This window comes from Lampetra planeri, chromosome 45 (genome assembly GCF_965212315.1).
Source record: "Lampetra planeri chromosome 45, kcLamPlan1.2.h2, whole genome shotgun sequence".
In the NCBI taxonomy this organism is placed as follows: domain Eukaryota; kingdom Metazoa; phylum Chordata; class Hyperoartia; order Petromyzontiformes; family Petromyzontidae; genus Lampetra; species Lampetra planeri.
Window position 1 is genome coordinate 7,742,683 of NC_136151.1, and position 62,663 is coordinate 7,805,345.

A 62,663-nucleotide genomic window follows, 5' to 3' on the forward strand; every position below is an offset into this window, starting at 1 on the left:
CTTTAACACAACCTATAGCCCATGCGTTTTGAAATTAAACGTCGAATCAAGTTCACCAACGTGGATTTGTATATTCTGACAAAAATGAAAATTATCGCCGAATTTCCAAAGAATAAATAAACGATTAACACACAAATCCCACGAGTTAATAAATGGTTGGTAATGTATGCAGATGTTTGCATTAAAAACCGTAACAGCATGGTCCTGTAATGTACCACAGATTGAGGCTACTTGATGCTAAATTTTGATCATTCATGTAACCAAATATAGACCAACATTTAGTAAAACTGAAAAGAGAAGCACCTTTAACATCAGTAAAGTTAGAAGCATTTGTAGTTTAGCATCGACTGCTGATGAGTCTCAGAAATGTGAAACAAACCCAGAGATTGATCATTATTTTGAATGTTGGGTCACAATCACTGTGACTCGATGTCGAGTGCTATGGACGCCTCTTGCCCGTGACATCAGGTACCAATGTGTCACGGTTTTCGAGGCCACACTTTGCTGATGAGAACCATCGAGTCCGAACGAGTCCACGGCTTTTCCTTGTTTACAACCAACAACACTGGAATACGCGAATGGCTGAGCACAGCCCAGCTCATCGCGTCTACCAATCACCGTGTGGTTAACGTGGCTGGAGGTGAACTGACTCGCACCCCCTGCCCTGTGTCTGACTCCTGCAGGTTCACCTGAAGGAGACAAACCGGTATGGACTCATGAACTTGCACAGTTTCACACACTGGGTGACGCCTTGTGTGATGTGTGTGTGAGTAGATGATGTGTGTGTGAGTGGATGATGCTGTGTGTGATGATGCTGTGATCGATTATACTGTATGTTATAATGCTGTGTAAGGCACTTGCTCTGTGATGGTGTGATGATGCTGTAAATGATGCTGTGATGATGATACTGTGATGGTGCTGTGTGTGTTGGTGCTGTGTAAGACACGGGCTGTGTGAGTCACTGCTGGTTCTGGTCTCACAGGAGAGGCGCTCAGAAGGGAACTCCACCTCCATGTCCCAAGGAAGAAGACATCGCCTCGATAAGGAACCAGCTGGCGTTCATGTGTGAGTTCCACGAACTCTTGTCACGTGTGCTTGTGTATTATTGCGCGTATAATTGTGCTCGTACATGTTGCAGAGCGGTCGTGTAGTGGTTAGAATGCTCTGTGATGAATCCAGCTCCCCGAGTTCGATTCTCACTCACAGCCAACACCAGTGATGCATTATCTGAACCCGTCATGGGCCTTCCCTAGGTCGACGCAGCATCAAATGAGTACCTAGTGCGGTGTGTAGTAAACATCAGCACTGGGGAGACAAAGGCGGCCGGGCGTGGTGCTAGCCACCAATCCCCTCGTGTGCCATGCCGGCGTTCATATGTGCTTGCTTACAGCACTTGCCCAAAAACTCTGTTAAGAATATACGTGGGTATCTTTTTCTTTGTAATAGTGTCTGTATGGATAAATGTTGAACTTCTTTCACATCGTAATAAGCCAACCGTGCTAATCGGAGGTGTATGGATGAGCGAGAGCGAATACGGATGTTCAGTGAAGATGGGATGGTTTGTGCAGAGATACAAACATGGACACCAACAGGCCATGGCTTGCATCAGTTCAGAACCAAATCTGGACCTTTCCTAGGTCGGCTCAGCCTTAATGAGTACATCTTGCAAACATCAGCAAAGCGGAAACACAGGCAGCCTGCGGGATTCGTATGGTTCAATGATAAAGCCTATGGCTTTTAGAACGAGATCAATGTAATTTTAGGAATGTAATGGTTGATTGTTAATACCCAAGGATCATAATCCAGACGAAGACACTTTTAAGATTCGTAGGCTTCATGCCAACAGCCTGATGCTCAGTGTCAAACTAAGGCACTTTTAGAATTCTTAGGTTTCCCAGTTAATGGTTGAGGCTCACAGCCAGACTAATTCATAACCTTGGTCAACCTTGTCTATCACGTCAATGATAGACGTGGTGACGGTAATGTATTCCCTGGACAATAATATATCGCACACACATAAGTGTAATTCACTATTACATGAGCTCCATTGAGCTAACACGTGTGCATTATCCAGTGAGGATGCTGTTGGCCAAAGTAACCATTGTAGCATATTAATCTGACTATAAGTCTTCTCTGTGATGGATGTCATTATCAGACTAGAGCGAGACTACATCACCGTTGTGATGCATAGGGTTCATTGATAATGCCGGAGGCTCATATCCAGACTCAGGCAGCCTTAGGATTCTCAGGATTCATTCATAATTCTTGAGGCTGCTATATCCCAAATTAAGGCACCTTAAGGATTATTGGGGTTAAATGTTAATACCCGAGGCTCACAGAGTTAGACGGGGGTATAACTTTGGCTGATCATGTGTATCACTGTGCAAACATACAGATAAATAACTATTGTCCATGTATTGCAATACCTCTACGTTAACATACAGCACACACACGAGTGTAAAAGAGTATTACATGAGCTCTATTAACACTACACGTGTGTATTAATGAATGAGGATGCTGTTGCTATGCTGTGTGAGTTTTTACACAGAGACGCTATGGCTGATATGTTTAGGATGCATTTAGTAGTACTTGAGACATCGTTAGGATTCGTAGGGTTCAGTGTAAATGCCTAGAGCTCTCAGAATCAAAGGTACCTAGAGAATTATTTGTGAATATTCAGAGGTTTATCAGACAGCCAGCAAGCCAAGTGCTTCACCCTGGTTGACCGTGTAAATCACGAAATAGTGACTACACTACATTATCACACACACGAGTGCTCATCACTACACTATCACACACACACGAGTGTACATCACTACACTATCACACACACACACACACGAGTGTACATCACTACACCAACACACACACACGAGTGTACATCACTCCCACTATCACACATGCACAAGAGTGTACATCACTAAACTATCACACACACGAGTGTACATCACTACACTATAACACACACACACGAGTGTACATCACTACACTATCACACACACACGAGTGTACATCACTACACTCACACACACACGAGTGTACATCACGACACTATCACACACACACGAGTGTACATCACTACACTATCACACACACACACGAGTGTACATCACTACACTATCACACACACACACGAGTGTACATCACTACACTATCACACACACACAAGTGTACATCACTACACCATCACACACACGAGTGTACATCACTACACTAACACACACACGAGTGTACATCACTACACTAACACACACACGAGTGTACATCACTACACTATCACACACACAAGTGTACATCACTACACTATCACACACACACACAAGTGTACATCACTACACTATCACACACACACACGAGTGTACATCACTACACTATCACACACACACACGAGTGTACATCACTACACTATCACTACACTATCACACACACGAGTGTACATCACTACACTATCACACACACACACGAGTGTACATCGCTACACTATCACTACACTATCACACACACACACACAAGTGTACATCACTACACTATCACACACACACACACGAGGGTACACCACTACACTATCACACCCACCTCGTGTGCCGTGCCGGCCTTCACAGGTGCTCACCAACACCACTTGCCCCTACAGCCTGTGAAAGGTGACACACGCGAGATGTTTGTGTTTGTTGTACACACACAGAGACGCTGCGGCGGTGTTGATATCCACGCTGCTGCTGCTGCTGTGACCCACTGCCTCCCACGGGCACTTCCGCACAGTGGGGCTGAACGATGAATCGATTCCAAATCGAAGTCGCAATTTGAAACAATGCGATTAGCAAATCGCAAAAGCTGCGATTTTTGAAAAGTGTTTTATTTTTTATTATTAGAACTTCATTGATTTAACTTAACAATTCTAGATTTGAAGCTTTCGTGACTGCAAGGATTCATACTCTGAGGTTGTTTCGAAGGCAACACAAGTCTCCGTCTTCACGTGGGACCGTCACAGCTAAATTTACTGTATCACTTATTATTGTATTATTATTATTTTACCTACGTGACTTTACCGAAAAAACTTAACAATTGTTCTATGTTTGATCGTTCTATTTCAATTAAAATTTTTAACAAATACATGTTGAAAGCAATTAATATATTTTAAGTTTTCAGCCTTGCATTAAAATATATAGAGCAGTTCACATTGTGATGCTATCATCAAATGTTTTACATCTATTACACAGTGAATATTGAACTGAAGCTCGACTTTTAAAAATGTAGATGACGGGGCAGACAAACGCACCGCTGTACTGTACTTCTGTGCTCTCGCCAGCTGCGCCACCTGCCTTCGCCAACGCGCGGTGACCGGCGTGGTGAAGTATGGTCAAATGTCCCCCGCGACCCCCACGGCGTAAGGAGGCCCTCATCCAGCAGTGGATTGACAAAATGCCTGTCACATGTCATCACACCGATAGCTACGCATTACAACGGTGTATGACAATGCTCATTATGAATTGCTCTATTGCAGTGCACGTGCGTGTTAGTGCACGAGTGCTGTTGTTATAGTGGTGCTGTTGTTACACGGCTACTGTGATTATCGTTACTGCAGACGGACGCTCACCGACTGTGGACACAAACTCGGCCCACAACGACCTCCAGATTTCCTCGGACCTCAGGACGGCGACGCGGACCGCTGTCTCCCAGGGTCGCCCCGATCACCCGCACCGCTTTGATGCCTGGCAACAAGCCCTGTGCTCCGAGAGCTTCTCGTCGGGTCAGCACTACTGGGAGGTGGACGTGGGGGGTGCGGGGTACTGTCAGGTTGGAGTCGCGTACGGGACGATCGCACGCAAAGGGCGTGGTAAAGAGTGCGGGCTGGGACAGAACGACTCATCCTGGGTTTTATATAAAAATAACAACAGCTGCTACGTGCGTCATGGTGGTGTATCGACCTCAGTGCCGGTGAGGGATCCTCCCCGGAGAGTCGGGTGTCACCTGCACTGGGAGGCGGGGCTGCTGTCGTTCTACCGCGCCGACTCCATGGAGCTGCTGCACTCCGTCCACCACTCGTTTAGTCAACCGCTCTACCCCGCACTGTATGTGTGGGGTGATGATGGTGACTCAGTGAGGATTCTGGATCTGAGTCGTGCGTGCTGAGAGCACGGAGTGTGAGCAGCGCAGAGAAACGGGCACAACGCACAGACTCACGCACACAAAGACACAGATCCCCCGTGCAGCCTTCACAGGCTGTTGGGGCAAGTGCTGTCAGCGAGCACCTATGGGGCCGTCCATAAATGACGTCACGCACCTGGGGGGAGGGGTTAGACATTTGTGACGATGGGGGGGGGGGGGGTGAAAAATGTGACGTCACGTCAAAATGCGCAACTTAAATAAATATAGACAACACGTTCTACTTAATTAAATAGACTTTTTAATAAATGTTTTCTCCTACAACATCAGAGTGCAGCGCCACATTAAATATGCACTACAATGACAATAGTTTAAAGCGATTTGAAGCTTGTTTTATTTTCTTTGGGGGGGGCAGAGCTTTGTGACGTCATATTTGAGGGGGGGGTCTGACTTGTAACGCCGTGTGACGAAGGGTGGGGGGTCAAAAATCGCGTGACGTCATTTATGGACGGCCCCTATGAAGGCCGGCACAGCACACTAGGGGGTGGGTGGCTAACACCACGCCTTTGTCTCCCCAGTGGTGATGTTTACACACCGTACCAGGAACTCATTTTTCAGGCTGAGTCGACCTAGGGGAGGCCCATGACCGGTTCACCAACACCAGTGACGATTATCGGAATCGGTCCGGGCACGCCCCTAGGTCGACTGAGCCTCAAATGAGTACCTGCTGCGATGTGTAAACATCGCCACTGGGGAGACAAAGGCGGGTCGGGCGTGATGCTGGTCACCGACCCCCTTGTGTGCCACAGTGTCGGCCTTCATAGGTGCTACTAGCAAACAGCAGTTGCCCCTACAGTCTGTGAAGGCTACACGGGGGATCTTTGTATTTAGCGTATAGAGAGCCATCTGCGTAGTGTGGGGTGGAGCGGTGGTGCAGTGATTAGCGCACTGGTGGGGGAGGGCGGGGGGAGCCAAGCTTCTCTCTGACGTCATCGTCCCTCGCACCGCGCGCCGCGTGGCGCTCAACGCCGAGAGGGCGGAGCTCCACCGCGGGCGTGCTGGGAACACGCGTCACGTGACGCTACGGAGTGGCGCGCGCCGTCCCCCTCGTGGTCACTCGCTCGTTGGGCGATAAACCCGGGGTGGGAATGGGATGGCATCACTAGGGGGGGACTACTCGTGGTGTGTGCTGAGCGTCGCTGGGCCAAAACATTGTTGTTATAACCTGGGGTCGAGTGACCCCTTCCTCCCCCCACCCAAACTAGTTTTATTTTACAGGGCATAGAGAGAGATATAAGCCATTTTAATACCTAGTAGAAGTAGGAGGTCTTTCACCACCAATATTCGTAAAGATTTGTTTTGATTAATATTTTATTTATCTGCTCTAAGACTTGGGCCTGAAGCCACAACCTTCGATTCATGGGATAACGCTTCTGCTGACAAAAATGGGAACTGTGTTTTGACTTTGAAGTGGGTTAAAGATATTAAGCGCCTGATATATATATCTAGAGTGAGGATCTACCTTACAATACGACACGACTAACATTGTCTCAACACGCATTAATAACACAAAGACACTGTGTGTTATTACAGGGATAGAGACAACACAAACTCCAAATTTCCAGCAACTGTTAGGGTCGGAATCCAACCGATGACCTCTTGCATACCAGGCGAGGGAGTTAACATATCCTAGCCACAACGGCGTCCCTCCTTAACGTGAGACACCAATACGGTGTGAACCCAACCTCGAGTCTCAGGCTGTTTAGCATCGCTTAGATGATTTGAGACGCATTGATTATATCGTACCAGTTGTGTACTTGTGTGAACGCTAATCGCATTGTGCTCTGGGCTGTGGGTGAGATTTATATTTGCTTCATTGCTGGCATGATTTTGGCTTGTTTAGCTTTTTTCATTTTTGTGACCCAGGTCACTCTTGTCAATGAGACTCATCCTGATCTCCTGAGTTCTCACCTCGTTAAATTTAACTCGACTCGATCATCAGCAGAAGTATCATCAGCAGCAGAATTAATAACAGGAGCAACAGCATCAACAGCAGTAGCTCAATCATAATCAGCATCAGGAGTAGAACCAGTAACATCAATAATAATAGAATCATTATCAGCAGTAACAGAATCATCATCAGCAACAGAATCAGCATCATCATTACTCTTGCAACCGAGACTCATCCTGGTCTCTTGAGTTCTCACCTGGTTAAACAAATCGACTTTAACACGTAGGCTTTCGCGACCAATGTTATCAATGATAAAGGTTTATTGGGTTAGATCGCGTAAATATACATAGACTTGATTGTGTTCTGGGTTACCTGTGAATTGTAATGACATTGTATTGTGGGTCAAGGGTCAATGTGTTCTCGGTGAATAAAAAATTAAATCTGAAAATCTATTGTTAAGATTGTCATCCAGGCTGTGAATGTGAATCTCTCATAGCTGAGACTGACTTGTGTAAACATGTATTTTTTTGGGATGGTTACTGTTGTTTTGTTTGTATAGATGTTATAGTATTGGAGATTAAACCCGGGCACGGTTTGTAAATCTTCAGCTTACGCCTTCACAGGTATGTGCTGTCTGTAGCCTTGGGCCAGATTCCATGGCGCATCTCGTGGCATTTATAGCTGCACTCTCAGTCAGTTTGCTTGTTCCTCGTCACCATGAGCTATGATGATGAATGGATCCTGACTGATGGATGATGATGAAGAGCACGATGATGATGACTTCGCTTGGTAATGATGACCACCACCAACTCACCTGCACCAAACACTCTCCTCCCCGACACCTGCCACACCCTAACCTACTACCCCCCCAGCCGTCTACAGAGACCCTCCCTCCCACCTGCCCACACTCACACCTGCTCGGCCATAGACCTGCCCATCCTGCCACCCTCCCACCTGCCCACCTCATGCATTTTCAAGCGCCCATTTCCGTCTGATCTCTCTCCCACCTGATCACCTGCACACCCGCTCACTCACCCACCCGCACAAAGGCAAAGATCCCCCGTATAGCCTGAACATACTGTTGGGCAAGTCCTGTTAGCGAGCATCTATGAAGGCCGGCATGGCACACGAGTTGGTGGGCGGCCAGCACAAAGCCCGGTCGCCTTTGTCTCCCGAGTGGTGATATTTATACTCCGCACCAGGTACTCATTTGAGGCTGAATCGACCTAGGGGAGGCCCATGACCGGTTCAGACAATGATCATTGGTGTTGGTGGTCATGAGTGGGAATTTAACTTGGATCGGCAGGTTCATAGCACAGTGCACTAACCACTTCAAGACCAATCTCCACCTACACACACACCTGCTCAACCACCTACACGATCACCCTCCGACCTTCCCACCTGATCCCCCACTCATTTACACGTGAAGTGAGATGATTTGTCAAAAAATTAACAATACTAATGGTTACTATTTTTTAAAGACAATTTTAAACAGTTATGCTAAAACAGAACAAATAAATGTCAATGATAGAGACGACATAACCTTTAATAATATTTTTTTACAAGGTACGGTTTGGTGCAGAAACCCACAAAGCCTCGCGACATTAGTCCAAGGGACAAACCATCACCGTTTGCCTGGCCACTGTGGGTTTTGTAAAAATCGCGACCCGTAAACCCCAACACCGCGGTGTGAATGCAACGCTCCTGTCTACGCAGGTGAGAGTCGATTCGTGTCTTGGTTCGTCGCCGCCGTGTGCGCCCCAGGGACAGCGTCTCTCAGCCACAGCGAGCGGCTATCGGTGAGAAGCCACTGAGAGTCATGGCGAGCGCAGCTCCCACTGAGAGCGTAGCGAGTGGACCTGGCTCCCGTCTGGAAGTGGTCAAAGCCGACCGTGTAACGTGTCTCACGGTGCGTCTAGACAGCTGCGTGCGATACGAAGCTCGTGTCTGTGACCTTGATTATCTGAGCACATTTCCACGGAGTGTCTCGTGAGGTTTGTAACCTCGTGCTAAGTAATGTTGGCTTCCTTGTTCATCTCCGATGTTGTGAGCCCCCAGGATGTTGATGGTTAAAATATTTTAATGGGAACGTCCCTCGATTGAACTTCTCATTAGCAAGGGTGTCCTCGATATCAAGTGACACATGCCTGTTAACTTCGACAAAACGATTTACTACGTGTGAATTTGCACGAATATTTGCGTGCATTTCGGTTTCTTCGTGTGTCTATGAGAGTGTAACTTACACCACTGAGTAGCTATGTGATTTTGTGTTTATATTAATATTTTTGAATGAGTTGTAAATGCGTCAGTATTGTATCTAAATGAAAGAGAGTGACTCACACCAATGAGTAGCTATGTCCGGGTGTGTTTATATTTACTATCTGGGGGGCCGTTACCCGGACCCAAGCAATGAGGTTGTCTCTAACATGACACATCACACTATCTACTGTGTAAAGCTCAGATATAGTACACGTGTGTGTGTAATGCTGTTACATACCCTCACCATGTACTATAGCTGAGTTACATACAGTGCATAGTGTGCTGTAGAGTGTGATGTGTAATGTTGTTACATACCCTCACCATATACTATAGCTGAGTTATATACAGTGCATAGTGTGCTGTATAGTGCGATGTGTAATGTTGTTACATACCCTCACCATGTACTATAGCTGAGTTACATACAGTGCATAGTGTGCTGTAGAGTGTGATGTGTAATGTTGTTACATACCCTCACCATATACTATAGCTGAGTTATAGACAGTGCATAGAGTGCTGTATAGTGTGATGTGTAATGCTGTTTCATACCCAAACCTGTCAACCCATACGGGTGTACCCGTATTCCTGTACAGGGAAATTGAGTAAAAACATTGTGTTTGTCTATTTGTTTGTGTTTCTCCCTTGTGATGGGGACTTTGTAGCATGAACGCTGAGGTTTATAAGGGACACGGGGTGACCGATCACGTCTGGATTGGTCCGTAACAAAGTAGGGCGCTGACAAGGGGTTGACAGCTCTGCATACCCACACCACGTGCTAGATCTGAGCTGTAAACAGTCAACGGCGAGGTTATTCTTCTTGGTTCTTTCGGTTAAAGTCACGTAGAATGGAAATAATAAAATAATAAAACATAAAATAATTCTCACGACGTTTCGGCCACAACGCAAGGAGCCGTCCTCAGATGGAGAACAGGTCTGTCGAGATGACAGACCTGACCAAGAAGTCACGAAAGCTTTAAGGCGAGGTTATTGTGAGAAATTTATGAGAAGTAAACTCATCGGTTCTATCGGTAAAAGTCACGTAGATATTTTTACCGAAACAACCAAAGCGTATGGATGCCTACAGTCACGAAAGCTTCAAATCAAGAATTACGTCGTCAAAGTAAAAAAGTCACATCGGCGATTAAAACACGCGTCGTGAATTGAAAGAGACATTGATGAGGCGTCAACCATTAATGTTGTACAACAACAACAGCAGCAGCTGCTGCTGTTGTGCGTCAACGAGCTGCACCACTCGCACGCCGTTCGCCACAACGCGCTACAGACGCAGTCCATGGCGACACGGAGCCAAGGCGAAGTCGTCGCTGCACTCCGACAACAAAGAAAGCGGTGGATAAAGCAAAGCACTTTGTGGCAATCGCCCGAATGTCAACAAGACGCAGGGAACTACTAACTTTTATATGTATATATACTGTGGATGTGCATAATGCAGGTTGATTGGGTTAGATGGTTAACCCGAATAAAACTATATAATGGATATGGTCACGAAAGCTTTACGTATTAAACTACTGTTAGGTGTTCTAGATTTGAAGCTTTCGTGACTGCAAGGATTCATATTCTTAGGTTTTTTTTCGGTAAAGTCACGTAGGTAAAAAATTATAAGTAATAAAAGTAAAATAAAATAAAAAATCACGACGTTTCGGAGGCAAGACGGAAGCTTGTGTTGCCTCCGAAACGTCGTGATTTTTATTTAATTTTTATTTTACTTTTATTAATTTTTATTTAGAATTTTTACCTACGTGACTTTACCGAAAAATCTTAATTTTTAGAACTTTCGTGACTGCAGGAATTATTATTTGTTTCTTTCGGTTAAGTCACGTCTAAAGATAAAATAATAAATTAAATAATAGAATACGACGTTTCGATTGCAACACAAGCAATCATCATCAGGTATAATGAAATAGCGACATAAAATCTAACCAGAAAACTATAGACAGACATATTAGCAGACAGATATCACCAAGATACATAGAGAGAGCAACACAGGTAACAGAGAGAGGTGGTCGTCTCTGTGGGGTGGCCTTAAATAGACAGAGGAGGGCGGACGCAATCTTTGAAATACGTAATCAACCAGGCTATGCGTTAATTGTGTGTTGACCGACCCTCTGTGTTGTATTACATTACATTTCGATATTTTACTAGGTTATTTAATATTAGTGTGTCCTTCTCCTGATTTTCAGACTTGCTTGCCGTGTCATCGCACTTGCAGCACCACGTTTTGTTGTCCACTCATTGATATGCTAATTTTTTCTCTAACCCCCCTCCCTCTCTCTGCGTCCGCCCTCCTCTGTCTATTTAAGGCCACCCCACAGAGACGACCACCTCTCTCTGTTACCTGTGTTGCTCTCTCTATGTATCTTGGTGCTCTAACCCCCCCCTCCCTCTCTCTGCGTCCGCCCTCTGTCTATTTAAGGCCACCCCACAGAGACGACCACCTCTCTCTGTTACCTGTGTTGCTCTCTCTATGTATCTTGGTGATATCTGTCTGCTAATATGTCTGTCTATAGTTTTCTGGTTAGATTTTATGTCGCTATTTCATTATACCTGATGATGATTGCTTGTGTTGCAATCGAAACGTCGTATTCTATTATTTAATTTATTATTTTATCTTTAGACGTGACTTTACCGAAAAAACTAAGAATACAGTTAGGTGTGTTATGGTGTTAAAATACTGTGGATGTGTTATGGTGATGTGTTAACTTTCCTTGTACTTGCGCTACTATCATGTTTGTGTTCTGTTTGTTGTTGTAACGTTCTTACCCCGTGCTCCTACTGGACATCTGTTACAAAGAGCTTTACAGGTCATCGGATTTCTCGTGCAGTGTAAATATTCCGATTCTGGTGTACGTCAGTTCAAAGATGCCAAATTAACATCTGTGATAATAACAAATCTCGTTACCGGTATCTGCTTTGATCCACATTGCTCACCGTAGCTGTTGGGCTGTTCGGGATGTACCACTCAGTCAACGGGTGGGGGGGGGGGGGGTAGCAATAATTTTGCATTAACTTTTACTTTAAAACATAAACATACAAAGCAAGATACAGCATTATAAAATCACTGTAACGATTATTATGCAATGATTAACAAATTACAATTTGAATCGACGGAATATGGTAAAGTTTTAGTCGTAACATTGTGAAATAATGGCAGGAATCACCCCTATGGTTGATAATGGTTTCTCTCTCCGTGGGTCATAGCAAGACAAATTATTTTAATCAATTGTAATTCAACTTTCAAGTATGTTTTAAACATGTTATTGCATTTAAACTTTTAAATACAGAAACACTTTCTTTCGTGTAAACATCCCCGATTGTAAATGTTGTTTTGGCCAATCAACAGGCGGGAAATAATGAGCGCTAGCGTGACACACGCTGGTACTTGTTAAAGCCAACGGCGCGAATCTACAGGTACATCTAGACAGGTTTGTATGTTTGTGTGATGCGGGGCTTGTTTTTACATTCCTTAAACATCTGAGCACATTCCATGGGGTACCTCGTGAGGTTTGTAACCCCGTGTAAAGTAATTTTATATCATTGCTTCTTGTCTGTCTGCGAGCACTGATACAAATACTCACCACTCACCATCTACACACGACAAACCAGCCGATATTCACAAACATTACTCACCATCTCATATGCACACACACACACTACTCACCATCCACACACACTACTCACCACTCACCATCCACACACATTACTCACCACTCACCATACACACACACTACTCACCACTCACCACTCACCATACACACACTACTGACCACTCACCATACACACACACTACTCATCATCCACACATACTACTCACCACTCACCATCCACACACACTACTCACCATCCACACACACTACTCACCACTCACCATCCACACACATGACTCACCACTCAACATCCACACAAACTACTCACCACTCACCATCCACACACACTACTCACCACTCACCATCCACACACTACTCACCATCCACACACCACTCACCATCCACACACACTACTCACCACTCACCATCCACACACACTACTCACCACACACACTACTCACCACTCACCATCCACACACACTACTCACCACACACACTACTCACCAGCCGCCATTAACCAGGGGGAACATCTCCCCCAGGAATAAACCCGTTTCGCAGATATTCTGATGGAGATAATGAGACCAAGAAAGAACTGCAAAGTGTAAAAACAAATCCTTGCAGAAAGAAGAGGCAATGACAGAAACGAGAAAAAGGCAGCTCCAACCAACTCGCCTTCGCCTTAAATGGGCTTGCTCCTCGCTACGTTCATGACCTCCTTCAGCCACGAATATTCCATCAAGATCGTCAAGATCCTCAGCTTGTGCGTTGCTCACCGTCCCACCGTCTCCAGACTGCACACGTGGAGGTGCGTTGGCAATTGTGGCACCTACACTCTGCAACTCGTTGCCCTTCGAGGTCAAGGGGACTTCCGAGGCACTGCTCATCTTCACATCTCCACTAAAGCCGTCTCTGTTTAAAATGGCTTTCTCCCTTTAGTGATGTTCAAATATCCTTCTCACTTCTTTCATTGGGTGATGTTCACTATTTTATGACTTACCACGCATAGCACCCCGAGAGCGATTGTTCAATGGCGCTTTGTAAATGTTAATTATTATATTACCATTACTGCATGATTATGTAATCAGTAGAAATGTATTATTTTATTATAAAAATACTATTGTTGCATTATTATCGTCAAAGTATTATAGCACAACCATTTATTTTTTATTTAATTATTGTTTAGGTGTCAGTATTTCAGTTATTTAATTATAATTAAATTAATAATACATAAAAAAATAGCTGAATCGTCATTTAATTATTATCTATTTCAAATTAAGTAATAATTTAATTATTATTATAACATTATACTAATGAAAGTATTATTACTTGACGGTCATGCCAGTTGGTTCAGGGCACGGGGTCGGCAACCTGCAGCTCCGTAGCAGCGTGCGGCTCTTTGAGGGACGGCTGCTTCGTGAGACGTTTTTATTTATCAAGGACCACCACCACCACGGTCTCTCGTACTCACACCACGTTCTTATTTATCAAGGACCACCACCTTCTCTCGTACACACACCACGTTGTATTGCGGCTCTTGAAATAATGAGTTGTTTGGTTTCTCTTTTACTTACCGAATTGTAAAAAATAAGAAAAAATGTCTCTCCTTGTTGTTTTGGTTTCTGAACCCCCTGGTTTAGGGGAATCTTTTTTTGTTAAACCTTGAATACGAACTGACAGCTGTGTGGTTTGCTGGGCAAAACGCACAGCCTCACCCTAGCCGGAATGTTTTTATTAGTATTATTACACGCTTTTATTTAACTCACTGTTGTTGTTGTCGTATCCTCAAATCTTTTAACTAAAGTTTAACCCACATCCCAATGTGGTATCGACTGCAAACTTGGTATACTTACGTCATACTGATGACAATACTATACTCTATAAGAAATTAAACAAGTATTTTTAAACAATCTTTTTTACATGTTATGTTTCGGCCTGGGTTTAATTGTCCATGCTCAACTGACGTTGGCTGTAAATCACCACGGTCCCTTACGTTGTGGCAAGCTTCGGGGCCACTTCCTGGAGTCGTCGAGTTCTGCCATTACGAGTATGGTACAATTTCGATTTAAAGCTTTCGTGTCTGCAGGGATTCATCTTCTTGGTTCTTTCGGTATAGTCACGTAGAAGGGAAGTAATAAAATAATAAAAATGAAACATAATAAAAAAAATGAAACATACTAAAATAATAAAATTAAAACATAATAAAATAATAAAAATAAAATAATAAAAATAAAACATAATAAAATAATAAAAATAAAACATAAAATAATAAAAATAAAACATTATAACATTTCGATTTAAAGCTTTCGTGACTGCAGGGATTCATCTTCTTGGTTCTTTCGGTAAAGTCACGTAGAAGGGAAGTAATAAAATAATAAAAATGAAACATAATAAAATACAGTTCTCACGACGTTTCGGCCACAACGCAAGCAGCCGAGGCAACAGTGTCTGACGCTGTCGCCTCGGCTGCTTGCGTTGTGGCCGAAACGTCGTGAGAATTATTTTGTTATGTTTTATTTTTATTATTTTATTACTTCCCTTCTACGTGACTTTACCGAAAGAACCAAGAAGAGTATGGTACATTTCATTAAAGCGTGTTAAAAAAAAATATTTTTTAAATATTACTTATTTTGTTTACGTGACAATCCTTACTCATTGGTTGTGTCGGGTGGTGGCGGGTTTAACGACACTTATATTTACGCGATCTACCCCAAAAACACGTTTTATAGATAATATTGGTCGCGATAGCCTACTTATAATTTTAAATCTTTAATACAAATTTACACGGTGAGGTTTACAGTGGAAAAACACAGCCTCAGCCAAGCGGGTGTAACCAGTCTATAGGACAAACCATCACCGTTTTCATGGTTACCGTGGGGTTTTTGTAAAAATATATCAATTGCGACTCTTTAACCTTGACACTGTGTGTGTGAATGTGACGCCACGTCTACACAGGTGAGTGCGGGCTGCGCGTGCAACATTCCAGGGCGCGTCTCGTGGTGTTTATATTTTTACTGCAGGTGAAGTCAGCTCGTTTCCTTGTTCGTTGTTCTGCTGTGATTTTTTTACATCTCGTCGCGGTGGCTGGAAGATGTTAACTACCTCGCCTGGTATACAGGACGTCGTCGGTTCGATCCCGACCCTGACGCCTGTACATGTACTTGGAGTTTGCTTGACTTTACCGAAAAAACCTAAGAATATGTTTGCTTGTCTCTCTCCCCGTAGTCGCGTGAATTTTTCTCCGGATCCTCCAATTATTCCCTTCACACTTAGAAAAGTGCGTTTAGAGTGTTTGGCTGCTAGAAATGTCCACGTAATAAGCCACGTCGTTGAGCTATCAATTGTGGCCAGGTCGCTTCTGAAAATAGCTATAAACCTCAGTGGGCCTTACCTGGTAAAAGAAAAATCGTTTTTTTTAATAGAATCGACCAAACTCAGCGAGTCCAGGATGTCAAATCTTAACATTAACAATAGGTGATGAATATATATTTGTTAGGTTATTAAGATTTAAATCCTATATTTTTTTACGCATAATAGGAAAATGGACGGTGAAAGTCATATAATGAGCTTAAATGAACCACAATGTTTGTTTAGCCAGGGGCTGTTCGCTGTGGTAATGCGTGAGGCAACCCACCCAAGGAACCACTAACTCAACCGCACGCCCTCCCAGCCACCCTTCCTCCAGCCCTACCTCACCGCCTGCTCGCCCACCCTCACGCCATCCTCCTGCCCATCTGTCTCCCCTCTCACCAAATAACCCCCCCCCCCACTTACTCACTCAACCACCACCACCCACTCGCACCTTCGATTAGCACGAATGGCTACGTACGCTGCGAAATAAGTATAACATACATACTCACACACTCACCCACACACCCACTCACCCAACCACTCACCCACACACTAAATTAATCACCCACCTACACACTCACCCACACACCTTCGATTAGCACGGTTGATTAAGTATGGTGTAAAAGAAGTTCAACATACATACAACCACCGTCCACTCAGGATAAAACTGTGTCGTAAGAATTAAAAAAAATTGACAGATCAACAGAGGATGCATGAAGCCAGTAGTTAAATATTAGTTGATAAAGGTGGAAGACGATTACAGACTGTGAAGCTTAAACAAACAGGCCTTGCAAGAAAAAAATTAATAAAGACACAGTTGGGAAAAAAACAAGTTAACCTTTACATCAGAATGTTTGCACAAGGTGCGGTTCCATAGTGCAATGCACACAGCCTGACCTAGCCGGTCAATCAGCCTGTGGGACAAACCATTATCGCTGTGTCCCGGGTTGCTGCTGCTGGGTTTTGTTTGTACAAATATATCAATTGAGACCGGTCAAAGCTATGTATGTATGTATGTTGAACTTCTTCCACACCGTACGTAGCCAACCGTGCTAATTGGAAGTGCAGGGGAAGGACAACAAACTAAACACAAAAATCAGTTTTAGCTCACACAGTGCGTGACTGTACCGCCACGTCTACACAGGTGAGCCCAGCCGCCGTGTGGAACATTCCAGGGCGTGTCTCGAAGTATTTATAACTTCACTGCAGGTGAAGTCAGTTCATTTCCTTATTCGTCTCCGCTGTGTGAGCTGCTGCTTCTGCGATCGCTCCTCTGTGAGCCGCGGCGAGCGACTGAGTCCGAGTGAAGCCATGGGCCATGGCGAGCGCGTCTCCCAGTGATTGTGTCGACAGTGAGCTGAGCTGCCCCATCTGCCTGGGCACGTTTGACTGCCCCTCCACGCTGAGCTGCGGACACTCGTTCTGCCTCCGGTGTCTGGACGGTATCTGGGAGAGAGCGAGCAGCTTCAGCTGCCCGCAGTGCAGAGCGGCCTTCCCTGAGCGACCCCAGTTGAAGAGGAACGTGGCGCTCGCCAACCTGGTGGAGCAGCTCAGAGTTGGAGAGAGGATGGCTGCGGTTGTCTTCTGTGACACCTGTGATGATGGGGAGACTCCTGCAGTGAAGACCTGCCTCAGGTGTGAGATGTCCCTGTGTGAGACCCACCTGAAGCCTCATCTGAAAAACCCCAAGTTGATGGACCACGTCCTGGTGGCTCCCATTGTCAGCCTGGAGGAAAGAAGATGCAAGAAGCACAAAGAGGAGCTCAAATTCTACTGCAAGCAGGACGCGAGCCTGGTGTGCGTTGCCTGTACCATCACCGGAGAACATAGAGGGCATGATGTCGACACACTGGAGGATGAGCATGATACACGGAAGGTGAGTACCTCACGGTGTGAGAATGGGATCGCTTCAGTTCAAGGTAGCCATTCGGTTTTGGCAGGGAAAGGAAGGGACAGGAGTTTGAGTGCAGGAGGAGGAGGGTGGGTCGAGGCTTTTTGAGCGAGCCGTGCTGGAGGAAGGCCGTGTTTGGATGTTGCTCGTGAAGTGAAGAGCCATTGTGTTGAACGATCATGTCCCTGTCCCCTGCTGTGCCCTCTACAACACCTGGACACGAGCTGACAAATTCGCAACTTCCACATCGCATTAAAGAAAACATGAAGTTATTATTCTCTCTTCATTGTGCCTTCTTGCTTACAGACTGTTAAGTCAGTCCAGGCTGACTTCCGTGGCACTCTTCTGGTGGGCAATTATAGAGCTGTCACTGTGGAGGGCTCTGTGTGGAGTGGGGCTGAGAGGGAGCCGCTCAAGGAGTGGAGTCTCCTCTGGTGACTTCGTCTTTTACAGAGTAGAGTCGGAGAAGAGACGCGAGCGGTGGATGAGAAGAGGAAGAAAGCGGAGGCATCTGTGGGACAGATGAAGGCCACTCGCAAAGACGTGCAGGTACGACCTGTGGGCTCTGGTAATCTCGTGGCCTCCACCCTGCGTAAAGTCTGTGACTCTCTCTGAGGACAACTCCGTAGATTCAAGTGAGCCTTCAGTATCATTGGAAATAGCAATACATTATTTATATTGCTGCTTGAATGTGGATTTTAAAATGCAACGTTTATAACAAACAAGTTAATTTTTAGTACCACTGCAAAGCTGTATATGGGATAAATTGAATTACTTTCTATGGGTTTGATAATATAAAAGTGCATTGGATTAAAAACTAACACTTAAAAGAAGTAAAGATTGTGATAAAATTTCATAGAAAATCTTAGCTCTTTAATTCTAGAACACAAGAGTTGACTTGATATATGACAGGGAACGCAGGGAAAACTGTTTCATCACACACCCAAGTATACAATAGACAATTCATACGTAATGGAATGTTAAAACTTGTTTTACTTGCATTTCAGTTTGCATTCATTGTGATGTATTAATGACTGAATCTTGGTGTTGTGCATATAAGGCAGGGGTGGGGAACGTCCGGCCCGCGGGCCGCATAAAACTCGCGAAATCATTTGGCAGTTCCAGCCATCACATTAGGGGTGAGTTCATTAAATGTTTTGACCAAATATAACGGGATAATCTTTAATTTGATACTTTTGCATGGCCGGCGAATGATGTTATAAATGTCCAATGGCCCTTGGCAGAAAAAATGTTCCCCACTCCTGGTATAAGGCATCCGATAATGATGCAATTGCGTATACTTTTAACATTTCTGCAAGGAATGGGTTTGAGCCTATTTGTTATCAACTGCATGGATTTACATTCTAACTAAATATATGTCCTAGAATAGGGCGTATCCTCATATAGAGAACTGGACGCCTTTGACCAGTGTTGCTTGCGACGGAGACTTCACATTCACTCTGCGAATGTATCTCAAATACCGGAGTCCATCGATGAACAGCATGACATTTGCTGTCTGAAGCAGTCACAGCCAGGAGGATCTGGCTCTGTGGACACATTGCAGGGCTGACGCATTGGATGATCCCACCAGAGCACTGTGTGCAATCATTGATGGCCTTACTCAGGATTGGAGGTGGCCCAGGGGCAGGCCGAGGCTGACCTGAACGCGCACGATTGAGGCCGATCTCAGGCATCGTAATCTAGGCGGCCTGCACTCCGCATGGTGTGTAACCCAGGACAGAGTTGCCTGGCAATGTGTCATGAGCATTGCAACACCCCGGCCTGCTAAAGATTGATTTATATCCTCCATCAAGTCACTTTGTGATGGTAATAATAATTTACACCAGGTTAACACTTAGGCTTTTGCGACTATTATTATTCAAATTAGAGGTTTTTTTGGAGTTAGATCGTGACAATATGAATGTGTCATTAAACCCACCACCACCCAACACCGCCAATTTGTAAGGTTTGTTACATAAACAAAACATGTCAATTAGATATTACTAGTTCAACAAACCGGTGTGTTGGAGAGGAAACCCACAACATTTACAATTTGAGTATGACATTTCACCGGTAATTGCAACCAGCTTCATCAGGCCACAGCGAGAATTGTTCTTAAATAAAGAAATAAATGCGATGTCATCACTTGTGAGCCAATCAGGTTCGGAGACCAGGGGATGGGGGAGGGGTTCGTGTATTTATATAAATTACATTGTGCATTTGTAGTTTCAATGATTCGGAGACAAGGTTCGTAGGAGGCACCTTTTGTTTATCAACTTCCACAGTTTTGTCCACACACTCTCTACAGTTGCTTAGCCTAGCCTGTACACAACACTAACGGTCAAACACTGACCATGCCGACTGAGCCAACAACTTTTAGCAGCGCAATATCTAGTGAAGACTGCAGTGACGACGGCAACGAGATGACAGCAACGACGAGACAAGTCCACTCCCAGAACCGGCAGCCCCGAGACCCCACTCTCGGCTCCTTTTATGCTCCCAGAGCGGCCTGGCTCCGCCCTGACCGCACCTCCCTTCTCAAACCTGCTAGCAGGTTCCAGGGCCGTCCAGATGGGGTCCTCCATGACCCTTGCCTGAGTTCTTTCTCTCTGCCAACACACCGTGCACACCCTCATCGGCGTGTGTACTGTTTGTCCACCTCAGTTTCCGCCGCTGTCCACCAGCCGGCACTATTACACTACACATGTACTAAAAAGCACTCTTATGGATAAATTATACCCTTTGTTAAACCAGTGTAACATTGAGGCCTTGCCACAACCTTCATGCTAGCAGATTGCTTAACAATACATTACCATGCTGGTCAATGTGGGTTGGTGAAGACAGCCCAGCACCCATTCATAAATGACTCACCGCACAGTTTGATGACCACCACACCACCACTGCCCTACCTGGTGAACATCATCATGACGATCCATGGGCAGATAGCCCGTAGTAGGTGTCTACTGCCCATGTCGTCATTGGTTTCCACTTTCCTCTCTATCTTATCAATATGCTCTAGTAGTGCCACATCTTCCTGGTACCAATCTTTAATGTCAATCCATTCTCTGTGAGGTCTAACTCTCTTTCCGGTTCCTTCCATATTTCTGAACAACAACATAGTTTTCATTTGCCTGTTGTTTTCCATACTACATATGTGTAGTGCCAGTTTCCTTATCATTGCTGCATCATCAGGTCTTCTTCTGTGTGTCATATTTTCTTACTTCTACGTTGGTCACTCTTTGGGTTCAGCTTAGATGCAGTATCCTTCTATAGCAATACATTTCGAGTACCAATATCTTATGTCTGTCAGTATTTGTTAATGTCCAAGTCTCGCAAGCATACAAAGCTGTACTGAACACACATGTTCTTATGATGTTCAGTTTGTTCTTGTAGCTGATTTGCTTGCTTCTCCAGATGTTATTAAATCCTGCCATTAATCATTTTGCCTTTGCAATTCTCGCTCTTATTGCGTCTTTAGTGTAGTCATTGTCCCATGTCAATAGATGTCCCAAGGAATACAAGTTCCTTTACATTCACAATCTTGCTGCTTTGTATTATTGCTTCTTTCTCAATGTATCCCTTCTGAACACCATTGTCTTTGCCTTTTCTTTTCCACGTTAATCCTCAGTCTTGCATCCTTTCCTAACTTATTGAGCGTATGAACACTTTGCTGCAGGACTATGCATATGTCTCCTTGCATATATATATATATATCCCGTGCTATTGCCCTGAATGGCATCTATCACTCTTTCGAAGTGTTGTGTCATAGGTCTCTTCTTCCTTCTTGTTGGAAACTTGTGTGTGTGTTCGGGTGGCGTGCGTCGCACACACTCAGTCAGAGACAGGGTAGTCGCAAGAGGCACCATCCTCCCCTTTTATTGTTGTTGTGTTCACGCCACCAACTCCGGCTCCCTCTCTCACGACGATGCTGCCGCACGACCCAGCCCAGACACGACCCTGCCGCATTGCACCGATGGCGTCGATCGAGACAGCAAACTACTGTCCGGCCGCGCAATGCCCAGGTGAAGGCGGTAGCGACGACGAAGAGACGAGTCCACTCCCAGAACCGGCAGCTTGGAGCTCTCGCTCTCTGCTGCTTATATTCCCCTCAGCGCGGCTTGGCTCCGCCCTAGCCACGCCTCCCTTCTCGAACCCACCAGAGGGTTCTTGGGGCTTCCCCACGAGGTCTACCGTGACCCTTGCCCCAGTTCCTCCACCCTACCGGCACACACGCATATGTAGGACTCGTACTCGGCTGTCTTTCTGTTCTCTTTATTTTCCGCTGAAGAGTCCACCTCCGCCGCGCCACCGCTCCGCATCTCTCCGTGCCCTCACTCCGCTCCGCGTCGCTCCGTGCCCTCACTCCGCTCCGCGTCTCTCCGCGTCTCTCTCTCGCCTCGCCGCGTCTCCTCCGCGTCTCTCTCTCGCCGTGCCGCGTCTCCTCCGCGTCTCTCTCTCGCTAGGTCTGTCGACTCTACTGCTATTCTACACTGCATCCTTCAGATGCATGGCTACCCCTGTTTGCACACTGCGTTCTCGCTATCACTGTCTCTCTATCTCCACTCCGCCTGTCGCTGCTAACCCACGCTTTCTCTGCTCTACTACCGTCACTGCCTGCTCTGCGATTCCCCGGGCACCGTCGCTGCAGCTCCATCCAAGACGCCGACCAGAAGACCCCCTCTCGCTGTCGCGTTGTGGTTTATATCCCCATACCAATTAATCCCCATTAATTATCTCAACCCCCCGCTTATTACTCGCCCCCTGGCCCCCGGTCTCACGTGACCTTGTTTTTGCCGCCAGCGCGATGCCAGCTAATACCCAAGTACCCTCTTAGCCAATCGCTGGCCTGTGTCCCCCCGGCTACCCCGAACACCTGTCTCAACACTTAACGACCCCCTCACCTAATCCTACAACAACAACCCTGTCCTCACATACCCCCCACTGTACTCTGCTCGCTCGCATAGCAACAGTGGAAGAGAATGTGTGGCGCGCTATAACTCAAGTCCAACACATGTGTAATGGGTTCGAATTAGGTGAACACACACGCAGCTTGGAGGCAGCACTATTTATTAAACGGTAAGTAATATAACACTGTACATACGGTGGTGACCACCTTCCTCAACTCACTAACACTCTGGAACACGACACAGACTGGACCAGGCAGGCAACGGCCTGCCTGGCCCAGGACGACGACTCGGGACTTGACGACCGATGATGTCTTCTCTTTGGAGTACAGTACAACAGCCTTGCTCTGCGTTCACACCACGCTTATATCTGCTTTGGCGTGGCCGGCTCCGCCCAGGCGTGGCTGGCTCTCTCCAGGCCACGCCTCCCTTCCCAGGACACGCCTCACTTCCCCCACCTCTGGGAAGGTCCGGATCCCTCCAGCACGTGACCCCCCAGGCACCCCCTTGGGGCCCCCAGCCCTCGTACGGGCCAACACAGTAGTGACCATTCTATGTCACTACATCACCCCCCCCTGTATTAACAGACAGCCGTCCCCGGCTGTAACACAACTGTGAAACATCGAAAAGGTGTGCCTCCGAACCAGCAACATCAATAAATGACCGGCGACCGATAAGAAATACAATCACGTAATATATACAGAATCGACGAGGGTAAAAGGGAACCGCATAGAAAACGGGGAATTAACAACAAATATACATGAAAACTGGCTAACCCACTTACGCTCCAGCACAGCCCCCCCCCCCGTTAGAATCACGCATGCAATGACAGTCACCCGTTAGCACCCCCCCGCCTTTCCGACGTGGCGTCACAACCAGTAGCACGCGTCGGCCATATTGGGGGGGGAATTTCCATGTTACCACCCCACCGCCTTTCCGACGCGGCGTCACAACCAGTAGCACACGTCGGCCATATCGGGGGGGGAATTTCCATGTTACCACCGCCTTTCCGACGCGGCGTCACAACCAGCAGCACGCGTCGGCCATATCGGTGGGATTTTAACCCAGTCTCTCTCCAAGACTCGCATCGCAGCATATAGCTGTACCGACCGAGCTGAGACGACCCAGTCTCTCTCCAAGACTCGCATCGCAGCATATAGCTGTACCGACCGAGCTGAGACGACCCAGTCTCTCTCCAAGACTCGCATCGCAGCATATAGCTGTACCGACCGAGCTGAGACGACCCAGTCTCTCTCCAAGACTCGCATCGCAGCATATAGCTGTACCGACCGAGCTGAGACGACCCATCGTTCACTCACTGCACAACATGCACCCTAACAACTGAGGGATACAGTCTCAACGTAACAGGACAACTCCACCTGAACCTTACGAATCTCCAGCCCACTGTTTCAACGCGCCTCGGAGGGTCTCAACCTCCGAGCCGTCAGGTCAAGCTGTCAGCCATAGCATGACGGGACCACACTCCCTGAGCCATGTGAGCGCACAGCCCACAAGGCTAGACAAGCCACAGAGTGTCTCGATCTTCGGGCTGTCAGGTCAAGCCGTCAAACACAGCATGACGGGACCACACTCTCCGAGCCATGTGAGCGCACAGCCCACTAGGCTAGACAAGCCACGGAGTGTCTCGATCTCCGGGCTGTCAGGTCAAGCCGTCAGCCATTCCATGACGGGACCACACTCTCCGAGCCATGTGAGCACACAGCCCACTAGGCTAGACATGCCACGGAGTGTTTCAATCTCCGGGCTGTCAGGTCAAGCCGTCAGCCATTGCATGACGGGACCACACTCTCCGAGCCCTGTGAGCGCACAGCCCACTAGGCTAGACATACCACGGAGTGTTTCAATCTCCGGGCTGTCAGGTCAAGCCGTCAGCCATTGCATGACGGGACCACACTCTCCGAGCCATGTGAGCACACAGCCCACTAGGCTAGACATGCCACGGAGTGTTTCAATCTCCGGGCTGTCAGGTCAAGCCGTCAGCCATTGCATGACGGGACCACACTCTCCGAGCCCTGTGAGCGCACAGCCCACTAGGCTAGACATACCACGGAGTGTTTCAATCTCCGGGCTGTCAGGTCAAGCCGTCAGCCATAGCATGACGGGACCACAACGTTCATGTTAGACACGCAACACTCACTGGGACATCCTGGTCAGGATCTGCGCCCCAAAATAAGTGACAGCCAGCACCACAATTCCAAATCCCTGGCAGCATGTCACCATCGCAATTTAACACCATCACAACACATACAATTTGAATTATGATCCCCCACAGAACTGATCCAATGCCAAACAGGTACGCACAATTTGTGACGATCCCGAATATTCAATGGTCACAACAATACACCTCACATCCCGTATCCGTACACATCATCTCCGAGACTCGCATTGCAGCATGCAGCTGTACCAACCGAGTGGAGAGAGCAACGCAATTTGACGGCAATTAACGGAAACGCACCCCCGATCCATGTAGAACACAAGGAGCATTCCCGCACAAAAGACATCATCTGTGCAACAACGGACAGGAACCAACCAGTGAGTTTGAAACAAACCGAACCTGTCATTTCAAAATCCCCTTCAACATTAACCATGGGACTCAGGGCATTCGAATTTTGAGAGCAAAAAAAAAATAGACACAAACGTCAAAAATCGCCGAATAGATTAATACAGTATATGCAGTATACGAAGTTCGTACAGTCAATCATTTGGCGCAATGCTCCATCCAGTCCCCACATGGCAACACTCAATCAATACTCCAGACAATCCGTACATAGTAAATAATCACAAGCAAGTACCCAACAGTCCATACACTGTTAACAATTTCAAGCAAAGCTCCATACGGTCTGTACATTGGCAACAATGACGATCAAAGTTTCTGACAGTTACAAGTGACAATCACGAGCGAAACTCCATACAGTATACACAATAACAATGGCGATTTCGCAACACAACGATGTAACAACACGAGTCATTAACACGGCAACATACAGGATATCAACGGAGCTCGGGACACCAACAACGAATTAATCATTAACTACACCCAGAAGATACCGATCTCGACGCTGTAAGTAACAACAACACTGTTACAAGCAGAAACCCGCATGGTCGCCGCGTCACTTTATCACGCACACAACCGGACGAACACGCTCCGCAAACCAGCGAGTTAAAAAAAAACACCCGCGATCGCAACCCGGCACACGCAAGATGGGTGAAGTTATTATTATTTTTCTTGAGGCCGGGTGTTTGTCATGTCACGACTCGCCTGGCAAACTGTGAATAGTGGAGGGCGGCAAGGTGGAGCACTGGGACACCCCGAAGAATCTTGCATGGTGAACACGGCCTGCTCTTGCGAACCCATCCACCCTCTCGCGCTCGAGCAGAAGACGGGGGCGCCACCCGAACGTGTGGAACTCCACCTCCGCAGGCGTTGATGTCGGCGGGAGCGGCATTTTGGCAGCAGGAGCGGCGTTTTGGCGGGAACAGCGCCCCGACCCGCCGCCGAAATGGCGGGAACGGCGCTTTGGCGGGAACCGCGCCCCGACCAGCCGCCGAAATGGCGGGCCCACCGCGTGGCCCGCATGCCCGGGCCTCCCCCGCCAGCCCCCGCAGCGACGATGGTGTCCTCTCCCCGCGGCTCCGTCGCTCCGTTCCCGATGGCGGCGAAGCAGCGGTGCGATGCCAGTCCCGCCATCTCTCTCTCTCTGTCACCGGGGCTGCCATCCCCGGGGCTGTCCGAAGGATAGTCGTCACACCGTCCCCGTCGTACGAAGACGTCCAGATGAGTTTTATATTTGTTTTTCGTGTGCCCATTTTACTTCCCTAGGATAACACCAAGCAATATTTATTTTTCCACCTTCTGACGCCAAATGTAATGGGTTCGAATTAGGTGCACACACACGCAGCTTGGAGGCAACACTATTTATTAAACGGTAAGTAATATAACACTGTACATACGGTGGTGACCACCTTCCTCAACTCACTAACACTCTGGAACACGACACAGACTGGACCAGGCAGGCAACGGCCTGCCTGGCCCAGGACGACGACTCGGGACTTGACGACCGATGATGTCTTCTCTTTGGAGTACAGTACAACAGCCTTGCTCTGCGTTCACACCACGCTTATATCTGCTTTGGCGTGGCCGGCTCCGCCCAGGCGTGGCTGGCTCTCTCCAGGCCACGCCTCCCTTCCCAGGACACGCCTCACTTCCCCCACCTCTGGGAAGGTCCGGATCCCTCCAGCACGTGACCCCCCAGGCACCCCCTTGGGGCCCCCAGCCCTCGTACGGGCCAACACAGTAGTGACCATTCTATGTCACTACACATGTATGCTCAACGGCGTGTGTGCTAACGGCCCACCTACAGTTGCAGCTGCTGTACAAGAGTCAGCACTATGTCACTCTACTATTAGAGGTAAAGGGGATATAGCAACACCAGTTACGTCAACAGGAATACCAGCAAAAATATTAGCTGGAGGCTGATCTGCTCATTCAGTCTCTAAAATCCCTTTGAAAATAACTGCAACATTGACTTGCAATATAAAGCCAAACACGAAGCCACAAATATATTCCAATCGAAACTAATTGTCTGGGATGAAGCACACACGTATGCCAGGCTGTTGATAGCTTATTGGGTTATCGAACAGTTAAATGTAAACAATTTGGAGGCAAGTCCTACTGGTTACTTTACATGGATCACGGCCTCTTGTATAAAGAAGCATCGTTTCTGGGGAGAATTACAGGTGCTGAAGCTGAAACAGAATTTGCGAGCTCTGGAAAGTGAAACGGAACTTGTGGAATAGCTCCTGGACGTTGTTGATGGAAAACAGACGATACAGCAACATTACACTCACACTGCTATCCAGAAAATCAAGATACATTTGCGCAACTATACGGTGACATTTACTTTTCTACGATTACTCCTGACCAGCTTAAATGAAGCGCAATACTGAATGTTACAAATGCAGACTTTTTTATCTCAACAATGGAGCTGAGTGCTTTTCTAGTGCGTGGATACTATTGTGAGTGATGATACTGCTGATCAACTTGCAATCCCGGAAGAATTGTTAAAGTCTTACTCCAACCGGAATGCCTTCTCATGAACTGAAACTTAAAGTAGGAGCCGTTATCATGCTCCTTAGAAACCTAATGTCATTGTGAGGACTACTTAATGGTACAAGACTTACTTTTACTCAAATACAAACTTGCATAATCGAAGCAAAAATGATCGATGGAGCAACCTCCGACAGTGTACTTATTCCATTAGACACGAAATTAACATTCAGTTTCATACGCTAACAATTCCCCATACGATTGGCTTTTTTTATTTACAATCAATAAGTCACAATGTCAAACGTTTGATGAAAAATGCATTAACTTACCTAAGTCTGTTTTTAGTCAAGGACAATTATATCTTTTCTAGATTTGAAGTTTTCGTGACTGAAACGGTCCATATGAGGTTCCCATAGTACGGTCCATACTCTTTGTTTTTTTTCGGTAAAGTCACGTAGGTAAAAAATAAAATTAAAATAAATTAAATCACGACGTTTCAGAGGCAACACAAGCTTCCGTCTTCAGGTGGCACCGTCACGGCAAAATTACTGTATCACTTCACTTGATACAGTAATTTTGCTGTGACGTTGCCACCTGAAGATGGAGGTTTGTGTTGCCTCCGAAACGTCGTGATTTAATTAAAATTTTTTTAAACATACGTGACTTTACCGAAAAAACCAAAGAGTATACAATTATATCTTGCTCAATCAAGAGTCATATCGTGTGATTCACCTCATCTAGTGTTGGAAAAGATCCTAGAATATGGCAATTGTGTATTTGAAAAATATGAGTAACAAAAATGCGTGAATGTTTAATTAAGATCTGCTAGATCAGTGAATGTTTCACCAGGTACAGCTAGTATTGTATAAAGCTCTTACGAGTGGGAACACGCAGCAGTGCTGGCTTAGGAAACGTACCCACCCCTCATCATTCGCTCAGCCAACGAGAGCGACGCATGCTGAGCCAACCAGAACCCCACCCCCCATGATTCTATTATCACGATTTTTATAAAAAAAATTAAAACAATCCATTTTTTTTTTATGTTAGCGAGGTGAGAACTCACTCGACCAGGATAGAGTTCCAGGCTCCATCTAAAAGATACCTCGTCACAGAAATGTAGACTGAGGTCACCGCTAAGTTCACAGAGGTCCTGGAGCTCTTCTCTGAGAATGACCCCAGACTGGGAGTGCAGCAGCTGCTCTACCCTCGTCTCCCACTGCTGACATGGTGGCAGGAGTACAGTATTATGCACAGCATGTCATACTTAATGAGGTTGTTATAATTATTTTTTATTCATTAAATAATGTTTACCATCTGTATTCTTGGTGCTTTTACCGATACTCCAATGAAGCCCTCATATATTGGTCATCCGAAAGTAATAACGCTGATGGGAACACATCCCCATATATACAACAGTACAATGCCCAATTTTAGCGTTGATTCTATAAGCGCTCACTTCTTCAGGAAGCATACTGAGCATTTAGCGAGGTCTGCCAGTATTGATACAATAATTCAGTCCCAAAAAGCCATGGGTCAAATAGATGGTGTACAAAATACTTTAATTGATGTGCAGAGACAAATCTATGAAGAAGGTGATTCGTGTGCTTATCTGTTTTGGTAAATAATTTACAGATCCTTGCCAATACACTTCTGGACGAAGGTTCCGCAACATCGTGTTGATCATTGAAGCTAGTTGGCCATACTTAGTTGCATGGGTCAGTGCAGGTTTGTGAAGGTAGATTCCAGCACTGGTTCATATCTCAATCATTACGCAGCCCTCTAATCGTGTTGGAGGCAAGGGAGGGAGCCCAGCCTAGGCTGAGAGGCAAGGACACTCCAGTAATGTGGGGTAGTATCAGCAGCGTGGAAGAACGCGTCACAGACTCTAGTTTTAACATATGGTCATTTTAGAGAGAACAGGGAGGTACTTATTGAGGTTGCGACTGGGAATTTGTAGATTTAGGAGGTCCTTACATACTTGGCGTATTTGTGGAGGCATCAAGGTGAAAGTGGGCAGCCAGGTGGTATAATGGAACAAGAGGCTAGGCAGTCGATGATTTCACACGAGTCAAAGATGAGGATGGCGGCTTGGACTATATCAAGATGGAGCCGAGGTGAGACAATTTGTTTATTTATATAGAAGATTTTGTTTATTAAACGATATGATCAATTTGAAGGGCAAGATAGCACCTAGATACCTGAAGTTATCGACCTGTTCAATGAGATGCGAGTTCCAAGACATAACGTGGCAGCAGGGAAAAATAGGTTTCGAGAAACTGGAAAACAATGTGACTTTGGTCTTAGCAGCATGGAATATTAATTTATAGAATCCATCACACGCCCGTTGCAGGATTCCATGCTCCAGACCAAGGCTGGCATCTCAGGCGAGTTCACCCGCATGAGGACGATGCTGGATGAGGACGAGAGGGCAGCTCTGGATCGCGTGGATGTGAAGGGGCGCGAGCTGCTGTCCCGGATCGAGGAGAACATCGCTCATTATGAGCACGAGATCAGCGAGCTCCAGGCAGCAGCCACGCGCCTGTACGCTCTGCAGGAGGAGAGGGACTCACTCACGTTCCTGCAGGTAGAGCGCTCACGGAGCCAGGGCAAGTGCCCCAGTTCGCGTGTTCATTACGTTGGTAAACTTGGCAGATGTGTTGCAACACAAAACACAGGATAACGCCACTTCCATTGTCAAGACAGCATATAGCCCATGGGTTCTGAAAGTAAATGTAGAGTCAAGTTCACCAACTTGGATTTGTATATTGTAATAAAAATATAAACTAGTGCTGAATTTCAAAATAATAAAAAAACTATTAACACACAAATTCCTCGAGTAATTGGTTGGTAATATATGCAGACATTGGCATTACAAATTGTAACCGCATAATCCTGTAATGTACATCAGATTGAGGCCACTTGACACTACATTTAAATTTTTCATTTTACCAAATGTATACCAACCATTAGTAATGCTGAACACGGAAGGGCTTTTAACATCAGGAAAGCCAGAAGCAGTTATATTTCAGCATTCACTGCTGATGAGTCTTTGAAAGTTGAAACAAATCCCGAGATTGCTTGCCTCAACAAATGTTCACCCTGCTAAATTATGGACTCTGGTAACACCACGCTCTGGTTGTAATTCACGCTCGCAGTGGATCATTATTTTGAATGTTGGTTCACAATCACTGCAACTCGATGTCAAGTGCCACGGACGCCTCTTGCCATGACATCAGGTACCGAGTGGCAACAGTTTTAGAGGCCACACCTTGCTGATGAGAATCATTGAGACCTAATGCATCCATGGCTTTGTCTTGATTACAACCACAACACTAGGCCACGCGAATGTCTGAGTGCAGCCTCATCGCGTCTACCAATCACCGTGTGGTTAACGTGGCTGGAAGTGAACTGACTCACGCCCCCTGTGTCTGACTCCTGCAGGTTCACCTGAAAGAGACAAACCGGTATGGACTATGAACTTGCACCGATTAACACACGGGGTGACGCCTTGTGTGGAACATGGGCTGAGTAATGATGATTATGTGTGATGATGATGATGATGATGTGTGATGATGCTGTGTTATGTTGTGTGATGATGTGTGGCATGATGCTGTGTAAGACGAGGGTTGTGTGCTGTGATGCTGTGCGCAATGTTGCCGTTTGTGATGCCGTGTGTGATGATGCCATGTGTGATGATGGTATGTGTGATGATGGCGGGTGATGATGTTGTGTGTGATGATGTGTAGTATGATACTGTGTATGATTATGATGTGCGTGATGATGCTCTGTAAGACACTGGCTGTGTGTGTCACTCCTGGTTTTTGTCTCACAGGAGAGATGCTCAGAAGGGAGATCCACCCTCATCTCCCAGCAAAAAAGACATCGCCACGATCAGCGCCCTGCAGGGAGCTGTGGTCAACCTGCTGGCATTCATGTGTGAGTTCCATGTGTCTTATTGTGCGTGTAATTGTGTCTTGTGTGTATGTTGCGGAGTGGTAGCATAGTGGTTAACGTGCTACAATATGAACCTGGCAACACAAATTCGATTCCCGTTCACAGCCAACACCAGTGACAATTTTCTGAATTGGTCATGAGCCTCCCCTAGGTCGACTCAGCCTCAAATGACTACCTGGTGTAGTAGGTTAAAACTGCCACTAGGGAGACAACGGCGGCCTGACGTGGTGCTGGCCACCCACCCCCTCGTGTTCCATACCGGCCTTAAAGTGCCACTCGCTAACAATACTTGCCCCTCCAGCCTGTTTGTCTGTTTGTGTGCGAATGTCTACATGAGCGAGAGTGACTACGGATGTGCAATGATGATGGGATGCTCTGAGCACTGAGCTACAAACATGGTCACCTACACGTGACTCACGGCAATGGCTGTCATCAATGGTGAGTGGATTCAGAACCAATTCTGAGGCTCTCCCAGATGAACCCTTGGCTTAAACGAGTACCGGGTACGTTCTGTAAGCATCAGCACTGCGGACACAAAATCGGCCTGCAGAATTCATATGGTGAAATAGATTTTATAACAACATCAATATAAATTTCACTAATGTTGTGGCTTGGCTCTCCAACACACCGGCGTGCTGTACTAGTGACGAATTGGCACGTTCTGTTTACGTGACAACCCTTACTAGTTGTCTGTGTCGGGTGGTGGCATGTTTAATGACACATTTATATATTTACGCGATCTAACCACGAAAAAACCTCTTATGGATTATTTAAACTTAGGGTTGATTGATAATGCCCAAGGATCATACATCCAGACTAAGACACGTTGAAGATTTTTAGGCTTCATGTCAACAGCTTGATGCTCAGTCAAACTAAGGCATTTTTAGGATTCTTATGTTCCCCAGTTCATGGCTGAGGCTCACAGAGCGAGACTAAGGCATAATCTTGGTCCACCTTGTCTATCACTACACCGCACGTGCAAACATCAACATTACGACTGTAATGTATTCAATAGACAATAATATATAGCACACACACACGAGTGTATTTCACTATTACATAAGCTCCATTGATATTACACGCGTGTATTATCCAGTAAGGATGCTGTTGGCCAAAGTAACAATTCTAGCAGATGAAACTACGAGTATAAGTCTTCTCTGTAATGGATGTCATCATCAGACTCGAGCCAGACTACATCACTGTAGTGATGCATAGGATTCATTGTTAATGATGTAGGCTCATATCTTTACAAAGGCACCTTAAGGATTATTGGGGTTCTATGTAAATTCCCGAGGCTCACAGAGCCAAACTGGGTTATCGTTGTGGCTGACCACGTGTATCACTGTGCAAACAGACACATTGCTATTGCCCATGTATTGCAATACCTCTACGTTCACATACAGCACACACACGAGTGTAAAGGAGTATTACATGAGCTATATTAACCCTACACGTGTGTATAATTGAGTGAGGATGCTGTTGCTATTCTGCGTGTGAGTGTTTTACACAGAGACACTATGGCTGATATTCTTAGGATTCAATATAGTGCTTGAGGCAGCGTGATACAGACTCAGACACAGTTAGGATTCTTAAGGTTCCGTGTTAAAGTCTGAAGCTCTCAGCATCAACGGCACTGAGTCTTTGACACAAACAGGCTGTGGCTGATATTATTAAGATTCATTACACTGTGTAATAAATAAAAATTGTCCCTGGGTAGTAAGTGTTATTTTATAATTGCTTATGCCTCAAAAGTACACAAAATGGTTATTACTCACCACAAACTTTGCTTTTGTGACCAGGACAGTGATATTTTGAAATTTACACATTTTCAATGGGAATTCCAGATAGATTCAGTGCTGAGTAGAAACTTGTAGTAACTTCTAGAACATTCAAGAACTTTCCAGTAATAAAAAAGTAGTATAAATACAGGACCCTTAAGCCCACCAGTTTCAGCTTACAGTGGTACCTCGGTATGCGTCGTTAATTCGTTCCAGGAGGTAGACTTAGACCAAAAATGACGTATACCAAACTAATTTTTCCTATAAGAAATAAAGGAAGAGAAAATAATCCGTTCCAGAGTATAAGAAATTATATTTAATATGGCATAATATACATTAATGGGGTTGTATAAAATAAGAATTAGACTTAACGTATTACTAAAATGCATACATAAATTCAAATAAATGCACACACGAGTGTACATCACTACACCATCATACACACACACACGAGTGTACATCACTACACTATCACACACACAAGTGTACATCACTACACTATCACACACACAAGTGTACATCACTACACTATCACACACACAAGTGTACATCACTACACTATCACACACACAAGTGTACACTAACTACACTATCACACACACAAGTGTACATCACTACACTATCACACACACAAGTGTACATCACTACACTATCACACACACACACGAGTGTACATCACTACACTATCACACACACGCACGAGTGTACATCACTACACTATCACACACACGAGTGTACATCACCACACTATCACACACACAGAGTGTACATCACTACACTATCACACACACACACGAGTGTACATCACTACACTATCACACATACACGAGTGTACATCACTACACTATCACACAAACACGAGTGTACATCACTACACCATCACACACACACACACACACAAGTGTACATCACTACACTATCACACACACACACGAGTGTACATCACTACACTATCACACACACACACGAGTGTACATCACTACACTACCACACACACACGAGTGTACATCAATACACTATCACACACACACGAGTGTACATCACTACACTATCACACATACATGAGTGTACATCACTACACTATCACACACACACGAGTGTACATCACTACACTATCACACACACACACACACGAGTGTACATCACTACACTATCACACACACAAGTGTACATCACTACACCATCACACACACACACACACGCGAGTGTACATCACTACACCATCACACACACACACACACACGAGTGTACATCACTACACTATCACACACACGAGTGTACATCACTAAACTATCACACACACACACGAGTGTACATCACTACACCATCACACACACACGAGTGTACATCACTACACTATCACACACACACACACACGAGTGTACATCACTACACTATCACACACACAAGTGTACATCACTACACTATCACACACACACACGAGTGTACATCACTACACTATCACACACACAAGTGTACATCACTACACTATCACACACATACACGAGTGTACATCACTACACTATCACACACATACACGAGTGTACATCACTATACTATCACACACACACACACGAGTGTACATCACTACACTATCACACACACACACACGAGTGTACATCACTACACTATCACACACACGAGTGTACATCACTACACTATCACACACACACACACACACGAGTGTTCATCACTACACCATCACACACACAAGTGTACATCACTACACTATCACACACATACACGAGTGTACATCACTACACTATCACACACACACACACACGAGTGTACATCACTACACTATCACACACACACACACACACACGAGTGTACATCACTACACTATCACACACACGAGTGTACATCACTACACTATCACACACACACACACACACGAGTGTACATCACTACACTATCACACACACACGAGTGTACATCACTACACTATCACACACACACACACACGAGTGTACATCACTACACTATCACACACACGAGTGTACATCACTACACTATCACACACACGAGTGAACATCACTACACTATCACAAACACACACACGAGTGTTCATCACTACACCATCACACACACGAGTGTACATCACTACACTATCACACACACACACACACGAGTGTACATCACTACACTATCACACACACACACACACGAGTGTACATCACTACACTATCACACACACACACACGAGTGTACATCACTACACTATCACACACATACACGAGTGTACATCACTACACTATCACACACACGACTGTACATCACTACACTATCACACACACACACACACGAGTGTACATCACTACACTATCACACACACACACGAGTGTACATCACTACACTATCACACACACACACACGAGTGTACATCACTACACTATCACACACACGAGTGTACATCACTACACTATCACACACACACACACGAGTGTTCATCACTACACCATCACACACACAAGTGTACATCACTACACTATCACACACATACACGAGTGTACATCACTACACTATCACACACACACACACACGAGTGTACATCACTACACTATCACACACACACACACGAGTGTACATCACTACACTATCACACACACGAGTGTACATCACTACACTATCACACACACACACACACACGAGTGTACATCACTACACTATCACACACACACGAGTGTACATCACTACACTATCACACACACACACACGAGTGTACATCACTACACTATCACACACACGAGTGTACATCACTACACTATCACACACACGAGTGAACATCACTACACTATCACACACACACACACACGAGTGTTCATCACTACACCATCACACACACGAGTGTACATCACTACACTATCACACACACACACACACTAGTGTACATCACTACACTATCACACACACACACACACACGAGTGTACATCACTACACTATCACACACACACACACGAGTGTACATCACTACACTATCACACACACGACTGTACATCACTACACTATCACACACACGACTGTACATCACTACACTATCACACACACACACACACACGAGTGTACATCACTACACTATCACACACACACACACGAGTGTACATCACTACACTATCACACACACAGAGTGTACATTACTACACTATCACACATACACAGAGTGTACATTACTACACTATCACACACACGACTGTACATAACTACACTATCTCACACACACACACACGAGTGTACATCACTACACGATCACACACAAACACACGAGTGTACATCACTACACTATCACACACACACAGAGTGTACATCACTACACTATCACACACACACACGAGTGTACATCACTACACTATCACACACACACACGAGTGTACATCACTACACCATCACACACACACACACACACACGCGAGTGTACATCACTACACCATCACACACACACACACGAGTGTACATCACTACACCATCACACACACGAGTGTACATCACTACACTATCACACACACACACAGAGTGTACATCACTACACTATCACACACACACACACACACGAGTGTACATCACTACACTATCACACACACACACACACGAGTGTACATCACTACACTATCACACACACGAGTGTACATCACTACACTATCACACACACGAGTGTACATCACTACACTATCACACACACACACACGAGTGAACATCACTACACTATCACACACACACACACGAGTGTACATCACTACACTATCACACACACACACACACACGAGTGTTCATCACTACACCATCACACACACGAGTGTACATCACTACACTATCACACACACGAGTGTACATCACTACACTATCACACACACGAGTGTACATCACTACACCATCACACACACACACGAGTGTACATCACTACACCATCACACACACACACACACACACGCGAGTGTACATCACTACACCATCACACACACACACACACACGAGTGTACATCACTACACCATCACACACACGAGTGTACATCACTACACTATCACACACACACACACACGAGTGTACATCACTACACTATCACACACACACACACGAGTGTACATCACTACACTATCACACACACGAGTGTACATCACTACACTATCACACACACACACGAGTGCACATCACTACACTATCACACACACACACACGAGTGAACATCACTACACTATCACACACACACACACGAGTGTACATCACTACACTATCACACACACACACACACGAGTGTTCATCACTACACCATCACACACACGAGTGTACATCACTACACTATCACACACACGAGTGTACATCACTACACTATCACACACACGAGTGTACATCACTACACCATCACACACACGAGTGTACATCACTACACTATCACACACACGAGTGTACATCACTACACCATCACACACACGAGTGTACATCACTACACCATCACACACACGGGTGTACATCACTACATTATATCACACACACAGTGTACATCACTACACTATCACACACACACACACGGGTGTACATCACTACATTATATCACACACACAGTGTACATCACTACACTATCACACACACACACACGAGTGTACATCACTACACTATCACACACACACGAGTGTACATCACTACACTATCACACACACACACGAGTGTACATCACTACACTATCACACACACACACACGAGTGTACATCACTACACTATCACACACACACACACGAGTGTACATCACTACACTATCACACACACACACACACACGAGTGTACATCACTACACTATCACACACACACACGAGTGTACATCACTACACTATCACACACACACAGAGTGTACATTACTACACTATCACACACACGACTGTACATCACTACACTATCACACACACACAGAGTGTACATCACTACACTATCACACAAACACGAGTGTACATCACTACACTATCACACACACGAGTGTACATCACTACACTATCACACACACACACACGAGTGTACATCACTACACTATCACACACACACGAGTGTACATCACTACACTATCACACACACACACGAGTGTACATCACTACACTATCACACACACGAGTGTACATCACTACACTATCACACACACGAGTGTACATCACTACACTATCACACACACACACACGAGTGTACATCACTACACTATCACACACACGAGTGTACATCACTACACTATCACACACACGAGTGTACATCACTACACTATCACACACACACACACACACGAGTGTACATCACTACACTATCACACACACACACAGTGTACATCACTACACTATCACACACACACACACGAGTGTACATCACTACACCATCACACACACGAGTGTACATCACTACACTATCACACACACACGAGTGTACATCACTACACCATCACACACGAGTGTACATCACTACACTATCACACACACACACACACACACGAGTGTACATCACTACACTAGGACACACACACACGAGTGTACATCACTACATTATCACACACACGAGTGTACATCACTACACTATCACACACACGAGTGTACATCACTACACTATCACACACACACACACACGAGTGTACATCACTACACTATCACACACACACACAGTGTACATCACTACACTATCACACACACACACACACGAGTGTACATCGCTACACTATCACACACACACACACGAGTGTACATCACTACACTATCACACACACACACAGTGTACATCACTACACTATCACACACACACACGAGTGTACATCACTACACTATCACACACACACACGAGTGTACATCACTACACTATCACACACACGAGTGTACGTCACTACACTATCACACACACACACGAGTGTACGTCAATACACTATCACACACACACACACGAGTGTACATCACTACACTATCCCACACACACACACGAGTGTACGTCACTACACTATCACACACACACACGAGTGTACATCACTACACTATCACACACACACGAGTGTACATCACTACACTATCACACACACACACGAGTGTACGTCACTACACTATCACACACACGAGTGTACATCACTACACTATCACACACACACGAGTGTACATCACTACACTATCACACACACACACGAGTGTACGTCACTACACTATCACACACACGAGTGTACATCACTACACTATCACACACACACACGAGTGTACATCACTACACTATCACACACACACGAGTGTACATCACTACACTATTACACACACACAAGTGAACATCACTACACTATCACACACACACAAGTGAACATCACTACACTATCACACACACACACGAGTGTACATCACTACACTATCACACACACACACGAGTGTACATCACTACACTATCACACACACGAGTGTACATCACTACACTATCACACACACGAGTGTACATCACTACACTATCACACACACACACGAGTGTACATCACTACACTATCACACACACACAAGTGTACATCACTACACTATCACACACACACACGAGTGTACATCACTACACTATCACACACACGAGTGTACATCACTACACTATCACACACACGAGTGTACATCACTACACTATCACACACACGAGTGTACATCACTACACTATCACACACACACACACACACGAGTGTACATCACTACACTATCACACACACACACAGTGTACATCACTACACTATCACACACACACACACACGAGTGTACATCACTACACCATCACACACACGAGTGTACATCACTACACTATCACACACACACGAGTGTACATCACTACACCATCACACACACGAGTGTACATCACTACACTATCACACACACACACGAGTGTACATCACTACATTATCACACACACGAGTGTACATCACTACACTATCACACACACACACAGTGTACATCACTACACTATCACACACACACACAGTGTACATCACTACACTATCACACACACACACACGAGTGTACATCACTACACTATCACACACACGAGTGTACATCACTACACTATCACACACACGAGTGTACATCACTACACTATCACACACACACACAGTGTACATCACTACACTATCACACACACACACGAGTGTACATCGCTACACTATCACACACACGCACACGAGTGTACATCACTACACTATCACACACACACACACAGTGTACATCACTACACTATCACACACACACACACGAGTGTACGTCACTACACTATCACACACACACACGAGTGTACATCACTACACTATCACACACACACACACGAGTGTACATTACTACACTATCACACACACGAGTGTACATCACTACACTATCACACACACGAGTGTACATCACTACACTATCACACACACGAGTGTACATCACTACACTATCACACACACACACACACGAGTGTACATCACTACACTATCACACACACACACAGTGTACATCACTACACTATCACACACACACACACACGAGTGTACATCACTACACCATCACACACACGAGTGTACATCACTACACTATCACACACACACGAGTGTACATCACTACACCATCACACACACGAGTGTACATCACTACACTATCACACACACACACGAGTGTACATCACTACATTATCACACACACGAGTGTACATCACTACACTATCACACACACACACAGTGTACATCACTACACTATCACACACACACACAGTGTACATCACTACACTATCACACACACACACACGAGTGTACATCACTACACTATCACACACACGAGTGTACATCACTACACTATCACACACACGAGTGTACATCACTACACTATCACACACACACACAGTGTACATCACTACACTATCACACACACACACGAGTGTACATCGCTACACTATCACACACACGCACACGAGTGTACATCACTACACTATCACACACACACACACAGTGTACATCACTACACTATCACACACACACACACGAGTGTACGTCACTACACTATCACACACACACACGAGTGTACATCACTACACTATCACACACACACACACGAGTGTACATCACTACACTATCACACACACGAGTGTACATCACTACACTATCACACACACGAGTGTACATCACTACACTATCCCACACACACACGCACACGAGTGTACATCACTACACTATCACACACACACACGAGTGTACATCACTACACTATCACACACACGAGTGCACATCACTACACTATCACACACACACACACACGAGTGTACATCACTACACTATCACACACACACACACAGTGTACATCACTACACTATCACACACACACGAGTGTACATCACTACACTATCACACACACACGAGTGTACATCACTACACAATCACACACACACGAGTGTACATCACTACACTATCACACACACGAGTGTACATCACTACACTATCACACACACACGAGTGTACATCACTACACTATCACACACACGAGTGTACATCACTACACTATCACACACACACACGAGTGTACATCACTACACTATCACACACACGAGTGTACATCACTACACTATCACACACACACACGAGTGTACATCACTACACTATCACACACACACACGAGTGTACATCACTACACTGTCACACAAACGAGTGTACATCACTACACTATCACACACACGAGTGTACATCACTACACTATCACACACACGAGTGTACATCACTACACTATCACACACACACGAGTGTACATCACTAAACGATCACACACACACGAGTGTACATCACTACACTATCACACACACGAGTGTACATCACTACACTATCACACACACGAGTGTACATCACTACACTATCACACACACACACGAGTGTACATCACTACACTATCACACACACGAGTGTACATCACTACACTATCACACACACACACGAGTGCACATCACTACACTATCACACACACACACACACGAGTGTACATCACTACACTATCACACACACACACGAGTGTGCATCACTACACTATCACACACACGAGTGTACATCACTACACTATCACACACACACAGAGTGTACATCACTACACTATCACACACACGAGTGTACATCACTACACTATCACACACACGAGTGTACATCACTACACTATCACACACACGAGTGTGCATCACTACACTATCACACACACGAGTGTACATCACTACACTATCACACACACACACAGAGTGTACATCACTACACTATCACACACACACGAGTGTACATCACTACACTATCACACACACGAGTGTACATCACTACACTATCACACACAGACACGAGTGTACATCACTACACTTTCACACACACACACACGAGTGTACATCACTACACTATCACACACACAGTGTACATCACTACACTATCACACACACGAGTGTACATCACTACACTATCACACACACACGAGTGTACATCACTACACTATCACACACACACGAGTGTACATCACTACACTATCACACACACAGTGTACATCACTACACTATCACACACACACGAGTGTACATCACTACACTATCACACACACACGAGTGTACATCACTACACTATCACACACAGACACGAGTGTACATCACTACACTATCACACACACACACGAGTGTACACCACTACACTATCACACACACAGTGTACACCACTACACTATCACACACACACACACAGTGTACATCACTACACTAACACACACACGAGTGTACATCACTACACTATCACACACACACACGAGTGTACATCACTACACTATCACACACACACACGAGTGTACATCACTACACTATCACACACACACACGAGTGTACATCACTACACCATCACACACACACACGAGTGTTCATCACTACACCATCACACACACGAGTGTACATCACTACACTATCACACACACACGAGTGTACATCACTACACTATCACACACACACGAGTGTACATCACTACACTATCACACACACACGAGTGTACATCACTACACTATCACACACACACGAGTGTACATCACTACACTATCACACACACGAGTGTACATCACTACACTATCACACACACGAGTGTACATCACTACACTATCACACACACACACACGAGTGTACATCACTACACTATCACACACACACAGTGTACATCACTACACTATCACACACACACACGAGTGTACATCACTACACTATCACACACAAACACACACGAGTGTACATCACTACACTATCACACACACGAGTGTACATCACTACACTATCACACACACACGAGTGTACATAACTACACTAACACACACACACACGAGTGTACATCACTACACTATTACACACACACGAGTGTACATCACTACACTATCACACACACACAAGTGTACATCACTACACTATCACACAGACGAGTGTACATGACTACACTATCACACACACGAGTGTACATCACTACACTATCACACACACACACACACGAGTGTACATCACTACACTATCACACACACGAGTGTACATCACTACACTATCACACACACGAGTGTACATCACTACACTATCACACACACGAGTGTACATAACTACACTAACACACACACACACGAGTGTACATCACTACACTATCACACACACACGAGTGTACATCACTACACTATCACACACACACACGAGTGTACACCACTACACTATCACACACACAGTGTACACCACTACACTATCACACACACACACACAGTGTACATCACTACACTATCACACACACACACGAGTGTACATCACTACACTATCACACACACACACGAGTGTACATCACTACACTATCACACACACACACGAGTGTACATCACTACACTATCACACACACACACGAGTGTACATCGCTACACTATCACACACACGCACACGAGTGTACATCACTACACTATCACACACACACACACAGTGTACATCACTACACTATCACACACACACACACGAGTGTACGTCACTACACTATCACACACACACACGAGTGTACATCACTACACTATCACACACACACACACGAGTGTACATCACTACACTATCACACACACGAGTGTACATCACTACACTATCACACACACGAGTGTACATCACTACACTATCCCACACACACACGCACACGAGTGTACATCACTACACTATCACACACACACACGAGTGTACATCACTACACTATCACACACACGAGTGCACATCACTACACTATCACACACACACACACACGAGTGTACATCACTACACTATCACACACACACACACAGTGTACATCACTACACTATCACACACACACGAGTGTACATCACTACACTATCACACACACACGAGTGTACATCACTACACAATCACACACACACGAGTGTACATCACTACACTATCACACACACGAGTGTACATCACTACACTATCACACACACACGAGTGTACATCACTACACTATCACACACACGAGTGTACATCACTACACTATCACACACACACACGAGTGTACATCACTACACTATCACACACACGAGTGTACATCACTACACTATCACACACACACACGAGTGTACATCACTACACTATCACACACACACACGAGTGTACATCACTACACTGTCACACAAACGAGTGTACATCACTACACTATCACACACACGAGTGTACATCACTACACTATCACACACACGAGTGTACATCACTACACTATCACACACACACGAGTGTACATCACTAAACCATCACACACACACGAGTGTACATCACTACACTATCACACACACGAGTGTACATCACTACACTATCACACACACGAGTGTACATCACTACACTATCACACACACACACGAGTGTACATCACTACACTATCACACACACGAGTGTACATCACTACACTATCACACACACACACGAGTGCACATCACTACACTATCACACACACACACACACGAGTGTACATCACTACACTATCACACACACACACGAGTGTGCATCACTACACTATCACACACACGAGTGTACATCACTACACTATCACACACACACAGAGTGTACATCACTACACTATCACACACACGAGTGTACATCACTACACTATCACACACACGAGTGTACATCACTACACTATCACACACACGAGTGTGCATCACTACACTATCACACACACGAGTGTACATCACTACACTATCACACACACACACAGAGTGTACATCACTACACTATCACACACACACGAGTGTACATCACTACACTATCACACACACGAGTGTACATCACTACACTATCACACACAGACACGAGTGTACATCACTACACTTTCACACACACACACACGAGTGTACATCACTACACTATCACACACACAGTGTACATCACTACACTATCACACACACGAGTGTACATCACTACACTATCACACACACACGAGTGTACATCACTACACTATCACACACACACGAGTGTACATCACTACACTATCACACACACAGTGTACATCACTACACTATCACACACACACGAGTGTACATCACTACACTATCACACACACACGAGTGTACATCACTACACTATCACACACAGACACGAGTGTACATCACTACACTATCACACACACACACGAGTGTACACCACTACACTATCACACACACAGTGTACACCACTACACTATCACACACACACACACAGTGTACATCACTACACTAACACACACACGAGTGTACATCACTACACTATCACACACACACACGAGTGTACATCACTACACTATCACACACACACACGAGTGTACATCACTACACTATCACACACACACACGAGTGTACATCACTACACCATCACACACACACACGAGTGTTCATCACTACACCATCACACACACGAGTGTACATCACTACACTATCACACACACACGAGTGTACATCACTACACTATCACACACACACGAGTGTACATCACTACACTATCACACACACACGAGTGTACATCACTACACTATCACACACACACGAGTGTACATCACTACACTATCACACACACGAGTGTACATCACGACACTATCACACACACGAGTGTACATCACTACACTATCACACACACACACACGAGTGTACATCACTACACTATCACACACACACAGTGTACATCACTACACTATCACACACACACACGAGTGTACATCACTACACTATCACACACAAACACACACGAGTGTACATCACTACACTATCACACACACGAGTGTACATCACTACACTATCACACACACACGAGTGTACATAACTACACTAACACACACACACACGAGTGTACATCACTACACTATTACACACACACGAGTGTACATCACTACACTATCACACACACACAAGTGTACATCACTACACTATCACACAGACGAGTGTACATGACTACACTATCACACACACGAGTGTACATCACTACACTATCACACACACACACACACGAGTGTACATCACTACACTATCACACACACGAGTGTACATCACTACACTATCACACACACGAGTGTACATCACTACACTATCACACACACGAGTGTACATAACTACACTAACACACACACACACGAGTGTACATCACTACACTATCACACACACACGAGTGTACATCACTACACTATCACACACACACACGAGTGTACACCACTACACTATCACACACACAGTGTACACCACTACACTATCACACACACACACACAGTGTACATCACTACACTATCACACACACACACGAGTGTACATCACTACACTATCACACACACACACGAGTGTACATCACTACACTATCACACACACACACGAGTGTACATCACTACACTATCACACACACGAGTGAACATCACTACACTATCACACACACACACGAGTGTACATCACTACACTATCACACAAACACGAGTGTACATCACTACACCATCACACACACACACACGAGTGTACATCACTACACCATCACACACACACACGAGTGTTCATCACTACACCATCACACACACACACACGAGTGTACATCACTACACTATCACACACACACACGAGTGTACATCACTACACTATCACACACACACACGAGTGTACATCACTACACTATCACACACACGAGTGTACATCACTACACTATCACACACACACACACACAGAGTGTACATCACTACACTATCACACACACGAGTGTACATCACTACACTATCACACACACACACACACAGAGTGTACATCACTACACTATCACACACACACGAGTGTACATCACTACACTATCACACACACACACACACGAGTGTACATCACTACACTATCACACACACACACGAGTTTACATCACTACACTATCACACACACACACGAGTGTACATCACTACACTATCACACACACACACGAGTGTACATCACTACACTATCACACACACGAGTGTACATCACTACACTATCACACACACACACACACAGAGTGTACATCACTACACTATCACACACACACGAGTGTACATCACTACACTATCACACACACACACACACGAGTGTACATCACTACACTATCACACACACACACGAGTTTACATCACTACACTATCACACACACACACGAGTTTACATCACTACACTATCACACAGACACACGAGTGTACATCACTACACTATCACACACTCACACGAGTTTACATCACTACACTATCACACACACACACGAGTGTACATCACTACACTATCACACACACACACGAGTGTACATCACTACACTATCACACACACACACAGTGTACATCACTACACTATCACACACACAAGTGTACATCACTACACTATCACACACACACGAGTGTACATCACTACACTATCACACACACAAGTGTACATCACTACACTATCACACACACGAGTGTACATCACTACACTATCACACACACACACGAGTGTACATCACTACACTATCACACACACACGAGTGTACATCACTACACTATCACACACACACGAGTGTACATCACTACACTATCACACACACAAGTGTACATCACTACACTATCACACACACACGAATGTACATCACTACACTATCACACACACACGAGTGTACATCACTACACTATCACACACACACACACGAGTGTACATCACTACACTATCACACACACACACACGAATGTACATCACTACACTATCACACACACACACACACGAGTGTACATCACTACACTATCACACACACACACGAGTGTACATCACTACACTATCACACACACGAGTGTACATCACTACACTATCACACACACGAGTGTGCATCACTACACTATCACACACACACACACATAGTGTACATCACTACACTATCACACACACACACGAGTGTACATCACTACAATATCTCACACACACACGAGTGTACATCACTACAATATCTCACACACACACGAGTGTACATCACTACACTATCACACACACACACGAGTGTGCATCACTACACTATCACACACACACACATAGTGTACATCACTACACTATCACACACACACACGAGTGTACATCACTACAATATCTCACACACACACGAGTGTACATCACTACACTATCACACACACACACACAGAGTGTACATCACTACACTATCACACACACACACACAGAGTGTACATCACTACACTATCACACGCACACACGAGTGTACATCACTACACTATCACACACACACGAGTGTACATCACTACACTATCACACACACACACGAGTGTGCATCACTACACTATCACACACACACACGAGTGTACATCACTACACTATCACACACACACGAGTGTATATCACTACACTATCACACGCACACACGAGTGTACATCACTACACTATCACACACACGAGTGTACATCACTACACTAACACACACACACGAGTGTATATCACTACACTATCACACGCACACACGAGTGTACATCACTACACTATCACACGCACGAGTGTACATCACTACACTATCACACACACGAGTGTACATCACTACACTATCACACACACACACGAGTGTACATCACTACACTATCACACACAAACACACACGAGTGTACATCACTACACTATCACACACACGAGTGTACATCACTACACTATCACACACACACGAGTGTACATAACTACACTAACACACACACACACGAGTGTACATCACTACACTATTACACACACACGAGTGTACATCACTACACTATCACACACACACAAGTGTACATCACTACACTATCACACAGACGAGTGTACATGACTACACTATCACACACACGAGTGTACATCACTACACTATCACACACACACACACACGAGTGTACATCACTACACTATCACACACACGAGTGTACATCACTACACTATCACACACACGAGTGTACATCACTACACTATCACACACACGAGTGTACATAACTACACTAACACACACACACACGAGTGTACATCACTACACTATCACACACACACGAGTGTACATCACTACACTATCACACACACACACGAGTGTACACCACTACACTATCACACACACAGTGTACACCACTACACTATCACACACACACACACAGTGTACATCACTACACTATCACACACACACACGAGTGTACATCACTACACTATCACACACACACACGAGTGTACATCACTACACTATCACACACACACACGAGTGTACATCACTACACTATCACACACACGAGTGAACATCACTACACTATCACACACACACACGAGTGTACATCACTACACTATCACACAAACACGAGTGTACATCACTACACCATCACACACACACACACGAGTGTACATCACTACACCATCACACACACACACGAGTGTTCATCACTACACCATCACACACACACACACGAGTGTACATCACTACACTATCACACACACACACGAGTGTTCATCACTACACCATCACACACACGAGTGTACATCACTACACTATCACACACACACGAGTGTACATCACTACACTATCACACACACACACGAGTGTACATCACTACACTATCACACACACACACACACAGAGTGTACATCACTACACTATCACACACACGAGTGTACATCACTACACTATCACACACACACACACACAGAGTGTACATCACTACACTATCACACACACACGAGTGTACATCACTACACTATCACACACACACACACACGAGTGTACATCACTACACTATCACACACACACACGAGTTTACATCACTACACTATCACACACACACACGAGTGTACATCACTACACTATCACACACACACACGAGTGTACATCACTACACTATCACACACACGAGTGTACATCACTACACTATCACACACACACACACACAGAGTGTACATCACTACACTATCACACACACACGAGTGTACATCACTACACTATCACACACACACACACACGAGTGTACATCACTACACTATCACACACACACACGAGTTTACATCACTACACTATCACACACACACACGAGTTTACATCACTACACTATCACACAGACACACGAGTGTACATCACTACACTATCACACACTCACACGAGTTTACATCACTACACTATCACACACACACACGAGTGTACATCACTACACTATCACACACACACACGAGTGTACATCACTACACTATCACACACACACACAGTGTACATCACTACACTATCACACACACAAGTGTACATCACTACACTATCACACACACACGAGTGTACATCACTACACTATCACACACACAAGTGTACATCACTACACTATCACACACACGAGTGTACATCACTACACTATCACACACACACACGAGTGTACATCACTACACTATCACACACACACGAGTGTACATCACTACACTATCACACACACACGAGTGTACATCACTACACTATCACACACACAAGTGTACATCACTACACTATCACACACACACGAATGTACATCACTACACTATCACACACACACGAGTGTACATCACTACACTATCACACACACACACACGAGTGTACATCACTACACTATCACACACACACACACGAATGTACATCACTACACTATCACACACACACACACACGAGTGTACATCACTACACTATCACACACACACACGAGTGTACATCACTACACTATCACACACACGAGTGTACATCACTACACTATCACACACACGAGTGTGCATCACTACACTATCACACACACACACACATAGTGTACATCACTACACTATCACACACACACACGAGTGTACATCACTACAATATCTCACACACACACGAGTGTACATCACTACAATATCTCACACACACACGAGTGTACATCACTACACTATCACACACACACACGAGTGTGCATCACTACACTATCACACACACACACATAGTGTACATCACTACACTATCACACACACACACGAGTGTACATCACTACAATATCTCACACACACACGAGTGTACATCACTACACTATCACACACACACACACAGAGTGTACATCACTACACTATCACACACACACACACAGAGTGTACATCACTACACTATCACACGCACACACGAGTGTACATCACTACACTATCACACACACACGAGTGTACATCACTACACTATCACACACACACACGAGTGTGCATCACTACACTATCACACACACACACGAGTGTACATCACTACACTATCACACACACACGAGTGTATATCACTACACTATCACACGCACACACGAGTGTACATCACTACACTATCACACACACGAGTGTACATCACTACACTAACACACACACACGAGTGTATATCACTACACTATCACACGCACACACGAGTGTACATCACTACACTATCACACGCACGAGTGTACATCACTACACTATCACACACACGAGTGTACATCACTACACTATCACACACACACGAGTGTATATCACTACACTATCACACGCACACACGAGTGTACATCACTACACTATCACACGCACGAGTGTACATCACTACACTATCACACGCACACACACGAGTGTACATCACTACACTATCACACGCACGAGTGTACATCACTACACTATCACACACACACACAGTGTACATCACTACACTATCACACACACACACGAGTGTACATCACTACACTATCACACGCACACACGAGTGTACATCACTACACTATCACACACACACGAGTGTACATCACTACACTATCACACACACACGAGTGTACATCACTACACTATCACACACACGCACGAGTGTACATCACTACACTATCACACACACACACAGTGTACATCACTACACTATCACACACACACACGAGTGTACATCACTACACTATCACACACACACACGAGTGTACATCACTACACTATCACACACACAGAGTGTACATCACTACACTATCACACACACGAGTGTACATCACTACACTATCACACACACAGAGTGTACATCACTACACTATCACACACACACACGAGTGTACATCACTACACTATCACACACACACACACGAGTGTACATCACTACACTATCACACGCACACACGAGTGTACATCACTACACTATCACACGCACACACGAGTGTACATCACTACACTATCACACACACACACGAGTGTACATCACTACACTATCTCACACACACACAGTGTACATCACTACACTATCACACACACACACACCAGTGTACATCACTACACTATCACACACACGAGTGTACATCACTACACTATCACACACACGAGTGTACATCACTACACTATCACACACACGACTGTACATCACTACACTATCACACACACACGAGTGTACATCACTACACCATCACACACACACACGTGGACATCACTACACTATCACACACACACACACTAGTGTACATCACTACACTATCACACACACAGTGTACATCACTACACTATCACACACACACACACACACGAGTGTACATCACTACACTATCACACACACACACGAGTGTACATCACTACACTATCACACACACGAGTGTACATCACTACACTATCACACACACACACACGAGTGTACATCACTACACTGTCACACACACACACGAGTGTACATCACTACACTATCACACACACACACGAGTGTACATCACTACACTGTCACACACACACACGAGTGTACATCACTACACTATCACACACACACACACGAGTGTACATCACTACACTATCACACACACAGAGTGTACATCACTACACTATCACACACACGAGTGTACATCACTACACTATCACACACACACACGAGTGTACATCACTACACTATCACACACACACAGAGTGTACATCACTACACTATCACACACACACACACGAGTGTACATCACTACACTATCACACACACACACACACACGAGTGTACATCACTACACTATCACACACACAGAGTGTACATCACTACACTATCACACACACAGAGTGTACATCACTACACTATCACACACACACACACGAGTGTACATCACTACACTATCACACACACACACACACACGAGTGTACATCACTACACTATCACACACACACAGAGTGTACATCACTACACTATCACACACACACACACGAGTGTACATCACTACACTATCACACACACACACACACACGAGTGTACATCACTACACTATCACACACACGAGTGTACATCACTACACTATCACACACACGAGTGTACATCACTACACTTTCACACACACACACGAGTGTACATCACTACACTATCACACTCACACACACGAGTGTACATCACTACACTATCACACACACACACGAGTGTACATCACTACACTATCACACACACACGAGTGTACATCACTACACTATCACACACACACACACGAGTGTACATCACTACACTTTCACACACACACACACGAGTGTACATCACTACACTATCACACACACACACACACGAGTGTACATCACTACACTATCACAAACACACGAGTGTACATCACTACACTATCACACACACACACACACACGTGTACATCACTACACTATCACAAACACACGAGTGTACATCACTACACTATCACACACACACACACACACGAGTGTACAGCACTACACTATCACACACACACACGAGTGTACATCACTACACTATCACACACACACACGAGTGTACATCACTACACTATCACACACACAGAGTGTACATCACTACACTATCACACACACACACGATTGTACATCACTACACTATCACACACACGAGTGTACATCACTACACTATCACTACACTATCACACACACAGAGTGTACATCACTACACTATCACACACACACGAGTGTACATCACTACACTATCACACACACACACGAGTGTACATCACTACACTATCACACACACACAGTGTACATCACTACACTATCACACACACGAGTGTATATCACTACACTATCACACACACGAGTGTACATCACTACACTATCACACACACACGAGTGTACATCACTACACTATCACACACACACACGAGTGTACATCACTACACTATCACACACACACAGTGTACATCACTACACTATCACACACACGAGTGTACATCACTACACTATCACACACACGAGTGTACATCACTACACTATCACACACACACGAGTGTACATCACTACACTATCACACACACACGAGTGTACATCACTACACTATCACACACACACGAGTGTACATCACTACACTATCACACACACACACGAGTGTACATCACTACACTATCACACACACGAGTGTACATCACTACACTATCACACACACGAGTGTACATCACTACACTATCACACACACACACACGAGTGTACATCACTACACTATCTCACACACACGAGTGTACATCACTACACTATCACACACACACGAGTGTACATCACTACACTATCACACACACACGAGTGTACATCACTACACTATCACACACACACGAGTGTACATCACTACACTATCACACACACACATACGAGTGTACAGTACATCACTACACTATCACACACACACGAGTGTACATCACTACACTATCACACACACACACGAGTGTACATCACTACACTATCACACACACACACACGAGTGTACATCACTACACTATCACACACACACACAGAGTGTACATCACTACACTATCACACACACGAGTGTACATCACTACACTATCACACACACACACGAGTGTACATCACTACACTATCACACACACGAGTGTACATCACTACACTATCACACACACACAGTGTACATCACTACACTATCACACACACGAGTGTACATCACTACACTATCACACACACACACACGAGTGTACATCACTACACTATCACACACACACACGAGTGTACATCACTACACCATCACACACACACAGAGTGTACACCACTATACTATCACACACACGAGTGTACACCACTATACTATCACACACACGAGTGTACATCACTACACTATCACACACACACGAGTGTACATCACTACACTATCACACACACACACGAGTGTACATCACTACACCATCACACACACACACGAGTGTACATCACTACACTATCACACACACACACGATTGTACATCACTACACTATCACACCCACCTCGTGTGCCGTGTCGGCCTTCACAGGTGCTCACCAACACCACTTGCCCCTACAGCCTGTGAAAGGTGACACACAGTAGATGGTTGTGTTTGTTGTACACACACAGAGACGCTGCGGCGGTGTTGATATCCACGCTGCTGCTGCTGTGATCCACTGCCTCCCACGGGCACTTCCGCACAGTGGGGCTGAACGATGAATCGATTCCAAATCGAAGTCGCAATTTGAAACAATGCGATTAGCAAATCGCAAAGACTGCGATTTTTGAAAAGTGTTTTATTTTTTATTATTAGAACTTTATTGATTTAACTTAACAATTCTAGATTTGAAGCTTTCGTGACTGCAAGGATTCATACTCTGAGGTTGATTCGGTAAAGTCACGTTGGTAAAATATAATAATAAAATAAAATAATAATAAATGAAAATAACTCAATTCAATCACGATGTTTCGAAGGCAACACAAGTCTCCGTCTTCAGGTGGGACCGTCACAGCTAAATTTACGGTATCACTTTATTTTATTATTATTATTTTACCTACGTGACTTTACCGAAAAAACTTAACAATTGCTCCATGTTTGATCTTTCTATTTAAATAAAAATTTTTAACAAATACATGTTGAAAGCAATTAATACATATTAAGTTTTCAGCCTTGCATTAGAATATATAGAGCAGTTCACATTGTGATGCTATCATCAAATGTTTTACATCTATTACACAGTGAATATTGAACTGAAGCGGGACTTTTAAAAATGTAGATGACGGGGCAGACAAACGCACCGCTGTACTGTACTTCTGTGCTCTCGCCAGCTGCGCCACCTGCCTTCGCCAACGCGCGGTGACCGGCGTGGTGAAGTATGGTCAAATGCCCCCGTGACCCGCACGGTGTAGGGAGGCCCTCATCCAGCAGTGGATTGACAAAGTGCCCGTTACATGTCATCACACCGATAGCTACGCATTACAACGTTGCATAACAATGCTCATTATGAATTGCTCTATTGTAGTGTACGTGCGTGTTAGTGCACGAGTGCTGTTGTTATAATGGTGCTGTTGTTACACGGCTACTGTGATTGTCGTTACTGCAGACGGACGCTCACCGACTGTGGACACAAACTCGGCCCAGAACAACCTCCAGATTTCCTCGGACCTCAGGACGGTGACGCGGACCGCTGTCTCCCAGGGTCGCCCCGATCACCCACACCGCTTTGATGTCTTCTACCAAGCCCTGTGCTCCGAGAGCTTCTCGTCGGGTCAGCACTACTGGGAGGTGGACGTGGGGGGTGCGGCGTGGAGCTGTCAGGTTGGAGTCGCGTACGGGACGATCGCACGGAAAGGGAGTGGTAAAGAGTGCGGCCTGGGAAGGAACGACTCATCCTGGGTTTTATGTAAATATAACAACAGCTGCTCAGTGCTTCATGGTGGTGTCTGGACCTCAGTGCCGGTGAGGGATCCTCCCCGGAGAGTCGGGTGTCACCTGCACTGGGAGGCGGGGCTGCTGTCGTTCTACCGCGCCGACTCCATGGAGCTGCTGCACTCCGTCCACCACTCGTTTAGTCAACCGCTCTACCCCGCACTGTATGTGTGGGGTGGTGATGATGGTAACTCAGTGAGGATTCTGGATCTGAGTCGTGCGTGCTGAGAGCACGGAGTGTGAGCAGCGCAGAGAAACGGGCACAACGCACAGACTCGCGCACACAAAGACACAGATCCCCCGTGTAGCCTTCACAGGCTGTTGGGGCAAGTGCTGTCAGCGAGCACCTATGGGGCCGTCCATAAATGACGTCACACACCTGGGTGGGGGGGGTTAGACATTTGTGACGATGGGGGGGGGGGGGGTGAAAAATGTGACGTCACGTCAAAATGCGCAACTTATATAAATATAGACAACACGTTCTACTTAATTAAATATACTTTTTAATAAATGTTTTCTCCTACAACATCAGAGTGCAGCGCCACATTAAATATGCACTACAATGACAATAGTTTAAAGCTATTTGAGGCATGTTTTATTTTCTTGGGGGGGGGGCAGAGCTTTGTGACGTCATATTTGAGGGGGGGTCTGACTTTTTGTGACGAAGGGGGGGGGGGGTCAAAAATCGCCTGATGTCATTTATGGACGGCCCCTATGAAGGCCGGCACAGCACACTAGGGGGTGGGTGGCCAGCACCACGCCCGGTCGCCTTTGTCTCCCCAGTGGTGATGTTTACACACCGTACCAGGTACTTATTTGAGGCTGAGTCGACTTAGGGGAAGTCCATGACCGGTTCACCAAAACCAGTGACGATTATCGGAATCGGTCCAGGCTCTCCCCTAGGTCGACTGAGCCTCAAATGAGTACCTGCTGCGATGTGCAAACATCGCCACTGGGGAGACAAAGGCGGGTCGGGCGTGGTGCTGGTCACCGACCCCCTCGTGTGCCACAGTGCCGGACTTCATAGGTGCTACTAGCAAACAGCACTTGCCTCTACAGTCTGTTAAGGCTACACGGGGATAATTTTCTTTGGGTTCGTGGGTTGGTCTGTATACCTTTGTCTATGTGTGTGTCTTTGTGTGTGTTTTTGGTTTGGTGCTGGCCACCCACCCCCTCGTGTGCAAGAGTGACAACCTTTCACAGTCTCTGCTACTTGCTACTAACAGCCCTTTCCCCAACAGTCTGTTAAGACTACATAGACACACACACAGATCGACAAACACACTCACATACATACAAACACACAGACACACAAACACATAGACACATGTACATACACACACATACACTCACAGATACATACACACAGATACACAGATACAAAGACAAATATCCCCCGTATAGCCTTAACAGACTGTACGGGCAAGTGCTGTAAGTGAGCGGCTATAAAGGCCGGTACTTCACACGAGGGTGTGGGTGGCCACCATCACGCCTGGCCACCTTTGTTTCCCAAGTGGCGATATTTACACATTATACCAGGTACTTATTTGAGGCTGAGACGACCTAGGGGAGGCCCATGACCGGTTTACCAACACCATTGATAACTATTATCTGAATCGGTCTTGGGTCTCCCCTAGGTCGACTCAGCCTCAAATGAGTACCTGGTGCGATCAGTAAATATCGCCCCTGGGGATACAAAGGCGGGTATTTTAAGGCTATAGGGGGTATCTATGTGTGTAGTGTGGGGTGGAGTGGTGGTGCAGTGGTTAGCGCACTGGTGGGGGAGGGCGGGGGGAGCCAAGCTTCTCTCTGACGTCATCGTCCCTCGCACCGCGCGCCGCGTGGCGCTCAACGCCCAGAGGGCGGAGCTCCACCGCCGGCGTGCTGGGAACACGCGTCACGTGACGCTGCGGGGTGACGCGCGCCGTCCCCCTCGCGGTTACTCGCTCGTTGGGCGATAAACCCGGGGTGGGAATGGGATGGCATCACTAGGGGGGGACTACTCGTGGTGTGTGCTGAGCGTCGCTGGGCCAAAACATTGTTGTTATAACCTGGGGTCGAGTGACCCCCTCCTCCCCCCACCCAAACTAGTTTTATTTTACAGGGCATAGAGAGAGATATAAGCCATTTTAATACCTAGTAGAAGTAGGAGGTCTTTCACCACCAATATTCGTAAAGATTTGTTTTGATTGATATTTTATTTATCTGCTCTAAGACTTGGGCCTGAAGCCACAACCTTCGATTCATGGGATAACGCTTCTGCTGACAAAAATGGGAACTGTGTTTTGACTTTGAAGTGGGTTAAAGATATTAAGCGCCTGATATATATATCTAGAGTGAGGATCTACCTTACAATACGACACGACTAACATTGTCTCAACACGCATTAATAACACAAAGACACTGTGTGTTATTACAGGGATAGAGACAACACAAACTCCAAATTTCCAGCAACTGTTAGGGTCGGAATCCAACCGATGACCTCTTGCATACCAGGCGAGGGAGTTAACATATCCTAGCCACAACGGCGTCCCTCCTTAACGTGAGACACCAATACGGTGTGAACCCAACCTCGAGTCTCAGGCTGTTTAGCATCGCTTAGATGATTTGAGACGCATTGATTATATCGTACCAGTTGTGTACTTGTGTGAACGCTAATCGCATTGTGCTCTGGGCTGTGGGTGAGATTTATATTTGCTTCATTGCTGGCATGATTTTGGCTTGTTTAGCTTTTTTCATTTTTGTGACCCAGGTCACTCTTGTCAATGAGACTCATCCTGATCTCCTGAGTTCTCACCTCGTTAAATTTAACTCGACTCGATCATCAGCAGAAGTATCATCAGCAGCAGAATTAATAACAGGAGCAACAGCATCAACAGCAGTAGCTCAATCATAATCAGCATCAGGAGTAGAACCAGTAACATCAATAATAATAGAATCATTATCAGCAGTAACAGAATCATCATCAGCAACAGAATCAGCATCATCATTACTCTTGCAACCGAGACTCATCCTGGTCTCTTGAGTTCTCACCTGGTTAAACAAATCGACTTTAACACGTAGGCTTTCGCGACCAATATTATCAATGATAAAGGTTTATTGGGTTAGATCACGTAAATATACATAGACTTGATTGTGTTCTGGGTTACCTGTGAATTGTAATGACATTGTATTGTGGGTCAAGGGTCAATGTGTTCTCGGTGAATAAAAAATTAAATCTGAAAATCTATTGTTAAGATTGTCATCCAGGCTGTGAATGTGAATCTCTCATAGCTGAGACTGACTTGTGTAAACATGTATTTTTTTGGGATGGTTACTGTTGTTTTGTTTGTATAGATGTTATAGTATTGGAGATTAAACCCGGGCACGGTTTGTAAATCTTCAGCTTACGCCTTCACAGGTATGTGCTGTCTGTAGCCTTGGGCCAGATTCCATGGCGCATCTCGTGGCATTTATAGCTGCACTCTCAGTCAGTTTGCTTGTTCCTCGTCACCATGAGCTATGATGATGAATGGATCCTGACTGATGGATGATGATGAAGAGCACGATGATGATGACTTCGCTTGGTAATGATGACCACCACCAACTCACCTGCACCAAACACTCTCCTCCCCGACACCTGCCACACCCTAACCTACTACCCCCCCAGCCGTCTACAGAGACCCTCCCTCCCACCTGCCCACACTCACACCTGCTCGGCCATAGACCTGCCCATCCTGCCACCCTCCCACCTGCCCACCTCATGCATTTTCAAGCGCCCATTTCCGTCTGATCTCTCTCCCACCTGATCACCTGCACACCCGCTCACTCACCCACCCGCACAAAGGCAAAGATCCCCCGTATAGCCTGAACATACTGTTGGGCAAGTCCTGTTAGCGAGCATCTATGAAGGCCGGCATGGCACACGAGTTGGTGGGCGGCCAGCACAAAGCCCGGTCGCCTTTGTCTCCCGAGTGGTGATATTTATACTCCGCACCAGGTACTCATTTGAGGCTGAATCGACCTAGGGGAGGCCCATGACCGGTTCAGACAATGATCATTGGTGTTGGTGGTCATGAGTGGGAATTTAACTTGGATCGGCAGGTTCATAGCACAGTGCACTAACCACTTCAAGACCAATCTCCACCTACACACACACCTGCTCAACCACCTACACGATCACCCTCCGACCTTCCCACCTGATCCCCCACTCATTTACACGTGAAGTGAGATGATTTGTCAAAAAATTAACAATACTAATGGTTACTATTTTTTAAAGACAATTTTAAACAGTTATGCTAAAACAGAACAAATAAATGTCAATGATAGAGACGACATACTTTTTTTTTTAACCTTTAATAATATTTTTTTACAAGGTACGGTTTGGTGCAGAAACCCACAAAGCCTCGCGACATTAGTCCAAGGGACAAACCATCACCGTTTGCCTGGCCACTGTGGGTTTTGTAAAAATCGCGACCCGTAAACCCCAACACCGCGGTGTGAATGCAACGCTCCTGTCTACGCAGGTGAGAGTCGATTCGTGTCTTGGTTCGTCGCCGCCGTGTGCGCCCCAGGGACAGCGTCTCTCAGCCACAGCGAGCGGCTATCGGTGAGAAGCCACTGAGAGTCGTGGCGAGCGCAGCTCCCACTGAGAGCGTAGCGAGTGGACCTGGCTCCCGTCTGGAAGTGGTCAAAGCCGACCGTGTAACGTGTCTCACGGTGCGTCTAGACAGCTGCGTGCGATACGAAGCTCGTGTCTGTGACCTTGATTATCTGAGCACATTTCCACGGAGTGTCTCGTGAGGTTTGTAACCTC

At 45.5% G+C, this 62,663-nt stretch overlaps 2 protein-coding genes across 2 annotated transcripts in view; both read left to right on the forward strand.

The window, feature by feature from the left end:
* LOC144733216 (E3 ubiquitin/ISG15 ligase TRIM25-like) overlaps positions 1-5,283 on the forward strand; it is a 16,843-nt gene extending 11,560 nt beyond the window's left edge. Inside the window, exons 4-6 of the mRNA XM_078615011.1 lie at positions 684-706; positions 983-1,065; positions 4,583-5,283. Of these exons, the coding sequence (XP_078471137.1) occupies positions 684-706; positions 983-1,065; positions 4,583-5,130 (654 nt within the window). The 3' untranslated portion in view covers positions 5,131-5,283. The remainder of the gene's footprint in view (positions 1-683; positions 707-982; positions 1,066-4,582) is intronic.
* A 10,095-nt stretch (positions 5,284-15,378) lies between these two features.
* On the forward strand, positions 15,379-58,254 carry LOC144733219 (E3 ubiquitin-protein ligase TRIM11-like). Its single transcript, XM_078615014.1, has 6 exons — positions 15,379-18,136; positions 18,605-18,700; positions 30,474-30,707; positions 31,565-31,587; positions 31,956-32,059; positions 57,543-58,254. The coding sequence occupies exons 1-6, from the start codon at positions 17,579-17,581 to the stop codon at positions 58,094-58,096; spliced, it is 1,569 nt and encodes a 522-aa protein (XP_078471140.1). The 5' UTR covers positions 15,379-17,578; the 3' UTR covers positions 58,097-58,254.
* Positions 58,255-62,663: the final 4,409 nt, after the last annotated feature.

Coding starts and splice junctions, on each gene's coding strand:
- LOC144733219 (XM_078615014.1), top strand. CDS start 17,579: ATGGCGAGCGCGTCTCCCAGTGATTGTGTCGACAGTGAGCTGAGCTGC. Junction 18,137..18,604: donor ATGAGCATGATACACGGAAG/GTGAGTACCTCA, acceptor CGTCTTTTACAG/AGTAGAGTCGGAGAAGAGAC. Junction 18,701..30,473: donor CCACTCGCAAAGACGTGCAG/GTACGACCTGTG, acceptor CGCCCGTTGCAG/GATTCCATGCTCCAGACCAA.